Source organism: Acanthochromis polyacanthus, chromosome 4, assembly GCF_021347895.1.
Source record: "Acanthochromis polyacanthus isolate Apoly-LR-REF ecotype Palm Island chromosome 4, KAUST_Apoly_ChrSc, whole genome shotgun sequence".
NCBI classification, from domain to species: Eukaryota; Metazoa; Chordata; class Actinopteri; family Pomacentridae; genus Acanthochromis; species Acanthochromis polyacanthus.
Window position 1 is genome coordinate 37,227,721 of NC_067116.1, and position 60,948 is coordinate 37,288,668.

Sequence of the window (60,948 nt, forward strand, 5' to 3'; positions counted from 1 at the left end):
CCGCCAGATGAAGGAGCCTTTTGAGAGGCAGCTGGCATCGTGATTGGACTGTCCTTTGGTCTGTTCCAATCCAGCTTCAGCTCCAGAGACGGCAGGCAGGACGAGTCAACGGAGGCCAGGTGGATGAAGGCATGCAGCTGAGTACAATCCAGAAGACAACAGAGGAGAGCACCGGCCCAGGGCCAGAACAAACAGAGTAGCATAGTATGTCTCTGACAAAACATCATAGTATCGCCTTTGATATGAAAAAAACGCCATCATATACATTGTATACTGTACAAATAACAAGTCAAAGGAAAGACGCATACATTGTAGTAATTGTGGGCTGACTGATTGGCAGTATTTTAGTTTTTACTGATTTATGGTAATAAATAATTTATAAATGGCGCTACTTTGGCTCTGAACCTTTATCTACCTGCGGTCGCTCTGTCTTCTGGAGTGATTTGATTGGTTATACGTCACGAATAAAACTCCTTTAACTTAACAGTTGTAAACAAAACAAAAACATATCAACAAAGTTTTCTGTTGCAGTTTGTCTTGTTCTAAGTTTAACTCCAAGATTTTAAATACTTTCATTTACTGCAAATGAATATCTCCTGCAAATGTCTCACTAATAATCATTATCAGCCTTAAAAAACCACAAAACACCCCTCTATACTCGACCACACTTAGTACAGTCCGGTTCCTCCTTCTATAAATCTGCTTGGAACCTTCCACTTCCTGTTTGTCAAAGTGGCCTTCTACCAGGATAGGTTTTGTTGGTGCTCATGCAACAAACATTTTGGGTAACTGCACTTTAATATGGATGGATGACATTGAATTAGAGTCTGTTTTAATGAGACTGAGTTCAGATGTGTAGCTCTGTCATTAAATAGGAAATTATTTCTCAGAATTCACAGAGAAAAGTCTGAAATGTTTGCTAGGTTAGCGTCCCACATGTTCTTTGGCTCAGCTAAAGCTAACTCTCCAACTTCTGGATCTCTTGAGTTGCTTGTTGTTAAAATATCTTGCTTGAGGTGCTGAAGCTCAGAAAGTCTGAGATGTTTGTTCAAAATAAGCTCATTGTCAAGTCTGATCAGAACTGTCCTTTTGTTTGAACTTTCCCTAAACTTAGGAGTTAATAACAGAGCAGCACATCCAGACTCAGTCTCATTTATGTAGAGATTAAACTTCAGTGTCTTTCATTGATGTTAAAGTGCAGTTTTTCATGTTTGTTGCACATGCTCCCAACCAAACCAGCCCAGGTGGAAGACGATGTGAAGAGAAGCTCCAGAGGATGAATATCACACATTTACGTTGGAAATAAATGTCCTTTTATTAGACATTGTCATGCAAAAGTTAGATTTCCCTTTAATGATGTTCAAATCTTTGTTGAGTGTTTAGTTGATGTTGATTTCTAAATGTTTTTTGACACTCGGCCCCAAAGATTAAAACCTTCTACGGCTCACAAACTGCAACAATTCACACATTATCAACTATCTTTCTGACTAAACTAAGATGAAAGTGAAGAACTGCCTGATTCCTGCGTCATGAATGTAAATCTTTTTTGTTTTTATGATAGTAAACAGAATATATTTGGGTTTGACATTTTATAAACCAAAACAAGAAATTAATTACTGGAGAAAACAATCAACAGATTAATGGACAAAGAAAATGTGTTTTCCAACATATATGGCTGAATAATTCCAACATTACAAGATACATACAATATAAATTCAGTTTTATTTATATAATGCCAATTACAGGTCAAATTGTCTCAAGACGCTCTATTTTTATTTTTTGTGTCATATTTAAAACATGACAAGTAAGAAATTTAAACCTCTTGACTAATTCAATTTATTTGTTTTATTAGAGACTAATCGACAAAATAACTTTCTCCACTAAAACTAATAAACATGAGGTCAAATAGAAGAAACAGTTTTAAATCCTGCAGTCCCACAATGACAAGAATAAAGTTTGTCAACAAAAACTAAATCTGCTGCTGGATTCCATTAAAATCCTAATAAATGATAATAAAGTGTGATACTAAAGGTTTGTGGTGCTAAAAATCTCAAAGTAAAGATATCAAGTTGAACATCTGGATGGAGGCTGATAAAAGTTGACCTCCCTTCATTTCTCTGGGCGGTGTGTGCATTATACCTTATATCTGTATACAACTTAAAATTAGCCTAGATGTATATATTTGGAAAAAAATAATACCGATAGAGATTTGCTAGAAGTTATATGTGATCCAACTGAAAATGATCAATTCTGCTCGCTCCCAGCTATGCTGTTTTTTTCTGTATCACTTCTTCTGTCAATGGTGGAGGGCAAGATAAAGCTAATATATAAAGATGTCCTCGTGTACACTGTTTTTTTCCATGGATTTTATGGATGGTGGTTAAAGACCTGCTCTTCTAGTCAACGCTGTAAAAAGTCACTCCATCCACACCTTCAACACCTCTTCATGACAACTTGTTCTGCCTCTGACCTCGTAGAAACTCGAGAAAACTCGTCGAGACTCGGATTTTCGGAAAGCTCATCGGGCAGGGGAAGGTGTGGTGGGTTTGGGTTAGGGTTAGTCATCAAGAACTCAGATTAACAATCTTTACAGTTGCGGTGAGAAGAAAAGCGTCTGGCTCACAAAACATCCAGACTTGAGGAAGGCGGAACAAAAAAAATCACATTAAGTTCCATTCTGTTAGCCAAGAACAGAAATCTGAGGCTGCAGTGGAAACAGACTCGACTAAACTGTACAAACGAAAACTGGAAAATGCAGCCGAATCTGGTCAATCAGGATGTCGCAAGAGATTGTTCATCTGCACAAGCGTTGTCTGAAATTTTTTTCCTCATTTCTACGCATCTAAAAGAGTAATGTCAGAAAAGTACAGAAGAGGACATATCAGCTAGTTTGGGAGAACCAGAACTTAATCACACATTTACAAAACTGTTTTAATAAAAACCTCAGGTGGGATGTTACCGTTTGACGTACTCACCTTTAAGGACAACTTTCATCAGATGCCATGTATGACGAGATATTTTGCCGACGGAGGCCCCAAAAAAGGTGACAATGCAAAAAAAAATGTATCGACCACCTTTATTTACCGACAGAGGTCTCTAATAGCAGGGCTGGAATTCACACATTTGTAGAGCACTCCAGTTGTTCCACACAATGGACAACTGTATTTCTTTCAGAGCAATTATGCAGTGGCGCCACTGTGGAAGCTACAGGGCAAGTCAACAGTGGAGGATAAGATCAGCACAGAACAGACTGCAGAAACAAACTGAAGCTGGGCTGAGTTTACATCTGTGGAACGATGCTGAGTGGAGTGTGTAAACAGTCGGAGAGGGTCGACAGCCGCATCTCAACTGCGTAAAAACACTTCCTCTCCTTATCATTGTAAAGTAAAAAGAAAGGCATTAATTGACTTTCACATGGCCAGTGATCAACGATGAAATGGGCAAAGAGGAAGATGCACTGGATGGTGAACAGCACCCCAAATACAAATAAAATCAGAACGCATGGAATAACTGTCAGCTTCAAATCAATCCGCCCGACGAATGTCTCGGGATCAAATTTAACTGAGTAGTCGCCATTGTGTTCCTCCAAAATGACCTAATGTTATTCCTTTAGAACAGTTCAGTACAAAAGAACCTCGAATTCAGAATTGGGTGCCATTTCATCAATGCATTCAAATGTAGGCAGCCTCTCTTGATCAAAGACGCAAAGGTGTGTCCCGTTTGCACCATGTGAAATACAGTCTCTGAAAGAATTTATGAAAATAGTTAAGATTTACAGGCCGAAGATCATACAAGAATAGATCTCCTGTATAAAATATAAAACAATACCCCAGTGCTAAAGAACAAAACTCCAGAAATCTCAATGAGTGAAGCTGTAACTTCATCAGAAATACCTGCTGTGGCAGAGCTTATGAGCTTGGGTTGGAGCTCCACAATGCCTATTTTTAAAGCAAGCAAGCGATGGCACACACCACGCTAAAGATACTCTTATGCTTACATTTCAAAATGCATATTTTCAAGCAGCAATTACAAAAATTTATCAATGGACAATGCATAACCTCTGAAAAAAATACTGTATGAAAACATCCCTGCTACTTTGTTTCCAAGTACAAAACCTCTACCAATAAGTTGCTCCAGAGTAGCAAGAAGTCCTTTTCTTTTTTTTTTTTGTTGTTTTTTTTTGTTAATTTCTGTTTTTTTTCCATCTTCATTTTGTTTTTATTGGGTAAAACTCAGTCCTCACATTGAGTGTCATAGTTAATGACAGTCTTCTCCATCATTTCACTTTGCTGAAGGATCCAGGAACATGCAAGCCTCGTAGTGGAGGTGCTCAGGAGGCTCCTGTAGGCCTGAGGATTAGCAGCCGGGGCTTAAGCCAGGGCTGGGAAGGCCTCCGGGTCGTCCACGTTGGGCACAGACGCAGATGACTGGAGGGAAAGTGAACAAAAAGGAGGCATTAGAACACTAAAACCTCTGAAGACGTGCGACAGAAATGTAAAAGTAACTAATCGACAAAATGGAGCATTTGGAAAATGACTTAGAAGGACTCTGGATTACTGTCCTCTGAACTGCACCCTTACTGAACTTCAGGCAGTGCAAATGGCATTACAGTGAGACACACACACTAAAAACCTCAAACTTGTTTGCCATTTGTTTTTAATCTATGTTAAAGTTTATCGTCTTGCCCTAAAACACCACGTTAAATTCTTCATGAGAAAGCTGATGTGGCAGTTAAACGGTTTCTAATTCTATTGAAATAAAACTACTGGTAACCTTTAAAGCCCTTTAAGTGGAATAACTTAAAACAACCTAAAGTGCAGCAACATACTGCAGGACTGTTACTCTATAACTTAAGTACAAAGCCATATCTCTGCATATGAAAGGTGAACGTAGCCCTTCTTTATTCTACTTTTGCATTTCTTACTATGCATCATTCATATCTAGCTGCTTTCACGTGAATTTCTTCAGTCAAGGATCAACAGTTTCCATTCCAAGATTATGTACCTTGTCGGTCCTTCCTCCACGAACTGGCCGAGTGGTTTCACCGCCACCGCGGCCGCGTCCTCCCCGGCCGCCACGTGGTCCGCCACGCCCACGGCCTGGACGGCCCAGGTCTCCGAAGTTGATCTCCAGCTGGGACGTGATGTCATTAGCTGGCTTCCGGAAGTGATGCTCATCATCACCCTAAAGGATGAAAACGGAGGGTAAAAAACAGCGCGTCTCATTTTGTATTCATGCTTGCAGCCTGTTTTCTTAAATGTTTAGAGTACAGACATTGTACAGTACAACCAACAGGAAGTTTACCTTTGGCTCTTCGGTCTCAGGGTCAATCAGTTCACCTTTCTTATCCTGTGTGGGAGAGGACAAAAACAACATAACATTTAAGATAACAGAGCAAAACCATATTTGTACCAACCAATATAGATCTTTTCAACTTAAACTATTGTTTGGGTTGAGTCTAAGCAAACAGGTGACCTGCTTCAACCACCACGTTGAGTGAAAATGCAGAATGGTGACACTAAAGTACACACAAGCTTCACTGCTGCCTGTGGTTTGAGTGTTGCCTGTGATGTGCAGCCATCAACAACCTTTCACACTTTCACTGAGCGAGTAATTCAGACAGTGACACTCATTAAGCCCAACCACACTGTTATTCACAGGAAACTGATGCAACACTTGCTAGAGTTTGCCTGAGCTCTGTGGAGGAAGTAAGTCTTGCAGAATTTCATATTAAAAACTCAAAACACAGGGTTTTCCTCAATAGGGAGACTGTATTAATGTGCTACTTAGCTCCTCTTATTACTAATATTATATTGATTTGAAAATAAAAATCTGGTCTTATTGGAGTCACATAAAACTCAGTAAGGTCCTCAGGTAGGTATAGACGCAAAAATTCATTCTAACATTTAGTTTTTTCCCCAGAGAACAAAGCTCTAGTTTTGACTCACCTCTGCCTTTGACTTGTGCAGCACAAATCCTTTGTTCCAATCAGCGCCCTCGTTGGCCTTGCGGATGTTGAATTCCACCTTGGCCCGGTCCTTGTCCTGCATGGCCTTCCATTCATCCAGAGTCATCTCCTTGGGGCCTTCCTCCTTTACCTCCTCGACCTCATTCTCCCTTCAACAAGCACAAAGACACAGATGAGTATAAGCAGCTTTAACTATCGCTGTCTTTCAGTGTAACAAGCTTTGATATGAATAACCTATGAAATGTAAAACTAAAGATATGAATCTTGTTACAGCAAACAAAACATGTACACATTTCATTTCGGCCAGTTAATATTAAGACAAAATAAGAACTTACTTGTTCTCAGAGTCAGCAGGTGGATGTTCCTCTCCTTCAGGGTTCTCTTCAGTGACGTTTGATTGGTCAAGCTCACTGTTAGGAAGAAGCAAAAGTCACAATCAGATGTCACCATTTACCAAGATTTAAGCTGGCATTCAGAGCAGTGGAACCGTTTCCTACTTTTCTTCCCCCACTTTGTATTTATTGATTCCTTTAAGTACAGTTTGTTGCAGTTTATATTCTCAGCTATGGAAATACTATTTAATATCGTGGACTGCAGCTAGCATTCAAGTTGCAACAATGTTTTGCTACAGACCAAAAACTGAATAAAATGATTAAGTCAACACCTTTTAGATAGTCAGCATTGAATTTACTGCAGGGTTGTAGCTGAGTGTATTTTGGCTTCTTTTCACACTTTTATTTGGCACAATTCTGAAAAGGCTGCACAATTGTGACCAAAATGATAATCACGATTATTTTTGATCAATACTGAGATCACAATTGATAATTGATTTGGTGGAGCAAAATATTTTCATTGATCTTTCACATTTAAATAAAGAAAGCAATACCTTCACTTTCACGTGGCGCTACATCCCTGCTACTGTACAATATTTTTTTGCTTCAACACTTAAAAAAGGTTATTTGCCTGAATTTGGTGCAAAGATAAGCTTCTAGACTCCCCACTTAATTATTGCAGTGCCCGCTCCTCAGTGAGTGACCAAAAACTAAAATAAATTGAAATAAAGGTGTTCTAATATGAGATTAGCAATTTTATCTACAAAAGCTGCTTTCTACGAGAAGAGTATGCACGTTAATGATCATTAATAAAGTCAATTATTCTCATTTAATAGTCAGAAGCCAAAATTGAGATCAAAATTTTGCGATTAGTGCAGCTCTAATTCTGAATTTGATTTGTTAAATGAGCAGAATCAGAATTACTAAAATCGCCCAAGATCTATCTCTCCCTTAAGTCACTAAGAAGGAACTAGTTTCCAGCAAACAAAAAAAACACAACTCAAGTGTTCTCTAAATAGAAAAGAAAACAAATGTCATGGAACTTCTGCAAGATTTAAACTAGAACGTGCAAAGGTGTTCTTTAGCTCCCCAAACTACCATCAACTTTCTTGTATGCTGCACACGCAAGAACTTACTTGAGTTCATCCTTGACGGTTCCCCAGTTGTGAGAGCCGCTTCCGCCACGCTTCTCTTCGCCTTTCAGACTACTGAAACAACATTTGCTTTAGCCAGGATCGTAGCACATGCACTGCATCACAGCATCCACAAGGTCTCAAAAAAAGACCTCGTGTAAACAAAGAATGCATCGTGGAAGCACAACCAAAGAAATGAAGAAGTACTTACGATCTGTCGCTGCCGCTGTGTCTGTCAAATTCACGTTTTCCTCGGGAGTCAAAGCCGTCGCTGCGACCCATGCCGCGTCCTCTGCCTCCACGGCCTCCCCTGCCGCCGCCACGACCTCTCATTGGCCTGTCACCGATGGGCCTAAGAGATGGATGAAGAACAACGGTCAAATCAAAGTCAGTGCACAGTTTCTTACATTCTGAAGCAGGAAAGTAAGGCTGGCCAAGGTGCAAGCTCGATTTTGTCAACTTCAGCTTATTTTAGTCTCGTATACTTCTCAAATGCGTCAAAGAACAAAGTGATTGCAGCTTTTAACCAGCTTTAAATCAACATGATTCCATTTGCTGGCCACATGGGGGCAGCAGAAACACATGCAGCGAGATTGTTGCAACTGTTTTCCAACCCACTCCCGCCAAATGCTTGTTAATTGTTGGGATTTTCTCATTAATGTTTTAAGATCTTGAACTTACTATGTGACGTGCCATAAGATAACTTCCAACTGATACTACATATTTAAAACTGAACAGAACATACCATGAAAGTCCAACAGCGCCTCCCTTTCAGCTCTGGTTTGGGTCTCTACAAGCCTCCGAGGCAAATATCTGGCCTGTCAGTTGCTGAATGCCTTCATGTTCAGCAGCTAGTTGCTATCTGTGTATGCTGTTTAATGTCAGGTTATATCACGTACAGTGGATTTTTAGAGCTTTTTCTCTAAAAACAGTCATCTGCTGCATTCAAAAATGACTGCAAACGGTTAGAGTAAAGCCAAACAGTAACGCTGTGAGCTAGACAGCATTCTTTAGTAACATTAAGTTAGTAAAAAAAAAAACCAAAGCTGATTGTAGCTGCAGATTCAGATTAAAAAAAAAATCTTTAAGTTCATCACTACAAGTTTCTGCTTAACATTAAACAAATATTGATTATAGCTGCTTTAAAGTTAGTCTACACCTGATGTTAGTGTTGTATTGTTTTATATGTGTCTCTAGCAGTTTGGGCAAAACTTGTAATCCTTATCATTGTAAACAACGCCTTGAACAGTTGCTGTCCCACCCCAAGAGGAAAAATGCAGCATGTGGAGGCAGAAAACTCCCTGTTAAAAGGTACAGCAGCAGTGGATTCCCACTTGTTTTCTCACATGTTCACACTTAAATTACTTGGACTGGAAATTAAACTCACTTCTCCACTGAGAATTCGCCACTCTCAGGCTTGTCGCCAGCTTCACCAGCAGGCCTCTCGAAGCGCCGGGGTGGCCGCCTGTCCACAGGCCGTCTGTCTGTGGGGGGGCGTCCTTCTCCCTGGTTGCCTTGGGGTCTGGAGCCGTCGCCCTCCGGCTTCCGGCCCATTCTCCTCATGCCAGCACCTAGGATTGACCACAACAGGAGGATTAGATGACCAGTAGCACTGACAGATCAGGACCCACTGCTGAGTCCCAGAAAAGAGGGAGAAGAGGTGATTGTTCAGTTTAAATGGAGCAAATAATTGCAATTAATGTGCAAAGATGAGGGCAGCTGGTACATTTATTAAATAATCTGTCAGAGCTTTTGTCTGAATGCAATCTTATGATTATAGGAGAGTACTAGAGCAGAGAAAAATATCAGCCATTAGTGGCTCAAACTCAGAAGTTTGCACTCAGTCCCTTTACTTATTGGGATCAGGTAAATTATGGGATTGCGCCACAGTTGAAACTAAAACCCTGCACAGTGTTTAAACTTACAGGGCACATGGTGGACTCTTACTGGCGCAGTGTGACACAACAGGTCCCACCCATTTGCAAAGTCACCAGCTACCAAAATAGACATCGTCCACTACACAGCAGCAGCTGGGCCACCACAGTCAGCGCACCTGTCTCATCTCCTCTCCAGCAAACAGATATGAGCCCACTTGGCAGCCTGACATGAAGATAACGGCCAAGTAGCTGCCTGAGAGTAGGTATCATCTCAGTTTATACCAGACACTGGCTGCTCCACTTCTTCATTTGATATATTTAAGTTCGTGCAAACATGCTGTAAAATCTATATAGTCTGGGGCAGGTTTTACAGGTTACTGGGCATATTCCAAAACATGCACAGACATATTTGCATAGACAACGAGTTGAAAAAAACAGAACAGGGAAGGTGAAAGCGCTGGCGCACGTCGATCACAGTGTGTATTGTGCGCCAATAGGAAGCGGCAGTGTGGAGGCTGCGCTTTAACACGCCCCACACTGCAACCACGAGGTTCATCACCACGAGAGCTGTGCTGCTACTAATTTCTGCAAACAAATCCACCGGCGTGTTCACCGCCATCAGACCAGCGTGCTCCTTTCACACTAATCTAATCAACGTGCACGTGTTAAAGTCAGAACCCTCGACTCCACTCGAGGGTTCCGAATTTATTTGAGAATATTTTAAAGGAGCATTCATAGTTAATTTCCTACGGTTAATTCTGGGTAAAACGGGCAAGAAGAGTTTTCACTGTGATACACGGGGCTAGATTTAAACACGTGAATTCAGGGGACTTTCTCCGCTCAGCCAGGCTTTCAGGATCTGCCTGTTCAACAAGGCCCATGGAGGGGGCAGGTCAAAACAAGTCGGCCTGCGAACGGTTTATCGCCACAAAGCTAAAGCCCCCTAAATACCACTGCAATACACGTGTGTAAAATGTCATTGTTTGGCCGAATGACATACCATTGGGGCACAAAAGCAGCCATGCGGACCTCATGTCACGGGGCTTACGGATCGCTGCTAGCTAGTAACAAGCCACTTAGCCTGTTAGCTTGAATTTGAGTTGCTGCTGGACACCAGGAGACCTAAAAATGCAGAAATAATATTTACCATCTTTCTTGAGAGGTACGGGTGCCTGGGTCTCTTCCTTCTTGTCGGCCAGCGGGGTCTTTCTGTCTTTCTGGGACTCCTTTTTCGGCTGCTTGGCAGCCTGGGCTGCAGTCTTGGCGGCACCAGAACTCTCCTTCTTCTTCACTTCAGCCTGCTTCAGCAGCTCAAACGGATCCGACTCGTCGTCAAATAATTGGTCGAACCGATTGGTTACGGCACAGCCAAAACCTTCTTGCATGTGTCCGGGCATGATGGCGCCCCTTCAGCAGGATTTTCCTCCGATTCTACGAGGCTTGGTGCGAACACTTCGCTAGATGAAGCCACAAGATGGCTGGGAAAGGACCTTCTTCTCTTCCGGCGCGATAGACATCCGGGACCTCTGAGTTTGCGCGGGGTGGGGTGTGTAGTTTTTTCCAGAAGAGACCGGCATTGAAGTCGGGTACACATAGACCGATAAAAACTGCATTACCCACAATGCTAGAGTGGGCTGGCTTTGCGAGTGTCTGCAACGCAAAGCATGGGTGCCCTCATTTACACTTTGTGCTAATGTTTTGATTCTTCAGAAAGACCTGCTCCGTCTATGAAACTATTTTTACATTTCTGTGTCAGTTTTCAAACTAGAAAATACTCAAATTATTCGGTAAAACTTATTTCATGCCGCCATTTTACCTTTACAGACCCCAAAAAGTAGATAGCAGGTGCTTCTGTTAATAGAGCTAACCGATAAGGTGTGAGTAAAGCACATCTTCGGTTAACTTAATTAAAAAGTGACAACTCCTCCGCTGACAGACTGTGGGCAGCGTCTCAGTCTGCCTCAGAACAAGAGTTCACTCTGCCCCAGTCCCCTTTTAAACCCTGTACGGACTCCAGGTGTAAGCATTTCACAATTGCATTCAGACATGCTGCTATCACCACCTGATCCAGAGCAGATGTGGTCTATATTTTTGACTAGATTTCCATTTTCCCATCTGTGTCCTCATATAAATCTTCATGTTGGAACTGTGGAAGATTTTCACATTAAAAGTAGCAGTTTGTTGTCAAACGTCACATTTTACTAGTTTAAAGTCAGATTATGTGTTTTTTCACGTTCTTTCTTTACTGAATCATTCTATTTATTTATTCATTCGGTATTTATCTAAAATATCTCCAAATTTGGACATCTGCATTGCGAAATCCCCTGTACTAAGTTTGTTGAACTTTTGTTGCTTCTCTCTCTTCCTTTGTTTGTATGGGCATCTGTCTCTGTGAACATGAAGGGAAAAGTCATCGGCAAAATCAGCATTATATTCGCATTTACAGACAATCAAAATCTAAAAAAAAAAAAAAAGATAAACAACATACTACTGTCATGTTCTAAAAGACTTTTGGAAAATAGAAATGCTCAGTGATTTTAATGCAACATTCACACAGCATGTTATATTTATATTTCATGGTAATTCTGTAAAAGACACTTGTTTGAATTGATCATTGGTGGTATTTTGGGGGTTGTGGCTGCTGGTGTTTGACACTTTATGGACAGTTAAAGCCCGACAGCTGAGAGGCTTGCTAGAAACAGACTTTCCCAATTCAGGTCTATTGGCCAGTACCTTCGACAATTTTAAGAAAAAAATAAAGATATACATGTGTTTAGTGGCTTTTGGTTGCTTTTAATGTCCTGAAGAGTTTAGTATCCTCAATGTGTATTTATGTCCATCAAAAAAATCTGAAATGTATTTGTTTGGTTGCTTTTGGTTGTCTTAATTTAGTACAGAAGTATTATCTATTTTATTTTGGAATTTGATCCTATAAGTTGTCTTATTTTACCTTCATCCATCCATCCATTCTCTATACACCTCTATATCCTCACTAGGATCGCGGGGAGTGCTGGAGCCTATCCCCGCTGACTCGGGCGAAGGCTGGGGACACCCTGGACAGGTCGCCAGTCTGTCACAGGGCTACATATACAGACAAACAAGCACACTCACATTCACACCTACGGGCAATTTAGAGTAACCAATTAACCTCAGCATATTCTTGGACTGTGGGAGGAAGCCGGAGTACCCGAAGAAAACCCACGCATGCACAGGGAGAACATGCAAACTCCATGCAGAAAGATCCCAGGCCCACCCCGGGATTTGAACCAGGGATGTTCTTGCTGCAAAGCGAGAGTGCTAACTACTACCCCAATGTGCAGCCCTTATTTTACCTTCATTTTTAAAAATTATTTTATGTTTATTTTATTTTGTTTTACAAAGTGATTTTACAAGTCTGTATCATGTCTTACTGCCTGCATATATTAGTGGTTTTGAAACATCTATCAGTGCTTTGGGTAACTTAAGTTGCTTAAAGAGGTACTATACCTTAAAAAAATAGGGTAAGATAAACTTCCCTCTCTGGGGAAAATTCACATTTAATTATTCATTCATAGGTCATCTCTACATTGTTTGGTGTAAATATTCCATGTTTGCCACCAACACAAACAGGACTAAAAGCTTTACATTTTGCATGTGCCTTCAGGAGTCTGCAATACTTAGTGTTTTCATGTGAAGCTGCACAATTTTGTTATTACATTCAGCTTAAGCTGTTTTTAAATTCTGCCCAGCCTCTCAAGTTAAAGTCTGCAGAGTTTTAGGTTGTTGTCGTTTTTTGTCTGGAATGATTCTGAAGGTCAGAATGTGAGATAGCGAGAGCTTAAGATTTATGATCCAGAGATTAACACCAGAAAATGAAAGCAAACAAAACACAAAAGTTGTCTGAGTCCCTTCAGGTATCATAAAGGAAGAAAGATAAAACACTGAAATCGATAAATGCATCTTTCTCCCAAGGAAACCCACTGTTTTATCAAAACACTTCATTAAAAGCTGAATTTTCACCTTTAACACGTGGACGTTTGCCCTCAAAGTAAAGACGGTTTACAGCATAAAACGGTTAAAATCACTCATTTGTTTTCTGATCGTGTGGCTGCTGAGCTTGTCCAGCCTCCAGGATGATGTCTCCTGCACTGACCGCCCCTCCCGCACACAGTTTCTGAAGCGCACCCATCAAATTCTGCTCGTCTCCAAAAATGACGTCTCCGGTCACCAAAGCGATGATAGAGTCCTACGCGCTCATGGTTATGGTCATGGGCACGTTTTTCGTGTATTTCTGTGGGATGGTTTGGGCTTTTTGCAACCCGAAACTGAGCGGAATAGAGGAAGAGGAGGAGTGCGGGACTGGGACACGAACAGAACAGGACATCTGCTGGGTTTGCGCACCAAATCCTCCAGTGCGTAATTTCGGCTGTGCGCATCTGGCTGCGCCTCCGTACAGCGCAGAGGGGCTCACACAGACCACTTATGTCAACTTTTGGGACGATACTGACAGTCTGCTGTCTGACTGCACTGCGTTTTGTCGTGAGGATCGTGGGATTAACAACCAGATTGGAGAAAGTCTTTCCTGGACCGCATAAACTGGAAACATACACTGGATTTCCATATATTTGCAAAACTGACGTTCTTCTCCTGTAGAATTTATAGTGGAACATGCAATCCTAATTTTATTGTAAACTCTTTAACAGACTAACATGGCTGGTTGTTTCTCTTGCAACATGCCTGACGCAAATAATACAAATGGAACCAATAAATCAAGCTAAGAATACCAAGAATCACTGTCTCTCCCTGCTGTAAATCCAGACTTTCATGTCGCTGTGTCAGGAGAAGACGTGTTGTGTTTGTGAAGTCTGACAGCCAGACAACAAGCAGCTCCCAGGTGACCAGCATGGAGACAGGAATCAAATGCCCTTCATCCAGAAATGTGTGATTTGCATCAAGATGAATCAGTTTGTGCAGGATGGATGGGAGCATGTTGGGCTTCCTTTTGTTTCTCCTGCAGTTTCTTCCTCACTTCCCTCTCTAGCTGGAGTAACTTCTCATACAAAGACTCTGATGTTTCCAAATCGACATCCATCTGCGAAGAGGAGCAAAAAACAATACAGGAACTACTTTGCAAACACAATATTGTATTTGATTTTAAATGTTACCTGCCTACCTTCCGTGGCTGTGTGTAGTTGTGGCCCAGTCCTGATGTTAAACTGTGGTATTTGGCAAACGGATCCAGTGATTCAGGCTTTTGTTTAAATAGCCAAAACTGAAAGGAAGAGCAGAATTCAGTGCATGGATTTGCCCTGCATCGTGAAATGTGCAGTTTTTGTGTGACCTACCAAAGCTTCAGCTCCATTATAAGGTGTCAGCGTGAAAGTGTTGGTGAACATTCGTATCTGTGAGCATCAGAGAGAAAATATCCATGCAGTTTTTTTAGTCGTCACACGCCCAACGCAGGCAGAATCAGCACAAACTGGAAAAACCAGTCAGAGTCACACTCACAAGCCAGAAGACGGGCATGAGCAGCGTCCAGAGGAAGGCAGGGAAGGAGGGCAGGATGCCATACGTCAGGTTGGTCATCACAAAACCGGGGCAAATGACGGATGAGTACAAACCCTAGGAATCAACATTAAAATCTTAATCAAAAAAGTTCATTTCTCAGGTGTGAGTCACTGCGAGGTGAGTGAGAGTCGACCTGTTTGCTGTAGCGCGTGTTGAGCGCCAAGCTGAGCAGGTCGGAGGCGTATTTGGAGGAGCTGTAAGGTTGGGTGCCTCCTCGGTGCTGCAGGTCTTCGAGGTTAAAAGCCGAGCGGTGAGCGTTACTAGAGGAAGTCCAAACCAGCTGGGAGGTTCGGCCTTCGTGGCACAGAACCGGCTCCAATTCCCTGATCTGAACAAAGGAGAAACATTACAGCATCAGAATACCCAGCCTATGAGCAATTAAATAACATATTTTTAAAATCAAAGTAAGGAAAAAAGCACACTAGTTTCCAGAGTTGAAATGACTGAAATTCATATGAAATAATGGGTTGAGAAACAGGTGACATTACTGTATTCATGCATGCAAATACTTTCCAGTATAGAGCATTTAAAGAAGCTTTTACTGAGTAATAATATCTGTCAATGTCTGAAAGTGAACATCTGTGCTACTTTCACAGCAGCACAGATGCAACTGTAATTCCCAAAACAGGAACTTCGGTGGATTTACTCTGCGATGGCGGCTTAGAACGGGTCAGAATTCACCTGTAAATGCACAGTGAGCAGAATACTGTCAGCAGTGACCTTACGGCTAGAACAGTATGTGCAGTTAATTTTTAATGAGCAGAGTCGCTACGTGACAGACGGATCCGGTATCCCCGGTATTTGATCCATCAAGGACAAACAGCTGACAGGAATGTCTCTCCCTGCTGACAACCGGAGGAAACGTGCTTTCCTACTAAAGTGGATGCTTTTTGACTAGACCGAGACGCCACATTATATGCATTATAAACAACTCACTAGAAGGAAGTGGCCAAAGAGGTTGGTGGCAAAAACTTCCTGCAGGCCGTCAGCTGTGACTCCATCTTTTTGCGTTAGAATCCCTTCACCGGTGGCAAACATGGTGATGACATTGCTGCAGTGAAGGTGTGACAGAAACCAGAGTTTGAACCTCAGAAAGGGAACATCATTTAGAGCAGTAGTATTACACTAAGATGTGATGATGGGGAAAGTGTGTCCAGAATATTTGATGAAATTTTACACTACTTGGATTCTCATGGCTACGCACAAATGGTCGGTACATTTTAAACTGAAATCCAAGTGTAGTGTGGAGTTGTTTTTTTCATCAGCATGTCCATTTAGTTTGTTTTATATTAACACTGTTTTTCATTGCAGTAAAGCTTAACAATTCAGTAATGTACATGGTAGAAATGATCAAATCTGTGAGCCAGTAAATCCGACATTATAATTTCTGGAGCAGCTCATCGCTGGCAACTAAAACATACACATTTGGAAGGCAGCAGGGAAGCAGATGTTGGAAAAATGGAAAGTTATTGTAGGTCAGACTAAACTCAACAATGTACCTGGAGAAGAGGCCCTTGAAAAAAGCTTTCACATCAAACTGTGGGTTTGGCATGATGCCTGCGTTCAGGTAGAGGTAGTCCAGACGGCTATACCTGCACAAGACAACAAAAAGTACAGATGTGTAATTCTTTAACACAAAGAACTGCAATTACACCAGTTAGAGAAGGAGAATGTAGATGAACACTACTGTTCAAAGGTTTGGGATCACCCAGGCAATTTCATGTTTTCCATGAAAACTCACACTTTTATTCATGTGCTAACATAATGACACAAGGGTTTTCTAATCATCAATGAGCCTTTCAACACCATTAGCTAACACAATGTAGCATTAAAACACAGGAGTGATGGTTGCTGAAATGTTCCTCTGTACCCCTGTGTAGATATTCCATTAAAAATCAGGCATTTCCAGCTAGAATAGTCATTTACCACAACATCTAGACTCTATTTCTGATTAATTTAATGCTATCTTCATTGAAAATATAGGGTCATTTCTAAGTGACCTCAAACTTTTGAACAATAGTGTAACTTCCCTCTCCTCACCTGAGTCTGACCTCCTGAGCGGCGCTGATGACGGAGGAGATGCTGCCGGTGTCCATCTGCAGCAGAGCGATCTGAGCCGTGGGTTTGGAGGTGAGGAGGGCAGAGCGAGCGGCTTCGGCCCGACACATGTTTCTGCAGGCCAGACACAGCTGGAGGCCTTCAGGGTCCTGGGAGAGGAGACGCTCACACAGCGCCAGGCCAATACCGCTGCAGGGAAACACACACCCTGGTTTATTATTACTGTTACACTACTGAATTATTGCCATACATGTACATATTCATATGAAAATCAAGGCAAGGCAGAAAAAAACTGCATTTCCAAGGGATCTCTAGATAAAACAGGCAGTAGAATAAATGCTAAAATCGTTAGCCTAATAGCATAATTGCCCAAGTCATTTTTTGGCCTTCATGACTTAGGTAACTATGCTATTATGCTAACGAAATACAACACAACAGTGTTACATCCTGCAGTAAATACGACAGTGAATTCACCAATGCTCATCTGTACATGTGAAAAATGTGCATTGTCTATGTCATATCTTTATTTGCAGAAGTTCTGCAATTTTGTAATTCCTGCTCTGCGTCTTTCATGCCTTATCTGTATTCAACTGCTGCAACATGTACATTTTTCCAGTGAGGGATCAGTAAAGTTCATCTTATCTCATCTTACAACTGCATTTACATTACTTGCCCTACTTTAATTGCAAATATTGTCTGTATTTAAGTATGTTGTTGTATTAGCGAGGACAAATTTTCTAAAGAGATTTCACAGTCAGTCAAATAGGCATAAATTATACAACATCAATGCTTAAAGTAAGTATCAACAGCCAAAGATTCATCTGGAAAACTGGAAAAATGAGCTGCCAACTTTCAAGTTTGCAATAAAAAGCAATAAATACAGTTATTACCTATTTGCTCCTGTCACCAAAACCACCTTATTCATCTTGTTCAGCTCCAACTGGCAGCAAAGAAAAGAAAACGCCACCTCCTCATCTAAAAGTCTTCTAAAGCAACAAGTTGAGTGACTAGTTCAGGGACCGGCTTCCTGGTCTTTCTCAACTCCTCCTCCTCCGTGTTCCGATTGGTCACCACCGCAGCCGTGCAGCCAATCATATCCTGTTACCGCTCAGCTCCGCTCCAAACCCCGCCCACGCAGACACAGCATTAAACATTCAGTGGTCATGAATAAGACAAGAGCTGTGCAAAAGATAGAGTCCCCTGTTTAAATTTTATTTGTGTTTTGTCTGTCAATGTACAACGTTTTTGTTTACAACACATATGAAACATTCTCACAGGAAAAAAAAAGAAAAGATTTGAGTACAAGGATGCAATAAAATGAAAGAAATTAGGAGTCTGACTGGGTGTTGATGTATTTGTGGAGTTACACAGCCTTCAGCTCATTTGTAACACTGAGAGGGTTGAAAATGCCTTTCAAAGGTGTTTCTTTGTGCTGAGAACTACCAAATGTTTGCTCTGTTGTCTTTGATTTATGAGACAAGTGGGGAAAAAAGCCACCAATAATAGGGAAGAGCCTGTAAATGGAGATAAATCGGATGAAAGTGTGATTTTCAAGCTTAGTGATAAAGCCAGAAAGAACAGATGAAAAAATTAGCAGAATCAAAGCAGAAAGAATCCAGATTGCATCAATAAAAGAGAGATTTAAGCAAATACCGGCAACTAAAACCTGTAGAAGAGTCATTAGTTGTGCTATTAAAAGACGGTGAAAGAGAATCCTTTGTTCCAATCAAACACAACATTTAGGGAGAATATTCTCATCTTAAATGCATTTCTGATTTTAAAAAAGAGATCATTTTCTCTCTAACTTGTTCAACATCCACCACACAGTCAGTAACATCTTTCTGTAAATACGCACTAAACACATACAGCCTGGATTCCTGATACACGCCTCATTGCAATATCTCATCAATAATCAAAGATCAACTTGTGTTCCGATCAACTTGAAGACAGTCTGCAGCGGGAAGAAAAAATGTGTATAAATCAGGAAGAATTACTGCAATAAATCAAATATGATAGTCCAAATAAAGAGCATATTAAGACACAAATATATCAACAAAACATGAACAGCACAAACACATTTGAACATATAAATATTAATACAAAATATTGATATTTGAGATTTAGGCTTATCTATTGAAAATACACAGTCATATACACTTCATGTTCAAATCGCTGTAGGAAAACTGCAGGGAGATGAAAAACGCCGGATCAGTCGATGCTTCCTTTGTTATTTTTGTTCTTTTAAATTGTGTGGAAAGAGATGAGATACTTGAAATATTACGAAATGTAACAATAACCGTTTTGCTGCACTTTTCCTTTTTCTACATTCAAGCAGTCTGCCAAAAGAAAACACAACACGACAACGCTGCATGAGTTTAGCTGTCAAGACTTCAAAACACTGGGAAATTTAAACAAATATTAACATGACATATATTTTCAAAAGTGCCGATTATCACTTGCTACATTAAATTTTTGGTTCCTCAACACGTTTCTGTTTGAAGGATAGTTTGGTATAAATTTTTTTTTGCATGTCTGTAATCCTCTTGTTTATGCTGATTGAACTCAAACTGACAAACACTAAACGTCTCCGTTAGTCCATCTTTGTAGTGTCCATCAAACAGTGTTTCCCAAATCGTAGCTTGAAGCCCACAGGAGGCCCCCCGACCCCGTTCCTCTGCAGAAACAAGGTTAAAGCTTAAACCTGGATCGTGTCTGCTGCAGAAGACGAGTAGAGCGGGAATCACTGTCTGAAACATTGCACTTGGCTTAAGGTTGTATTTCCAGGAGGGCTTTCTGTATTTCCTGGAAGGAGGGCCGTTCCTTCGTGTTCCTCCTCCAGCAGCTCAGCATGATCTTGTAGAGCGAGTCTGGACACAGCACAGGCTGAGGCAGGTAGATCTGCACACAGGGAGGAGTCATTAACTTGAATTAACTCGCAGTTAGCAGGTGTGAGAAAGTGCGCGGATTCGTGGACTCACCTGTCGTTTCTGGTCCCTGAAAAACTCCCCTGTGTTTTCTATCACCTGCTCATCAGTGAGCTGAGAATACGGCTGCTCCTTGCAGAAGTTTAGTATCTCCCACAGGGTCACACCGAAAGCCCACACGTCACTCGCTGTGGTGAATTTACCCTAAACAGCAAAACATGAGAAGGATGATTTACTACAATATAGATGGAAACTGGGTGCCTCAGATGGCTGAGCAGGTGACCAAACGGGGGTTATAGTTTCTGATACAGCGGTCATGGGTTTGAATCTAACCCACGGCCATTTACTGCATGTCGTCTTACATTTCCTGTTTCTTTCTCCACTGTCCTATATAAAAAAAGGCCCTTATATATAGCCGGAAATCAGCGATTCTTCTCAACAATTTATTGTTATTTTTGATAGATAGATAGATAGATAGATAGATAGATAGATAGATAGATAGATAGATAGATAGATAGATAGATAGATAGATTGATAGATTGATAGATAGATAGATCCAAATTTAAAGTGATGTAGACAATAATTCATAACTAATTGTAATCTAATCATAGGCATTGTGCTGAAATAGGTCATTCAGCAAAATGAGTACTGTTAGTTTAGGTAATTGATGTGCATTGTGTGAATACAAAAGTATTATTTTTAATTTTTATATATTTTGTTGAATGCTTCTGTGCTTTTATTTAAATGTGAATTTAAATGCATGACTTTTACTTGAAAATAAGCATTTCTACATGGTGGTTTTGGTACTTTTACTTAGATCTCAGTATTCTATCCATCTGAAAATATACCACATTGGTTAAATTCCAGAAAATATACACATAAAAGGAAGTGTTAGTAGCTCTCCTCACCAGCAGGATGCTCTCCCAGGACATCCAGCGTATGGGCAGCACCGCTCTCCCCTGGATGCGGTAGTAGTCGCCGCTGTACAGGTTCCTGCTCATGCCAAAGTCAGCTATCTTTATTGTGTAGTTTTTGCCCACCAGGCAGTTCCTTGTGGCCAAGTCTCGATGGACGAAGTTTAGCGAGGAGAGATACTTCATCCCCGAGGCTATCTGAGTGGCCATGTAGCACAGATTGTTGAAGCTGCAGAGGACACACATATTGTTATGTGCTGCAAAGGAACTAAATAAACATATACATGCATCAGGAAAAAAGTCTGTAAAAGACTACAAAAGGTACTCATTATCTGGTTTTTGCAAATTAAGACTCCGCAGCAAAGTAACCCATGTCCAAAGCTAAACAAATAAATAAATGGGCATTTTCTGGACTTTAATGAGGAAGCTATAGTTAAAAAAAAAAAAGATTATTGTTGCACCTATAGTAAAAAAAAAAAAAGAGTATTTTGTATAAATTGTTAGTGTACAAATTGTAAAAACAAATAGGACATTTTCTGCGCTCAGTGATTAATTGGTGATTTATTACAATTTAATGGTGTATCTGTAGTGAAAAACATCACATCTTTTGTTAATAAATGGTGTATCTACAGTATAAAAAATAACAAAAGGAACTTTTCTGTTACTGTATTGGTAACCTGGTGTAAATTTAAAAAACTAAATAAAACAAAATGTTTTGTCAATACAACGCATATAGGATTAAAAAAATTACCACTTTTTTGAATATGAATACCTACAGCAATAATAACTCTTGCTAAAAGGACTTTCAAATAAATCTTCTGTGATTAAAATGCATTTTGTACTAACTTAATTTATCTTTAACATCTATCTGAAGTTATCTCACAATTCTGTAAAAATACTAAACTAAAATAAAAAGGGGAATTTACTTTAACTCTAATTTTGTTAAGTCATTGCGTTCTTTGTCAAAATGATACAAACATAAGCAAGGACAAGATAAAATGTTGCAATTGCAAAGCGTAAATACATGAAAATACACCTGTGAGTCATGCAGTATGGACATGTGCTACTAAAGTATACAGTCACGTGTTAATGCACAGATGGAGTGTACTCACCTGACAGTCGGCGCGTTGCTCAGCAGAGCCAGTTGTCCCTCTGGTTCATGACGGGACAGGAACTGGTTGAGATCTCCGTTCTCCATGTACTCTGTGATCATACAGAGAGGGTCGCTGTAGATGCACACAGCCAGAAGGCGAATGATGTTGGGGTCCTTCAAACGCGACATGATCTTTATCTCTTTCAGGAAGTCATTCCTACAAAACATACAAAATAATTTACACAAGTTAAATGACGTACTTGACATCGACGTGAGCCAGAATCATATTAACTTCACATTCACTCTTTATGATTTATTTGGATGGATGGATGGATGGATGGATGGATGGATGGATGGATGGATGGATGGATGGATGGATGGATGGATGGATGGATGGATGGATGGATGGATGGATGGATGGATGGATGGATGGATGGATGGATGGATGGATGGATGGATAGATAGATAGATAGATAGATAGATAGATAGATACTTTATTAATCTCCAAAGAGAAATTCACAGTTCCAGCAGCATGAAAGGTAAAAAACATGAGATCATGCAAGTTACATATAAGACTGTAATAAGAATATAAACATCTGGCAGTTCAACAGTTCAACAGTGCAGTTGTGCAAAATGACAGTGTGTTACAGTCTGCAGCAGTCTGTTTTTCACACTTTAGTCCAGCAAGTAGATGTGTGTGTGTGTGTGTGTGTGTGTGTGTGTGTGTGTGTGTGTGTGTGTGTGTGTGTGTGTGTGTGTGTGTGTGTGTGTGTGTGTGTGTGTGCGCGCGTGGTGTTAGTGTGTAGTGAGTCCGGAGTTTTTGTTGCGCCATACCTTGCGTTTTTGTTGGCATCTGAACGCAGCATCTTGACAGCCACTAAGACCGGCTGGTCCTCGGGGATGTCAAACAAAAACTCTTTATTCATAAACTCCTGCATTCCCTCTGCTTCACACAAGTGGACCTAAAGAGAGAGCAGAGGAGTTAGAGTCACAACTTTTATCTCATTTAAACCTGTTACTACACTTGTAGTCTAACATAACCAGACCATTCTCCAGCGCAGTGTAGAATGATCTGACTGTTCCTCATTCAGACTTTACAACCAACACTGCTCCCAGTAGCCAGCACGCCAAAAAACTGTCATATTTCTCAATGATGCAGCATCAACACATTCATAGCTGTCAATTCTGAATATTTTGTATCTTTAAAAATCTTGTGCAATATCTTTTTTTTTTTTTTTACGATTTACTAAAATATATCATTATATTTCCACTGTGGACAAATCTGTGCAATACCTCAGTATTTATATACATATATATGAAAGAATCTTGGCAATACCAGAAATATGTGCGATATTATTTTTAGAACAAGTACTTTGGGTAATTTTATTATTGTTTGTACTGATTTAATGTTTGGACTGTCTCTTATTTGATGCTGTAAGACTGCAAACTTCTCCATTGTGGGTTTAATAAAGACATATCTTTGTAAAATCACATAAAAATATTATGCTAAACATAAAAACAACAAGCAAAAACTGTAAATAAACATTCAAAAATCTGTATTTTTACAAACGGTAATTAGTTCTTTTCCTGTGTTTGACCATAATATTATGCTGCATTTCTGTATTTAAACAGTTTAAATTATAACTGAAGAGATATCTGCAATTATTGGAATGAAAATGTTTGTATATAAAGGATTAAAAAGTTGTAAATCATTTTTTGACTGCCATGTTACAGATTATTCTTGTTTTATTGAATTACAGGTAATAGTAGCTAGCAAAATCACCAAACATCTTATCTTATCTTATCCTGCTGTGAGGACAAAAACAAAGCTCCTGCATGCTTGTATTTCTTTAAATCAGTTATATCTGTCGGGCTAAGAACCAGATGTAGCGACAGTGTTCATTTAAATTACTGACGAAAACTGTTTTAGAGGAACCGAGGTACCAAAAAACTAGCAGGGCTTCCTTGTTACATGATCCAAACTTCTAGCAAAACTTTTCAGTTTGTAGTTGATATTTCCAGTAATGAAGCACATTTTGTAAAAAGTAACTCATAGAGAGTGTAAGGGGAGGAGAAAACCTTATGAAATCTGCAGCCAATGGCAAGCTTCTCCCCAACATCCACATGTGGTGAGTCAGATGGTTGCTTTTCTGAGTTCTTGCTTGGTTCTAGTTCTGCTTCCTTGTTCTTAGTTTACCTGTTTTTTGCTCTCTAGTTCTTGACTTACGTAGTTTTAGCTTTTTTATATCTTATTTTGTACATTACATTTCTAAATTTATACTATTTCTTTTATCTCAGAACCTTCTAAGTGTTTATTTAATGTTTACTGTTGCACGAAGAGAGATTAAAGTAATTTCGATTTTTGTTATGTCATGTGCATATTGAAGAATTGAGAATAAAGCTGACTTTGACTTTGACAAACCTCCCCAAACTGGCCTTCTCCCAGCTTCTCTTTAAACGTGAGCAGTTTTCTTGGGAACTCCTCAACGGCGACGTCCTTCCCTGACAACAGGTCCATGGTTACTGCAGGGATGGCATATGTGTTGCTTCCCGTCACGCCTTGAAGGTTCACAATGTCCGCCTCTGCATAGTGTGGGACGCCATCCTGGACCACGGCAGTTGTGGTGGTGGATTTAGAGGCTGCTGTGCTGGTGGAAGCTGCAACACAACATGAGACACTGTAACTACAAATCTTCATACTTTAAACACTGTTTGATTTGATTTGTGAGTCCGCGTACCGGGTTCTTCTGAGCTCTGTGCAAACTCCGGCAGCTTGCATATGAGACGTGACGGTTCCTGGTAGTCGGGACCGAGAGGGAAGATGCGCTCGTAGGTGGAATTAGATTCCTGCTCGCTGTTTGTGCTCGACTGGTTGTGGTTGTAGCCAAATGTCTCACTCTGTATCGACAAACTAGCAGTTAGTTCATCGTCCAGCATCCGACGAGAGGCCTAGAATAAAGGATGTGGGGGTGAAGGAACAGATCTGACCACCTCCTTAGAGGAAAACTTCAATGGAAATGTACAAATTAATGAATGGAGTGGTGCTGAAGGGATTCACTGAGGTTATTTCATCTCAAATCACAAGCGGCCTTCTGTTCAACCATGTATGAATTGCTTGAGTTTTGGACATTTAAAATGGTACTTGTGAAATTGTACTTTAATTTGGCAATTTACTTTCTGAGATATATTATTTTTGCACATCGAAATTTGAGGCTACTTTTGGATGACAGCATCGCTGGAATTAATAAAGATAAAAGCCTGATATTTTCTCTGTTGTTTCTCAGCATGCCATCGATCTAAAATCTGCCATACTGGACGAGAAAATCAAATAATCTTCAAATAAGGATAAGTTAAAATATGGAAACAATTGAAGTCATCATGAAAAGTCACATCTTTGATCACGTTAACGAAACAATTAATAATGCATAAGTTAATTAGTGATATTTTCAGAGCCAAATGTAGTCACAAAAATACAAAGCAAAACACAGAGATACTTTTTAATCTTAAATGCTTTTTTCACCAATTTTTTTTTTTCAGTTATTTCTGTTGGAACTTTCATAATGGATCGAGAAGGGATGACAAGTTTAACCACAAAAGTAGAATAGATTTTTGGAGATTTAAAATGGTTGTCCAAATATAAGTGAGAAAAAGGTTTCTGAATATAACGTTTTTATAACGGAATGACGAGGAACAACAGTGAAAAATTCAGGCTTTCATTTTGAATAATTCCTGAGATATCGATGTTCAGAACATAACCTCAAATTGTAAAGTGCGAAAGAAAAAAAACGTGCTTAAGCAGGCAGTTTTTTAAAGTGTTTTTTTAAAAAATCTCAGTAAGTGCTTGATGTATCAGTTAAATTTCACGAATATCTTTATAAATATCTAGATTTTATGCTGTAAAAACCTCAGGCAAATCAGAGATGATCAAACAGAAATAATTCTAAAAATACGATGATTTGAGATGCCATAACCCTTTGTGTTTCATAAATCAAGACGCTCACCTTCTCCAACATCTTCTGACACACCTGCCTCCACAAGATGATGACGATGATGGCCACGAGGATGAAGATGATGGCCACCAAGCAACCGATCAGAATCCGGGTGTTGCTGTCGTCTACTTTGTGGGTGGGGTCTTTCAGGGGGGGAGACAGAGAGTCAAGATTATGAAGAGACCGTACTTTCTGAATAGTGTGTGGAGTCCATACTTGAAATCAGTTGCCTTCACTGACCTGGCTGTGGTGGTGGCAGTCCTGTCTTGGGTGGAGCCAAAGTTGTGTTGTACATGGCTGTATCTGAAAGGACGGATGGCACACAGCTCATCAGAAACTAACCAATGTCATCAGTTTTTCTTGAGGGACTGCAAATATTTACTGAAATAAAACAAAACCCTTAAGACTCTGAACCTTAAAACCTGCCAAGGAGTTCCAAAAGAATGTTGTCTTTAAAAAGTCGCCAAAATGATACCATTTATCAGAGTCAGAAACTGTAAAAACTGAAAGAATTGTCGGATTTTCAACTCTTGAATGGTCCTTGAAATAATCATACGTAACGCGCAGCTCAGTCAGGAAACTTAATCAAACCTGAACATGAAATGACTTTATTCTACAAGCCCATTTAAAAATTAAACAAATAACAACAAACTATTTGCTTTAAACAAATTCTGTAAAATACATAAAATTCTGTGCTCCTTTCTGTAACTGTGAAGTCATTAGTGACTCAGCTGTAACTAACGGTTTTCTGACAAAAATTCAGTGACTTTTCTGCTAAAGTGGGCTGAACTGCAGGCCGTGTATAGACAGAGCACAGAGTAGACAAGTCTGGAAACAAATGCATTAAAATTAAAATATCTATCGCATGTAGAGCTGCCGTTTTTAGCCATTTTTAACATCCATGGGCACTGGGAAAATCTTACAAATGCATACTGGGTTTTTTTTAAATTTTGCAAAATCAGACTTAGAAATAATTTATTTATCCTTGAGGGGAAACTACTTATGCTACACTTGATTCCATTTAAAGTCTTAGAAATGAAAGTAGCAGAAAAAAATATAAGATAAACTTGAGGAGAAAAATATACCCTAAAATATAAAAATAAGTACAAATGTGTTACGCTTAAAATGTAAAAATGTACATTGCAAAATATAAGCTACAGTGCAATAAATAATAATAGTTATAATAAATAAAATGAACTTTCATTTTTTCTTATTTGATGATTTATGATCATGATACAATTTTTAATACTGCATAAAATTGATTTTTGAAATTATGTTACATTTATATTGAAAAATGAGCCCAAAGTGAGCAAAAATGTGACAGGAGTAAATAAAAACACCCAGAAACGATTTGGTCTCCAAGGGGGTAAAAGTGTGAGCTTTAATGAATAAGAATGACTAGAAGGAAACATCTTACTGCAAACACAGAAGGTTCTCCTTACCTGACTGGAAGGTGATCTCACTGAACAGCATCCAGGCATCAGAAAAGTAGAACTGGCACTTGATGGCACTGGCCATGTGATTGGCCAGGTTGACGGTGACAAATCGGGCGCTCGGATTCTTCTCGTCCACCACCGGGCTGAAGGTGAGCGGTGTGGCCTCCCAGTCCGACTCCGAGTGGAAGTAACAGACCACCTGGCGGAAGGCCTTGACGTGCCGAGAGAACATGTTGTTGCAGTGGACCTGGATAAAAGGCACATGGGGGGGGGGGGGGGGGGGGTTGGCATTAACAGCATGAAACACTGAGCACTGGTGGGGAATCATTCAGGAGAAACCTCACCTTCATGGTGGTAAAGTTTCGTGTTCGGTCGAACTCAAACATTATTTCAACGTATCCACTGGGGAAGCTTTCGTTGTTCCAGCCCACGTAGTCGTATCCGGGCCAAACGTTGTAGACGTGACTGAGAGTGAAATCGTCCAGACCACAGACTCCATCCGTCAGCTGGCCCAAACCTTCAGTCATACTGAGAAACAGAACAGTGGGTTTTAGAGGCAGAAGAGGACGTCCAACCCAGCTTCCAACAACGTTCTGAAAAAGTTCTACAAACTTCCAGTAATGTTTTCAAGTGGAAGTTTAATTTTCGTTCCCAGAAAATTCTTCTTAAAAGTAGGATAAGTAAAGACATTTTAAAAATGTTTGGTTTATGTCCAAATGTTCTCAGAACTGAATGCCACAATGAGAACATTCTCCCTTTGTTATCATGTGGCACTGTGGAACATTGTGGAACCTTTTTATAGTTTTTTGTGTTCTCTCAACAACATCCCCATAAAGTCCTCAGAGCATTGCAGTCAGAATATTTGTTAATATATCGCAGTACAAGAACATGTCATCTGAAGTTTCGATAACATCTTGAAAATGTATTTTTTGAATGTTGCATTGAGAACATCCTTCATTTGTTATCACTGTGGAAATATCTTACAGAAGAATGTTCTGTAAGGTGTTTCCTCAGGAACATTTACAAAACATCATGAGGACATTACATCCAGAATGCTATAATATATCATATATCATATTACAGGAGCTTTTTCTAAAAATCATCTGAGTCCTTCACAACATCTGGAAAACATTTTTTGAAAGCCGGTTTGACGACGTTTCTTCGTTGTTATCATGGAACATCATCTGTACAACTGAATGTTGATGTTAAAGGATTTTGTATAAAATGTTCTGTGTAAAAACATTCCGTCATCAGAGGCCTTGATAACCTAGAAAATATTGTCTGAATGTTGTTTGAGAATGTTTCTCCTTTGCCATCATGGAACATTGTGAGAATGTTTTATAAAAAAAAATTCTATGATGTGTTCCCTCAACAACATCCCAAAAATGTAATTGGAGGCACGATGTTTCGCCGTTGTTAATATATCCAATAATTCAATAACATCTGGAAAACATTTTTTAAACATTGGTTTGTGATTGTTCCTCTTTTGTTGTCACTGAACATCATTTGTGTTTCTGACAACATCTCCTTGTTGACATCAAGCTTAACCTAATAAACTTTACTGGAACATTTCTGGAAATTAAAAAGTTCTTAAAACCTTCTTTGAACATTTGACTAAACATTTTCATTTAAAAAGTCATTCCAACTTGTTGGTAATGATATCCAACGTTGTGGGAGTGTATCCTGCTAATTTGGAAGCAGCATCTTTTGCTTTCGAAGTGTCAACTCATCTGTCTTCCACCACTAGGTGGCAGCATCACCAAAACCAACCCTGTCCTCAGCTTTTGGCTGCTCTATTGTAATCAGGCCATTTTCTTTTCCCTCTTGTCTGTTTCCTTGACACAGAAATGAGGTTTTGTGTCATGGAGGACATTATTCACCATGCCATAACCCAAACACTACTGTCAACAAAAGACCCTGATTGGTTCATTCCGGTTTTGAAACTTTGTAAGGACAATTGACTCAGTCATTCCCATGAGGTGTTGCCTAACAGTCAACCACCATGACCCACTCACCGCCTTCTGTCTCTTTGCTGTCTCCATGGTGACCAGGAAACAACACAAGGAAAGGACTGATGACAGATGGATGGAAAAAGGAAAAGGAAAAAGGTGAGGAAGAAACTTCACCTGTGGATGATGGCTCCATCGTAGACCGAGTCGTTGACATAAACAGGGTAGGCAGGGAGGATCATCTGTTCTCCTGCTGGAGCGTTGTATGAAACCAGACCATCTAAACAACAAAGAGAATTATTCATTTTTTAAAATCAGTCTGTCTGCTCCCACCCTGGAGACCGCCCACATTCATGAAACCATTGTTTAAAACCACAAAGTTTGTTTGAAATTGGAGTTGGGAATTTGAGGTCACCATAGTTACCAACATGCTGAACTGCACAAGGCATGGGTGGAATTTTCCATTTTGTGTAATACAGAAAAAGTAATTGTCTAACTTAATAAAGCTCAAGAACCAGCAGGCAGAGGATGTATGTGAGATGTTGAGGAGCAGAATGTGGGAAAATGGTTTAATGGAGGGTCTCAGACCGACAATCTGTTTACTGTCTGCAAAATGTCAAAGAATGTGGAGCTGAGAAATGAAAGACTTAGAGGACAAAGCTGATAAAAATACACTTAAAACCACAAACCTCCAATAGAGACATGGTGATCTTTACTTCTTTCTGATTTTCTCTTCTTTGACTTCCTTTTCCTCTTAAAGCAATTCTGTATGTCTACCCAACAAACTTTTCAACCACACCGCATTTTCCAGAGATCTTTCTTCAAATTCTGGTTTGAACTTGTCAGGTTTGAGCTAAAGTTGTCTGTACATGTGTTATTTTTGACTTTATCTTTACATCTGTATCTTTTTTCTATTTTTTAAATTGGAATTGGACTGTTCTTACACTGTTCTTCTTTCTTTTTAAATGTTGCAATACACTGTGTAAAGCCTTTGTCTGTGAAATGTGAAACAAACTTGCCTTGCCTTCACATTCAAACAATGTATGCAACCTATATAACCAGGCTAACTAATGACTTTACCGGAGCAGCTTTTAACTGATGCTTGTGGTGCACAGCAAACATAAAACTCCACCACAAAAAAACAAAAACATGCATCCTGCAACTTGGCTGTTGTTGTATCTTTGATTTTGAGCCAAGACTTTGTGAAGATAAAGGAAAATAACTGAAACTCCATGGCATTGAGCTCCAAGTAAATGAAAAACAAACCTAAAAAGTGCTTTTATTTGAGGGTAATGGAAATATAAAGCATTTTTGAGATGTTTTTGTAATATTACTCCTATGTATGACAGTGTTGTTTCTACTCTAAAGGGCTGAAAATAATGATTATTTAATTTTCAATTCACCTGCTGATGTTTTTTTCTAATTAATCGATTGCTTTTTTGGTGCATAAAATGTCAGAAAATGGGGTAAAATGTTGATCACGTTGCTGAAAGCCACAAAATGACATCTTCAAATGTCTCGTTTTATCCCCAATCCAAAGATGTTTAGTTTACTGCCATAGAGGAGGAAAGAAACCAAAAAAAAATCAACACTTAGAAGATTGAATCAGAGGATTTTGACTGTCTTTCTTGAAAAAAAAAAAATCAAACTGACTGACAATCAGCTTAATAGGTGACAACTGATTGATAACTCTGTTGAACATTAACTACTGCTAGTTATAAAAAGGTGAGAGAGAATCAGCCAATCCTTTCTATCTTTATGGGCTCAAAGGTGAAGTTTGGTGCTTCAGCTGAGTTTGTCACTCGTTAAATTTCCTCCATTTTGTCTACAGATTGTCAGTCATCCAGGTCATGGAAACAGCGTAGGTAAACTTCTCTTTTTGGTTCTTGAAGATGCTTCTGCAGTCCCGCCAGAACTCACCGAGCCACTCGCAGCCGTAGAGCTCCACCCTCATGCAGACGTTCATGGAGTGATCCGTTACCGGCATGAAGCGGACGAAGCGAGCGATGATGGGCGGCTCCAGGTCTTTGAGGACGATGTCGTAGGCGTTCCTGTTGCCTTCGATTACCTGCATGCAAAGCAAACAACCATGACCTCAGGAAGACACACAGCAATGATAGAGAACGACTGAGTTTGCAGTCTGGATGATAACAACCTAGCAGCCAACTCAGGAATTAATGAATCAGTGCATTCTATTATCTATTATCTCCATAAATACATGCACAGCAATGACAGGCCATAAAAATCCGCTTGTTAAAAAGGTCGAAATAGATTGCCCTGTGGCTCATAGGTTGACTTACCTGCTTGCCCTGCCTGTTCCTCCACGAGATCCAGCGTCGGCCGTCTCGACTGTACTTAATCTTGTACATCTGGGCGAACTCGTTGCCGATGCCTCCAGCGTGGCGCCCCTGGGTGCCCACGAGGGTGATGAAGTGCAGCGAGCGCAGGTCGATCTGGAGGAACTCCTTCAGGCTATCCGGCTCCACGGTTATCTCCGGACACCACGCACCGTCGCCCTCCTCACAGTCCAACCTGGAGTGAAGAAAGAAAGCCAAAAAGGGAAGGAGGAAAGTGGATGATCGCATTAGAATTACAGCAGGAAAGGGGAAAGTAGGCCAGAATGGGGAGGAAAGGGAGCTCCAGTTCTTACAGACTCTTATAAAAACACCTCGGTGAAAAGCAGCATCGTAAATTCATCCTGAAGTGTTAATTTTGGGCAAGGGGCTGGCAGTGGGAGGCTAAAAATACGACCAGGATGGATGGAGGAAAAGTGAATTACATCATTATCCTGATACTAACTGAAGGCCACCCACAGCACAAGCACGCCCCCTTCATCATGTGGCTGCAAGTCGACCTGATACCCCCGTTTGTGGTTTTTACTGCAAATAAACAGGCACCTTGCAGGATAAACCAGCCACACACAGGCTCATTATCAGGGTAAACACACTTTGAAAGACCTACCTGCCGTATCTGGCCGCGGTGGACTCCGACCACTGGCTGGAGGCCGAGATGTCCTCGTCCTGGATCTGACCTGATGACATCCCCAGAGGATACCGACACACACCTGAGACACCACAGCATCCATTAGAACAAACAACTGGAGACACGAATCACTGAGCACAGGAGCAGATTATGGAAACAGCCAGTTAAAAACCACCAGATGAGCATCCATCTTTGTGTTTGTTCACCATAGCCACAAACAAGAACAGTCGTGATGACCGACTCTGCTGTTAATTAGAACCTCTTTTGTTTACCGGCACTTTTTAAAAGCAGTAATTCTCATTTAACTTACTGTAAGTCCACTTTTGACTATGCAGTTTTGGAAAGGCAGGAATTACACGGTGGCCTTTCGGTTATGACACAATCAGGAAAATATGATGTTTCTGTTGGTTTCCTCGTTTTTTTTTTTTTTCACAAGGCAAACTGTGAAAAAGATTTGTCATGAGGGAAAGATGGCAGCCGCTGAACCTTGAGACGGAAAGATTGGCACTGGTGGAAAGTAACTAAGTACTTTAACTCAAGTAGAGGAGTCCAGAAAGTTGTGAAAATACGTTAATGCATCATTTTGTACAGTTTTCTTCTCCTACTCTGCTGCAGAAAATCTGGAAATATTGCAGCTGATAATATAAGTTGCAATATATCTGACAGAATGTGATTTTAAACACCTACAATGACCATATTCAAGCCAAGTCAGTTTTATTTATAAAGCACATTTACAACAATAGGAGTTGACCCAAATTATAAATAGCAAGCCATGAGACGTAAATGCACCGGATAAAAAGACAAATTAGAATAAAACACAATGAAATAAAGAAAAATAAAGGATATATATAAATATATATTTATATTAAATATGATGGCTATAACAATGGTGGGGGTCATTCTGACCTCATAATGAGTATTTTTACATTTTACATTGAGATACATACTTTTATTCTAATTCTTAGTAATATTTTTTGATACATTTTTGGGGGCAAAACTATAAAAAAAGAAAATTTTTATTAAATAACTGCATTTTTTATTAAACTTTTACAATTTCCGCCTGTTTTATTAAATTTCAGATGAAAACTAGTAAAATCACAGAGAAAAAACTTTCATCAACATGTTGACTGAAAAAAAGCAAAAATAAAGCAAAAATAGGTTTGAAAATAAGTTAAAACTGTGTATAATGTCCACATCAAAAATAATTTTTTAAAATGGTAATTTGTTCTTTGCAATGTTTGGAAAAAAAATTGATTTTTTTTTTAGTTCCACTCATTTGGAAAATGGTAATGATTTATTGCAACTGTAATTTTACAGATTCTGTTAAATTACAGATAATATCTAGGAAAATCTCAGACAAAAGCATTAATTTATGTGGACTGTAAGGAAAAAAATATGTCCCAAAATCTGTATTTTCACTCATTATAATTTGTCCTTTTAGAGTATGTAATCTAAATGTATATTGTTTTTGATATATTCAGATCAGCTAAAATCACTCTTTTACAGATATTTGTCATTATTTTTACAGCTTTTGCAGGATATTTTGGTACCCTCCTGCCAGCTCATCACAACTTTTTCCTTTTTTATAGCGGCAGAGTTTTGTCGTGCATTTAAGTTCTTTTACTTAAAGGAATGGTTTGTCAGTTTTGGAAATATGCTTATTTGTTTTGTCTCCATTCAATATGAAACCGTGGAAACAGCTACTCGGTCTCAGTTCAAAAGATAAATAAATTCACCCGCCAACACCTCCAAAGCTCAATAATCAGCACAGTGAATTTTGTTTGTTCAATCTGCACAAGACGCAAAGTGTGAAAATAAAGAGTTTTGGTTTTATAGCTCGATTATTTATTAAATGTCTCTTGTCAGACTCATGGCCAAATAACACAGAGATACTAGTGGGGTATCATTCTTCTCATCTAAGTCTTGGCAAGTAACCAAATACACACGTGGACAAAATTGTTGGTACCCCTCAGTTAAAGAAGGAAAAACCCACAATTCTCACTGAAATCACTTGAAACTCACAAAAGTAACAATAAATAAAAATTTATTGAAAATTAAATAATCAAAAACAGCCATTACTTTTGAATTGTTGATTAACATAATTATTTAAAAAAACAAACTAATGAAACAGGCCTGGACAAAAATGATGGTACCTCTATAAAAGATTGAAAACTATTTGACCAGAGTGACATGATTAACTCAGGTGTGTCATTTAATTGACATCACAGGTGTTTCCAAACTCATAATCAGTCAGTCTGCCTATTTAAAGGGAGACAAGTAGTCACCCTGCTGTTTGGTGAAAAGGTGTGTACCACACTGAACATGGACAACAGAAAGCGAAGGAGAGAATTGTCCCAGGACATCCGAAAAAAAATTATAGACAAACATCTTAAAGGTAAAGGCTATAAGACCATCTCTAAACAGCTTGAAGTTCCTGTGACAACAGTGGCTCATATTATTCAGAAGTTCAAGACCCACGGGACAGTAGCCAACCTCCCTGGACGTGGCCGCAAGAGGAAAATTGATGACAAATTGAAGAGACGGATCGTTGGAATTGTATCCAAAGAGCCCAGAGCAACCTCCAAAGAAATTAAAGGTGAACTCCAAGGCCAAGGTACATCAGTGTCAGATCGCACCATTCGTCGTTGTTTGAGCCAAAGTGGACTTCATGGGAGATGACCAAGGAGGACACCACTGCTGAAAAAAACTCATAAAAAAGCGAGACTGGAATTTGCAAAAATGCATGTTGACAAGCCACAAAGCTTCTGGGAGAATGTCCTTTGGACAGATGAGACCAAACTGGAGCTTTTTGGTAAGGCACATCAACTCTATGTTCATAGACTCAAAAACCAAGCATACGAAGAAAAGAACACTGTCCCTACGGTGAAACATGGAGGAGGCTCAGTAATGTTTTTTGGCTGCTTTGCTGCATCTGGCACAGGGTGTCTTGAAAGTGTGCAAGGTACGATGAAATCTGAAGACTATCAAGGCATTCTGGAGAGAAATGTGCTGCCTAGTGTCAGAAAGCTTGGTCTCAGTCGCAGGTCATGGGTCTTCCAACAGGACAACCATCCAAAACACACAGCCAAAAACACCCAAGAATGGCTGAGAGAAAAGCGTTGGACTATTCTAAAGTGGCCTTCTATGAGCCCAGATCTGAATCCCATTGAACATATGTGGAAGGAGCTGAAACATGCCATTTGGAGAAGACACCCATCAAACCTGAGACAACTGGAGCTGTTTGCTCATGAGGAGTGGGCCAAAATGCCTGTTGACAGCTGCAGAACGCTCATTGACAAATACAGAAATCGTTTAATTGCAGTGATTGCCTCAAAAGGTTGTGCAACAAAATATTAAGTTATGGGTACCATCATTTTTGTCCAGCCCTATTTCATTAGTTTGTTTTTTTAAATAATTATGTTAATCAACAATTCAAAAGTAATGGCTGATTTTGATTATTTAATTTTCAATAAATTTCTATTTATTGTTACTTTTGTGAGTTTCAAGTGATTTCAGTGAGAATTGTGGGTTTTTCCTTCTTTAACTGAGGGGTACCAACAATTTTGTCCACGTGTGTATGAACATTTTCCAAAATGGCAAACTATTTCTTTAAACCTGACATGCAACTGACTTTCCCGTTAAAGTTGATTTGGTGATCCATTAGCAAGAGTTGCTTGTTCAGCAGCTAAAGCGCAACATTGTCCTTCATTTGGAGTTGCGTTTTGATCACTTATTGGAATGCAAGTTTATTATGAATCTATTTTAGCTCTGATTTTGGTCTCTACCAGTCTATGTACAATGAAAGCAATGAGTCTGCGCTACTTTATTTGACAAAAATCTATTTTCCCGTTGGTTCTCTCCATTTGATAAACAAAAATGTACAGTATGTCTGAGTAAATGAAACCCTAAGCTTTAAAAAAAATTATATTTTTAAGTGTAATATTTTGACAGATGTATTGGTGTTTGCAGATTCTTCCTCTTTTGTAAAATTGCAGATAATATCCACAAAAACATTACAAAAATAAGTGTTCATTCACACGGTAACTCAACAACAGCCTCAATTGTCAATAATGCCCACATCAAAAATTTGTACTTTTATAAATCCCCAGTAATTCTTTTACAGTGTTTACTGTTATGAGATTGAACCAAAGCAGGACAGACAGGTAAACAAAGGGCTGAAATTTTCTATAAAGCTCCTTAAAACTGAAAGGAATATTATTTGCAATGACTTTAAGCAAAAACTCCCAATTCTTCCTTCACTACTGCTGGTTGAAAGCATGGATTTTGTTCTGAATTGTTCATTTTAGGACACAGCTGTCCTATTTTCAATTAAAGCACCACTCCTACTGGATAAGAGCCCTTCATTTTAAGCAGGAATTTTCTACTAGTGTTTCCACTCTGCTGGTATTTACCTGGTTATCACGTTCTGAAGCATGCGGCTCCTCTAAACCCTCTCAGACCAACCACAGCGCTGGTCGGCGTTGAAAATCCGAAACCATACTCAAACATTCACCAGATGCTCTCGGACATTTTCTAAGAAAGAAACACTTAATTCCCTGCTTGTGTCAAGGAACCTGGAGAGCGTGACGGATAGTGCGAGATGTGGAGGTGTGTGTACAAACGTATGCACAACTGCACACCGTTTGCTCTGAAATTGCGGTTGCTGTGCTGAAATAATAAGCTGGATCCGTTCAGTGCTTCTGCCAGGGCAAACAGTGCTGCTATCGAGCACATGTGCACGAGTTAGTTTGATGGTAAAAGTGGTCAATAGAAGCAATATGTTCCCTTTTTTCTGTCCCATCTTTCTGTGTGGTCTCTAACCGCCTCAGCAGCAACAAGAGTTTAACACCAAAATCTTCTTCTCATTAAGACTCGGCGGGCGAGCGGCTAACTGAGCGTAGCGTGGAATTAGCTTTTACAACTCTGCAGGAATCTACTGATTTGTTGGTGTTTCAACAGGAGAACACTGATGATTCCACCTAGTTGGATATGATTGCTCTGCAACCTCGTTTACACGTGAAAGAGCCATTGGCAAAACTCGATTTCTATGCAGGTTGCAGTTTTTTCAGTGGGAGTTAAAAGTTCGAGTGGCCTCTTGTCTCACAGAAAAATCTTTGAGAAGACGCCAGTAACAGCAAAGCTCGAGGTTCAAGGCCTTCTCTGTCCCTCTTTCCTCTTATTTTTCTCCTCTCTTTCTATCTTCCTCTTTTCTTGATCTCCTCTAAATATTTGCTCAAAGGCCAAGATGTGGAAAACGTTTGAGAGACTGATGACCTGATACACTCCAGACTCAAACAGAAAAGCGTAGATGCAACCACACACACACATGCTTCGTCTTGGCAGTGACAGCTTGAAGGAGGCACAAACAAAAACTCTTCCAGATGTCAACGTTTACCTCCTCTGCCCTCTCATCATCATCATCATCATCATCCTCCTCGTCTAACCTTTGTTCCAAGCTGCCCTCAGCCTCCATCATTTATCCTCCCGACTGTTTATACCCCTCCCCTATGCTCCACTTCTATTTCTCTGCTCGCACCAGATCGCTTTGGCAAAAAAATCGGCAGACCACATCAACCGAACAACTGTCCTACTCATCCCATCCTCTAAACAGATTAGTGGTATCCTGAGCTACATGATGACAAAACCATTTAAACTGCAGCAGTCTGCCTCAAGAGTAAAATCTGTAAATAAATGAACCACAACAATGAGACGACAAAAGAACAGGAGGGTTCGAAAGTTGATTAGAGTGACAATTTTTGACATACAGTTGCTGCAACACAAAGACAGGCTGACACAATACAAAGACATAAAGTTGCGGCAATGGCAACATAAATTCTAGATTTCAAAAAAACATAAAGTTGCTGAAATTCGTCCTTGTGTGGCAGCAACACAGCAACAAAAAGGCAGATTTTAGCAATGCAAAGATGTAAAGTTGCTGTATCAGTCTTTGTGTTGCAGCAACGCAACAAACCAAAGACAAAAAGTTTCTGCATTTGTCCTTGTGTTTCAACAACACAGCCACAAAAAGATACAAAAACATGAAGTAGGATGTGGTTAAAGACTCTGATAATGACTCCCATTTTCATCAGTTAAACTTTGCACAATTTGGTGTTTCCCCCAAACTGGTGACTCTGCGATCTCCGTCTGTGTGTGAATCACTGTAACACATAAAAATCATGGCATTTCCACGGTTTTTGGTCTTCTTGTCAATGTTTAATCACAGTTTGGAGTCAGTAAAAGTAAAAAGAAAGAAAGAAAGAAGAAAGAACTTGCTGGAATATGTCTTTTTGTTGTCGTGCTGCTGCAACACAAAACCAGATTCCAGCAAAACGAAGACATAAACTAGCTGAAATCCGTCCTTGTGTTGCAGCAACACACCATCAAAAAGACAGATTCCAGCAATATAAAGACTTTCAGAAGCAGAAATCTGTCTTTGTGTTGCAGGAACACAGCAACACAAAGACAAACACAAGCAAGGTCTTCTTATTTTTTATTTCTGCTGTCTCCAAACTGTGATTAAACATTGACAAAAAAAAAAAAAAAAAAAAACTGTGGAAATGCTATGATTTTTATGTGTTTTTGTGATTCACACAGAGACGGGCATTGCAGAGTGACTAGTTTGGGGAAAACACCAAATTGTGCAGAGTTTAATTGATGAAAATGGGAGTCATTATCAGAGTCTTTAACCACATCCTACTGAGAGAGGAGACAGGGTTTCAGTATGCCGTGCCGGATGTGTGACCGCTCTCCAAAATGTTGGTTTTTGCTGTGTTTATTTATCTACCCAACCCACTCAGAGGTGACCCCTGGGGTGAGCTGTGGGGGCAGTGGGCTGTGTGCGTTTGGACGCATGCACAGATTTACCTCCACCACCCATCAGGCTTCATATTCAGCCACACCGACTAAAAATATCACCCCAGAAAAAGGTGGAAAAATACCAGCCTTGTGTGGTGAAGGAATAAAGAGGAAAGGGAGAGAGAGATGAAGGAGTAATGGACCGAAGCTCTCTCTCTCTCTCACCTCTTGATTTTTTTTCACCCTGACTACTGAAAGGCCGGTTTGTTCTGTAGCTGTTCAACCACCGACTCCAAATACACGCAAACTGTGCAGTCACGGAAGTTTACATTCACATACCTGTCTCTTATATGTCAGTTATGCCAAGTCGGTTTTAGTTATATTGCATTGCCCGTAAAATTTCTGTCAATTTTATTGCATCTTAAAGTGTGATTTTGCTGAACAGCGGCCCCTGTGGTCACAAGCATGAATTACAAGATTACAGTTCAAGAGTGTGCTTTAACCCTCTCGTTGTCATCATTTAGAGGCACCAAAAAATATTGTTTCCTTGTCTGAAAAAAATCCAAGAATTCAGCAAAAAAAATTCCCAAATGCCTTAAAATTTGCAAAACCTTCAGGAAGAAAATTCCAATAATTCCTTAAAAGTTTCACTTCAAAGTTTCTTTTTAAAAACAATCCCCCAAATATTTTCAAATAATTTGTAAAAATCTTCAAAAAAAATCCTAAAAATGTCAAAAAATGTTTACATATATATCAGTAAAACATCTAATATTTTCTTTAAGAACATTTTTTAACAGTTCTTTTATTTCCACCAAAAATGTCCAAAGATTTTCCAAAAATGTTGAAAATGTGGACATCAGAAGTTTCACTGTGAAAACATTTTTTTTTTCTTTCTACATTTTCAAACTTTAAAACGGGCAATTTTGACCTGCAGGACAACACAAGGGTGAAGCGTGCAATTTCTGGGTGTTTTTTGTTACATTTTTACTCACTGTGTGCCCTTTTTTTTAACCGCAATATAAAATCCTGCTAGCCTAGCCGCACTAGACCCATGTTTCTGAAGGCACAAGGGTCTGGGGCCGCTCGACAGGGAGGGAGGCGGGCTAAAAGGGCGTCTTTCAAATCACTCTGCAGCAATTGGGTAGGTATACAACCAATCAGCGCAACGAATAGGCTGACATAGTTCCTAGAGCGCCGGCGGATTGTGGCTAAGTCCCATTAGCTTCCCAACCAGCGGAGCCAACTGGTATATTAAGGATTTGCAATATCCCGTCGGCATAAGTCCAAATACGTCTTTCTTCTCAATGAAATACTTAAGTGCCGTCCTTTGTTTATCTTTCAAGTTGAATTTTAGCTTCAAATCTTTAAGGGCTGTGGCCAAAGCCGAGTCGAAAGATAACTGTTTATTGTGCGCCGGTTGTTTCTGTCAGAATCGTCGCGCCTCTGTCGTCACTTCGTTACGCCCGCCTTCTGACTCTACACTTCATGGTGATTCGTTCGGCCAGTTTTAGGACAATCCAGCCTCGAGCCTTATGGAGGGTAACTAGACCCACCCTGGCAGAGGATTAAATTTGTTGCCGTGGGTTGTCTAGCGCGGCTAGGCTAAAATCCTGCACCTATAGTGAGGAACCTAGAAGTAGAGAAAACTCAAAATGTCTTCTGTGCAGTATGGTGTAGATAATATAACATAAATGACTTCTTTAAAAAAGCAAAAATTCTATTATCATGTCAGATGTCACCAACACAGGAAAAATGTTGGCTCTACATACTATTGATATTTAGCTACTTTCATTTTGTTTCCACACTTGTCTGCTCTCTGCTCTGTGTAACACTGCCTGCAGTTCATCTAAAAACTCCCTCAATTTTGTCCATGATAATATGACACAGTTATAACAATCATCAACCAAAAAAATACTAACTCTATATATTATATTACTACTAGCAATTGTAATTTGTGCATTTGTTTCCACATGGTCTGCAGTTCAACCCAGATCAGCTCTTTGAATTTTTGTCACGAGACTGTTGAACTCAGCAGAGTCACTAATAGCTTCTCTGTTGCACTGAAAAGTGAAGAATTTTTTTGTTTTTTTTCACAATCTGGTTAAGCAAATCGCTTTCTGAGTGGGTCATTTTTTTAATGACACATCTAGAAATTACACTTTAAGCTATTTTAAGCTAAGATTTGGTTACAATTTCCACTGGAACAGCGATTCAAAAAGGAATCAGTTGAAGGATTATCCCAAAGTTAAAAATCAAACAATTCTTTCTGTTTTTCAGTAGGTTTCAGGCTGTGATAAATAGCGTCATTGTGGTGATTTTCTTAATTTTTTTAACAGTAGTTTGCCTTTCAAACCCACCAGCAGATTTTAGGATTTAGAGGATTAAAGCTGCAAAAGCTCCAAAAACTAAGTTAAAGCTTTATTTTTATTCATTTATTAAAATAAAACATACAGGCATGGCTCAAAAACAGTATACAGAGGAGCAAATTGTTAGAAGGTATGTTCGACATAGTGAAACATCTTTCTACAGCTGATCTGCAGAGTACAGTGAAAAATGTAAATAGTTAAATATCTGTAGCATATGAAGCCTTTGGTTTCTATCTAAAGCATTATAACTCTGTCACTCTGCACAGACGCCCTTTCTGAGTTAATCTTTGGTTGTTTATGATTGTTCTTTTTGTCATTTTTTGGTTATTTTTTCACTTTTGCCCATTTTGTGTGTTATTCTGTCTGTTTTTTTGTTTGCTGTGTGTCCTTTTTTTGACTGTCTTGTGTCTATTTTTGATACTTTTTGGTCACATTTGGGCTCTTTGGCTGTTTTTATTGATTAGCGAAAAGTCTACTTGTATTCTGATATGAAAGGCGCCACAGTCAGCCGCCTTCAGCATTTTGGCATCTTCTGGCTCGTTGTTTTAATCTTACAGCCAACAACTTTACTGTTTGGTTCTGCTAATTTCTCCTTGTGTCTGCTGATGTGTACAAGTACACAGGAAACATAACTAAGATTGATATATTAAACCAATTTGGGCTATAGTAGCATAAAGAAGTGCTTTATTGGTGTCAATTGTCCATTGTAAGCTTGTTAATGCTTTCAAACATCACATAGTTCCTGTTATTGCAGTGACATATGAGCTCTCTCCTTCTACTGCAATCCATCCTCATTCATTCAGGATTTACTCTAAACATCCTCCCCAGAAGAAGCCCACACAGTAACACTACTGCAGGACACTTGGCCGCTCTGCTCCCGTCTCCTCCCTCTGCACAGTGAAATAAAGTTCGCCCACTCACGAGCAAAATGGGAAAGACAGGGATGGTATAACTCCATTGCTTGGGAATTTTAAACAGGGGAAAGTTGGCATCACTCAACATCTCAGCTCTACTAAATTCAGCCATGAATATTTCCAGACTGTGGAAAAACGACCCTCGTTTTCTCAATGCGGCAGAACTAAAGCATTAGACAGAATTATAGGTGGATGTATCCTGCTTCCATATATTAGAGCAGGTTGAGATTTGAGCTTTTAGTGACAGTGGAGGTGATTTTTTTAAACGTAATTGCGAAGTGGAGAATCCACCTGGGTCAGATTATACAGATACAGAACACTTAAATTGCAAACTTGTTGAACTTTGACCACCATCACATGCACAAACAGTCCTTTCCATGACTTATGAGTGGTCAAATACTGGGAATTGCACACCACACACACACACGCTCACACACACACACACACACACACACACACACACACACACACACACACACACACACACACACACACACACACACACACACACAAAAGCTGTGGAGAAAGACAGAGCCTATTTGAATGGACTTTCCTGCTGTCAGAATGTCTGGTATGCATTAGCCACAGACTCCAGTGGGATAGCTGGATCCACAGCATGCGTGTGCACATGCGGGTGTATGCATGCGAGCGCAAACACACATGCACACACAAAAACAAGGGAAAGAAGACGGACAAGAGGGAGAAACTGGAGGCAAACACAGAGATCCTTCAGTGTAATCGAGAAGATGTCTCACAAAATGCCCATGTTAGAAATATTTCAAATCCTAACTGGTTAAAGATGGTACGTATGGTTAAATAGGTCAGAAATGCAGTTATTATTAGACATGTGTAAGGAGACATATGCGGGAACGTAACCACTATTATTTTAGTAAAACTCCCTCTAATGTCTATCTCAGTCGCTCTATTTATTTTCTCACTTTTCTTTAAACTCCTTATAAAACTGTCTCTTTCATTCTATTAGGTTTGGCATGAAGAATACGTGAATGAAAAGCAGAAGAAGTCAGGTTTGAGTGTGATTTTAGTGTAGAAAACAGCTGTCCAGCTTTAAAAAAATACTTTGGTTTGCTTGGGTTGAAAAAAAAAAGAAAAAAAAGTGATGTTTGTAGTTCTTCCTTCAGCCTCTGTTGACTGATCTCCATTCAAGATTGCAGCAGAAAACCCCCAGGCCTGTCATCATGACCTCATGTTTGCTTTATTTTCATGCTTTCTCAAAATAAAATCGGGTTTTACAGTTTTAAAACACTGCAGAATGTGATGCGAAGAGTTTGATTCTGAACGTGGAGGAGGGGTGGAGGGAGGATGTGGAAGTGATGGGGCATTTTTTCCACCGTTTCTTGCTTTCTTCTCAAAGCCTGAAGTCGGTGCGACCTGTAAACTCTGCGTCGAACTTTCCTGACAAAAAACATAATTTACTACCGTCCAGATCTGAGTGTGTGCGGTGCGTTATTCTGTCAGCAGTAAAGAAAACTCAGCCCGACGACAGACTGAAATCATAAACACCAGCCAGCTCGGGGGTTTTTGCTGGCAAATATCTCCTGTATTTCTACGATTTCAACAATAACTAAAATGTCCTCTCTGCTTCCCTATTGGACTCCGTCTCTGCCCGATGAATGTTGCTACTCTATTTCCTTGTAAAAAAAAAAAAATTATTGCTCCCTTTTCATTGACATCACAAAAACCACCCCGTGCAGTGGAGAAAAGGCGTGCATGCTGGGATCAAAGAGGCCAAACCAGAGAGAGAGGGGACCACAAAGCAGCACTTATCCAGAATCCGAATCAGTCTGGACTGCTGGATGGGAGCACCAAACCCCAAAAAAATCACTACCCAAAACTCACAAAACTCATTTAATAGTACGCACAAGCTCTCGAATATGATCTCAGTGCAGTCTGAGACTCGAACGCAGACACCCAAATCCTGAAAAAACAGGAGATCGGAACAGTTTTTGGTGTCGTGGTGGTGCACAAACCTGGGTTGACCTGCGATGTGACGGCTCCTAGCAGGTAGAGGAGGATGATCAGGAGGAAGTGAATGTCCCACAGGTGCTTCATCCCAAAACACATGCACAGACACAAAACTTCCAACCTAAAGGAAAAGATGGAAACAGCAGGTTATTAACAGGCACAGTGACCACACTTTATTTTCTATTTACTCCTCTGTATTCATGGGAACCGAGCATTTGTTTAGAAATATAAGGGAATAAATGGCTGTTTAATTGGTAGCATGTTTTTATGTCACTCAATAAAACTCACAATAACCGCCAGCCAAGAATGGAATTTCCATTTATTTCGTGCTTTATCGCTCTATGAGAAAAGGCCCCGTTAAATTCTCAATATGCAACCGCCGTGCAAGAGAGAATAGAAACAGGTTTGTTTTATAATTTTACATAATCCGTGCTAATTGTAGGAACAAGTGATGGACGTAAAAAAGAAGAAATGACGGGACAAAATGGAGACGTTGAGACGCTGAGTCACAGACATGACTTCAGCTAGAAGGACGCGGCGCCAAAAAAACGCCGCCTCCAACTGACCGCTCGGTCCAGAGAAACAACTTTGAGCTAGCTTCGTTTATGATGTGACTTCTTACATGTAGTCGTGCAAAAAAAGGGATCAAAAAAGAAAATTGGGACAGCCTAGGCAGCTTCAAGTACAACTGTGCTCGTCAAAGTCACACGTTTGAAGAGTTTTTGCCATAAATTAGCAAAAGCTTTCAGTTAAGGAGCTGATTATAATACAGCTGGAGCACTTTTGCTGCTACTTGAAGTCTCATTTAGGTTGGGACAATGATGAATATTCAAACCTCTCTTCGCCGTAATGCCGGCAACCAGCTTTGTGTTCCAATATAAACACTAACAGAAATCACTAAAGCAGAGTTATCTTAACCCAAAGACACATGACACAAAACAAAACTAGCAGAGCGCTGCGGGAATTTTCAGACATCTGTGTGTGTGTGTGTGTGTGTGTGTGTGTGTGTGTGTGTGTGTGTGTGTGTGTGTGTGTGTGTGTGTGTGTGTGTGTGTGTGTGTGTGTGTGTGTGAGTATCAGAAATTTCCTGGTCTTCATCACGGGCCAAAAGCAACATTTTCCTGACATTTCCCCGTTGAAATAACAGAAGGATCGGCAGCGTGCAGAGCTGCAGTCTGGTCAGCTGAAGCCACAGTTTCAGGCCTCTGGTCATTTCCTGCTCAATCTGCTGTCACCGACTGTACAGCATCAGACCAGAACAGATCTACAACATCATCTCTGTGACTTTTTCTCTGATTAAGTAGGAATCTCCAGCAGCAGTAACTTAATCTTCTAGCTAAATGTCTGTCTAAATTCACCTCTGACACATCCAGACCTGCTTATTTTGACCTCCTGCGAAAATTCACGTTGTTTTTCAGCAGCAGGTTTGATTTATGCACTGGAAAAAAAATGCCCCTCTCAAAACAAACAAAAGCCCACAACTTTTACCTTGAACTAAGTGAAAAAATCTGCCAATAGAACAAGTGAAAAATGGCTTGGTAAGATTTCTTGAAATAAGTTATGATATTTAGAATATTGAGATTTTAAAATTAGCTGGGAAAACATATTTTAAGGTATATTTTACCAGGATTGTAAAGCTTAGGTGTCTTAACCCTCCTGTTGTCCTCATTTACAGCACCAAAAAATATTGTTCCCTTGTCTGAAAAAAAGAAAAAAATCCAGCAAAAAATTCCCCAAATTTATTTTTAAAAAATGCAAAATCTTTAGGAAGAAAATTTCTTAAAAGTTTCCCTTAAAAGTTTTATTTAAAAAAAAAAATCCCAAATTTGCAAAGAAATAAATGCTAAAAAATAAAAATTGTAAATATTTTCCAAAAAATGAAAAAAAATCTTCCAAAAAATCCTAAAAATATCTAAAGTGATTCCATGTATATCAGAAAAAGTTCTAATATTTTCTTTAAGAACATTCGGGAAAAAAATCAACCAAAATCCAACGGAATTTACTGGATTTTGGTTGATTTTTTTTTACCAAATGTTCTTAAAGAAACCTTTTTTTAAGTTTCCACCAAAAAATGTTCAAACATTTCTCAAAAAAATTGCAAATGTGGAAGTATAGTATTGAACTATACTTTCATATTCAAAGTATTGAACTGTGAAATTTTTTTTTTTTCCACATTTTTAAGCTTCAAACCGGGTCTATTTGACCTGCAGGACGACACGAGGATTAAACTTATTTTGAGTTTTCTTGTAAAATACAACTCAAAACAAGATAATTTCAAGATTGTTTTAAATAAGATATTTAAGATGCATTGTCTTAAAACAAGTCCCTCCATCTTGCTGAAATGTCACTTCTTAAGTGAATTTATCTTAAATCAAATGGGATGAGACATTTTGACTAAAAATACGACAAATAGACTTGGTAAGACTTTGAGTTTTTGCAGTGATGATACTTTGACGGTTTTCCTCATTGCCAGTCGGATTGGAAGCCAAATGATCAAATTAATCTCACACAACCATCGCTGATAGTCCACTCGCTACATTTGGGGACACTAACTACACTCTGACTCGCCTTTCATTTTGCCTTCACACATAATCTTGTTGCTTTTCTTACAGCCGTTTCCTGCAGCTTCACATTAGAGCCGTTTCCCACTGAGGCGCCTTCACTAAGCTTAATTCCTCTCGGCTTTTCGTAGCTAATGAAACACAAACACCTGATGGCGTGTGTGCATTTGGAAGTCCAAAAGAAATGTGTTTACCATGTGCTGGAGAACATTAATGTAAAGACTGGTTGTATTGTACAGAGGAGGAGAGGTGACCTTTGGTTCTACATTTGGAGACTCTCAAAGGACTGTGTTTGCGTGTTTTTAGCTCATTTACTGCAAATAACATTAATTTTACATCAGAGTTCACCATTTTCCAACACTTTAGATGTCAATGCACTGATAAAATCTAACATAGGGATACACGGTCCCCTGACTTTAAAGCTACAGATCAAAAGGCTTTGTTCAATCATGTCTGTATCTCTAAAACTACCGATTAAACTCCAGTCAGCCTACTTGCACTTTGATAACATTAGCACAGCATGCTATGATCACAGCTGCACCTGATGGATACCTACAGGTGAAAAAGAGAAGTTTAAAGACATAAAAGGAAAAAAACAGAGTTGTGCACAATAACCCCAGTCTGAGGTATCACAAAACAACCATCACACCAAATAAAAAGCCTTTTTTGTTTTGCGTTACTGCCTTTCAAAAAAGGCCCAATATTTGAGGCATGTCAAGGTTTCTTGTCCATCTTTCATCAGTTTAATGTGCGAACATGTTAGCCTCATGAAGCCACAGGGATGGCTACGGACTTTTAGACGGACTTTGCTTCAAAATGTTGTCTTAAGAATCGGTTTCTTACATTGGCTGAGTTACCCCAAATATTACAACATGCTGTTGCGTATTCTAAAATAGCTTCACACAGCGTTTGAGCAGAGTCTTAGGTGAGCTGGTGTGCTCGAGCATCAGCAAGTAGGAAGGGTGGCTGGAGAGAAAATAGAGGATTTTGTAGATCTGCACATTTTAGAGCAACAGTGTAGATTTAGACTGAAGCCATTTTAAGGCAAGAAGGGATTTTTTAATGGAAAAAAAACACGTCTAAATTTGTAGCTTAATGCTAATAGATGAGCTTTTAGGTGTTCAATCAATGATCAGAGAGGGATTTTAAGATCTAATTTAAAAGAAGAAAGCAACCATGGATCTGGAGAAAACAGCACTGTATTTTTTTAAGTGTACAGCTGTGAATATGAGATCAGATCAAAGATATTATAGATAGTTTCATGCTGTGAGTATCAGTTCAGTTGTGCAGATTTCCTGTGCATCCTCTGCTTCCAGCTGTGTTTCAATACCTGCATTAGGAGAACAGCTGTTATTCCAGATCTGGACTTTGCTATAGTAACAGCAGATCAGTCGGCAGCGCTGGAGCTGCAGGTTCACAGTTCTGGAAAGTTCTCTCCGCTCTCTCCTTACAGGAACACAGCAGGAAAAACTTATTCATGTCCTATCTCGGTTTCAAAAAGTATCTTTTCCAAGATTTTTTTTCTTTGTATTTTCAAAGACATTTTTCAAACTTTTCGGGGTAGAAACTATTGAAAAACAGAATTAAGCCTATGAAAGCATTGTAAAATCATCGGATGATTCAAATTACACCTCTGTGTAAATTTCAAGTGTCATATTTATGATCCTCTCACCAAACTTGGGTTAATTAGCTGTCACATTTCAGAAGATCTATAGTTTATTCTGACAATGGTGAAAGAATAATGGATGAAGACAGAGGACCAGCTGCACAAACCCTTCACTGTTGAATTTATTGTCATAGATCCTGAGACAGAGAAGGAAAAGATTTGAGATCTGGGTCACATCCCCACCTGTATATCATCAGAGCCTGAAGAAATACGGCAGGTTTTGCCTCTGGTTGCTTGTTTTTAAGCATGCTTGACCAGTGAATAAGTATTGTTGCAAAAGTTTTTAAATTCTCCAAACGAGGTGAATGAATGGAAATAACTTCTCCTTCCAGGTACAATATGTCTGAGATTTTACTGCTAATTAAACAATCTTTCGGCACGGCAGAGTTTGGTTTGGATAAAAGCGGACTGAGGTAAAGTCTGCTTCCTGTGCGACCATGACGTCCAGGTAAACCGGGTCCACCTCTGTATGAAACCTTAATTCACACTGTGATGACTGACAAACCGACACATCCAGTCCAGTCACAGAGGGGAAACAAGTGAGGAGGCCAAGATGGACCGCGGTTCATTCTTGCTACCATCATTTAAAATCACTGAAACATAAAATAATGAAGCTGTGATCCACTACATCCAGTCAAATCCTTGCATTTGTTTTGTTTAGATTCTTTTGTTATTATTTTAGTGTTACATTTACATCCACATGTCCTGTACATGAAGCTGTGACCACAAAACCAGTGTGAGATGAAAACAAGAGCATTAATTAGCATTTTTCTATTTACTGTGCACTACAAAAGTACACTACACAAGGTCAAAGCAAGATTAAAGGTGCTATGCAAGTTTTCATCTTGTTCTCAAATGAATAGCTAAAAAATAAACTGCAGTACTCTGAATGGCCACTTGAGGCTGCCTATAAAAGTGAGTATATCCTCATAGATTTGCATGTTAAAATGTACAACTTTACAGCAGAAATAAACATGTTTACAGCCTGGAGCAAATAACAGTTTTGGCCTCTATAGGTGCATTCCTTATTCATGACAACTGTACAAGGGGTGAATTTTTATATAACTCACCTGTTTGGATTGTATTAAAGCTTAAAGTTATGCATAATTAGGGTGTGGCTTCTCTAAGTGACAGAAAGATACCATCAGCTTACTCAAGCCCACGAATTTTCACATTTTTGGATTAGCCAGCTTAAAAAAAAATACTCCTTTAGGTGACGATGAAGGGTTTGTACATCTTTAAAAGCAGTCAGTACTCTCAGAGAGACATCTAGAGGTCTCCATTTGGGATTATAAGTTTAAATATGATTGATGACGTATTAACTTTCTGGCTTCCCGGATGTTAGTGAGAGCATAACATTGTATATTTGAGCATATTAGCCTAAAAATGATGTAGTTTAGTTCAAAGTATGCGTGCATTCTCACAGAGCAGCTAAGTGTGACTGTACACTCCTACTTTATGTTGAAAATTTAACCTGACATGAAAAAAAAAGACTCTCAATCTTATCTTTCAAGGCAGCTAAGCTTTATGAAAGTCTATATAAGCCCACTCCAGGGTCACATTTATGAAAATAAACCGACTCTTCTAAAAACCTTCAGAACAGAAACAAAAAATAAACCCGGGCAGAAAGTGTATAAAGCAATCAAAACAAGCCCCTTTTAAAGTACAGCAGCGTGCTTGACACATTTCAATGCTTCCAGGAGACCATTTCTCATCGAATGCAAATCAGAAGTGTAACTGGTTGCTTTGTGGAAGCATCCAAACCTATTTAGAACCAAAGCAAGGGCACGGAAAAGAATGAGAAAGGAGAAGGAAAAGAACATGACCTCACCAGTTTGTAACTGTAGCAAATGACAAGAGACATAACAGAGCGCTGGTTGAGTTTCACATCAGCGTTACTGAGCTGTACCTCCAGACTATAAGATATAAATGTCTAGGCAATAACTCATAAAGGAAAATTGGCCTCATATACTGTGTTCTTACCCCAGAAGTCTTCTCTATCCATCAGTGAAGTATGTTTAGCCATCAGTGGGGCGAGGAGGCCCTGCACACAGCCCTCTTTAGTATATTATTTAACATCATAAACACAGAATATCTGGTTTCATTTTAGCACATTTGCACATGTCTTCCTTAAGACTGCAAATATCAGTTTTAACATGAAGCTCAAACGCTGCAGTCCTATATAATGTCAGCACCCACATGGACTACATTTGAGAAAAGAGTGAAACACTTTAAGGATAATATTTATTGTCTAACAGAGTTTAACTGCTGCAAATATGCTATTATTCTCATCTTTGTCTTTATAAACCTCTGAAACACGAAATAGTAAAGCTGTGAACCACTGCATCCAGTCAAGAACCCTACATTTGTTTTGTTTAGATTTTTTTGTATTAATTCCACATTATTCTACTGTTACATTTACATCCACATTCCCTATTCAGGAAATGGTGACCACAAGGGGCCTCACCCTCAGGTCAGATGAGACTGAGGCTCTCGTGTTCAGATGCCGCAGAGCAAATAAAGAAAAGAAAAGAAAAAAAAAGTCTAAAGCTCCTTAAGATATCCCTTTGTGGTTAAAGGAATAGTCTGATATTTTGGGAATTATGCTATTTCACCTTCCTGCCAAGACGTAGATGAGAAGATTAATACCACTCCTATGTGTGTCTTTTAAATATGAAGCTACAACCAGCAGCTGGTTAGCTTAGCTTGGCGTAAAGTCTGAAAGTAGAGGGTAAAAACACATCCCACAGCTGTTAATTAAAACAAAGTGTAATAACGGAGTAAGGTATTGTTATTACAAGTGTAATTTTGTACAAATTAAACACATAGTATTTAACGGCTTTATAAGTATTAGCAGTATATAAAAGGTTATATAAAACGTTGATGGAGCCTCCTTTTACCTTACAACCTTCACCTAAGGTCATGAGCTCTGGCTGAAATGAGTTTTGTCTGTAAGGTGGCTGGGACTCGGTTTTAGAGATAGGGTGAGGAGCTAGGACATCCAGAAAGAGTTTGGAGTAGCACTGAGAGAGCATTGCTTCTTTGTGTCAAAAGGTGTAAACTGAGGTGGTTTAGGCATCTGATTCAGCTGCTTCATGGGTAGCTTTGTTTGGAGGTTTTGGGGATATCCAACTAGGTGGACCCAGAAATTGCAGAAAGAATTGCATATCTCATTTGGCCTGGGAACACCTCAGGATCCCTCAGGAGGATGGATGGATGGATGGATGGATGGATGGATGGATGGATGGATGGATGGATGGATGGATGGATGGATGGATGGATGGATGGATGGATGGATGGATGGATGGATGGATGGATGGATGGATGGAACTTTGCCATGACCTAACCGAGCTAATTCCTCAGCGATGTTCTAGGCTAGCTAATTCCTCCTGTTCTGAGTCTTCATGCTAAGCTAAGCTGCGTGCTACCAGCAGTAACTTCACACTGTAAGACATGATATCTTCTCATCCACTAGATTCAAGTATGAGAAGGAATGGAAAGTGTGTATGCGTGCAAGCAGAAAATGTAAAAATAAATGCATAGTCCTGCGCCAATAAAGAATACCTGCTTTTCTGTATCTCAAGATCTTTTCTAAACTAACAGTATATTGCAGTCATTTGCACATACAGTACTGTTACTTTTGCACTGAGGATCGTATATAACCACATGTGGTCAGTCTTCCTGAATGCGGTGTCTGCTCTACCAGTGGGAGTTATGGCATGTCACTTTACACTTAACACGATATCTTACATGTCAGTTTCCCTCTCAGAATAACATCCATGTGCAGATATATTCATAGATAAGTTAGGTTAAATCACCAACCCACTGGACCCCTCAAACTGGACAGACATGAGGTGTTGCAGAAAGAATAATCACTCTGACTGGACCTTTGTTTGACATCAGGCTGGTTATTAAAAAATGTAAATGCAGGTCAGCGGCAAGCAGAGTTTATTGTATCCGTTTGGAGCAGAACGTCCCTGAATGGAACAACTATCGACTTGAATTTCTGCTTCAGGGGAGGAGTGGGGGGTCTCTGCCCCATAAATATCAGCTCCGTCTGGGCAAGTTCAGGAAGTGGTGAAGGACAGATACTCCCCTCAGAAACCGACGAGCCCACCGAAAGAAACACATAGTCTGCCTACATCATGAATCAGGATGATGAATTAAAAACACTGGAGAAACACTGATCAGTTCCCAAATTTGTACAGAAACCATTCAGGCCTTGATATGAAGACTTCACACATTGACATCCACCTCTACTGATCTCACATCACTTGAAACTTTCATTGCCAAGTCCTCCTGAAGAACGTTGCAAAAAAGCATTTTGTTTTGTTTTCCCAGGCTTCCTTGTTTGTCTAAATAGTCTAGTTTTCTCTGGAGTGACGGGCTGAGCGTACAGAGTATCACTGGTGCACCACCGATTCCTGCAGCCTGGGAAAGCCTGCAAAGTCAACACTCAGGTTTACTTGGCTCTGTTCCCTGCCTGTCTCTCTGTTACAAACACACAGCAGCGTCAACATTTGGGGTTTTTACATGAGCTCTAGCATGAGAGGAAGCAACCAGAGGAGGCTCGCAGGGCTGAGAAAGACTGAAGAAAAGCAACTAAAACCTGCCAGGAGTTTGAACAAATCAGGCACCAGTAGAAAAGAAGGAGGAAAGTTCTGACACATAATCAAAACAGTGAAATACAGGTTACAATTTCTGTTAAAGTACATGACTTTAAGTTGATTACAGTACCTTCGGTAATTAGAATAGCTCTGGTGACAAGTTAATCTCCAGGTTTAGCATATCATATAAAAAAAGTTTGGTGTTGGATTCTTGCTTTTTCGTCTACTGCCAACTTGTGCAGTTAAAACTACTATGCTGCGTGCTGTAATTTAACAACACAGAACATGATGGATTTAAATTCTTACCAGTGATCACAGATGGAGCTATATTTGGCGCACAGTATCGTCTGTTCTGTCTCTTTTATATCTGCCACTTCAAATCAACTGTCTGAAAAAGGTGAGAAATACCTTTAGAAGATGTTGCACCTGTTAAATTAGCAATGGCAATAGCAAACATAACAGATATAGAGACAGGGTGAATATTATTAATGACCTTTCAATATGCTACCTCATCCCAGAAATCATAGAAACTGGCACTTTTTAAATTTTTTTACTGAATGTCTATTAATTAGAATGTTCAGATCCTCTGTTAAAATAAATATTGGAGAATTTCTTGGCATTAAAATGGTAACAGATCCTGGAAAGTGGCACTTTTTTTAATTAGATGTAATCATGTCCATTGATCATAATGTTCTAATTCTCTGGTAAAATAAATATTGGGAAATCCTTTGGCAATAAAATAGCAACAGATCCCAAACTACGTATTTGTAGGTATTAGTTCCACATCTGTTAATGCTGTTTGCCACGTCCTTTATTTTTTATCAGCAATTGATTGCAAAAGGTTATTTAAAGTAATTTTAAAGCCCTTAGAAGACTATTTAAACAAATGGACCAAACTGTGACTGATTGGTTTAGATAAAGTTTTTTATGTACACCGAGCATTTTCTGTTGTTGTGAATTTCTTTGCCCTCTTTTTTGTATATAAATGCTCATGCTTGAATAGCAGCACAGAAAAATGGTTTATCCAAATGTTTTAAATGTACGTTGCTTTGCTTGAGCTTCTACAGTGATGGGATTTGGTGGATTTTGCTTGCATGATTTGGTTCCACTTTCCCCCCTTACAGAGAAACATGACTGCATGTTGAGCAACTTTTATCCTATTATAAAGCATTTCTATCCTGATGAAAGTGATCTGTAGGTCACAAGGGGTTGCTGACTGGTGCTATGGGCTTCACAGTTGCCAGATCTCAATCCAACCGAGCATCTATGTGAGATTTTGGACTGACGTGTTAGCTTTCTCCACCACCATCATCCAAACACCAAATGCAGGAATATGTTTTGGAGGAACACAGTCCAAGAGATTTGTAGAATCAAAGTCAAGACGCACTGAAGCTGTTCTGGCTGCACATGCAGGCCCAACACCTCGCTAAGTTGCTTTATTTGGGTTTTTCGTTTAATTTGTCACCCGTTCGTTTTGTTTCCTGAAGATAAAAAAAAAAAAGCAAATGGAACAAAAAAGAACTCACACCTGGGCCTTATAGCAGCATTTAAAGTGTGTATAATGATGTGTGTGTGTGTGTGTGTGTGTGTCCATTTCTCTGCAGTGTGGCGCTATGCTACGCACCGTAACCATCCACATGTGCTTTCTATTATATCCCCTTGTTTCCCCCTTAAGGCTGTAATATAGCATCACAGATATTTTATTTTTATGGGAAAGCATGAAATCCGAATCGCATTTGCCGATCAGACCCAGGTGGAGCCATGTAAACACGAGGCAGTAAATTCCGAGAACGGGAAGCACGAATGTGTGTGGATGAAGTCCTCCACACACACGCACACACACACACACACACACACACACACACACACACACACACACACACACACACACACACACACACACACACACACACACACACACACACACACACACACACACACACACACACACACACACACACACACACACACACACACACACACACACACACACACACACACACACACACACTGTATATATGTAATTAAAGTTTCTTGAGTGGAAGAGAAAACAATCCTCTATTGTCTGGGTAAATTGTGACACCTGCGGAGAAGCGTTTCAGTCTAATTGTAGGATATCTTACACCACGTATGCACACGTAATGACACACAAGGCCGTTTCTGTGCATAAAGACAAGAGTGTGCTTCGTGGCCCACTTTTTTACGGTAATATGAAACCAAAAACTGAAAGTCCTGCACTGCTAAAGTGGAAACGACTTCCTTAGCTGAATCTTGTCACATATTACTCTCTTTTATGACATACCCTACTGCATAAAATGTCTCTTTAAATGGAGAAAATTGCAAGAATTGGTGTGGATTTTGTAATACAACCTGCTGACATGAGGGGTTAGAGGTGGGAAACGGGACACACGCAGTGCAGTGACTCAAATTTCAGTGCAATAAAGCAAAGTTCAAGGTTTGTCTTTGCTTGAGGTTAGAAAGGTTCAGGCAGGAGCGACACCTGCTGCAGCACGTCATCGATGGAGCCACGAGGGACCTTTTGGCTTCCTGTGCTGCTCAAGTCGATGCACAGGTACTTGTAAAAGGCTCCCACCTGATGTTTAAAAGCCACAAGGGAGAAAGAAAGTGAGAAGCTGCAGGAGTTCATCTGTAAACACCCACACACACAGTGTTTTACCTGCAAAACCCGAAGCCAAAGTGTTTCAACAAACGCTCCAAATGCTAGCTGTGAATTTCAACGCAAGTGGCAGTGGCTTTGTTTGTTATGTAAGGAGAGCAGGATGAAATCTTTTGACTGGAGATCCGTCTTGATCGAATATCCAGGCCCTGAACTTTTACAGCTACACTGTCAGATTGGAAAAACAGCATCAGACGCCAAGAAACTCTTCTTTTCCATCCCTCTCAATCTCGTTAAAGCTCAAGTCCGTCCGCTACAGGCTGAGCTTTTTTGCATTCTAGCCGTTCACAACAAGAGAAGCTGGCTTGAATTTAAATAGAAAAGCATATAAATGGTGTACAAATATCAGCATTAATTGCATCTTAAGTGAACAATAGACATAGTATGCATTCACTCCTTTTATTTTTTCATTTTTTGTCTGTAGGAAATTAGATTTTACATGTAAGCATCACTGAAGTAGTCCTTCACAGTCTCACAGATACATTTTAAGGGTCATAAAATGTCTGCTTATGCCAGTTTTTCTTCATTTTTTGGGCATTTCTCTAGTCATTTCTCTGACTTGCATAAAAGTTAAAATGAACTTTTCTGAAGCAAAAAGTGGTCACATTTGCTACCGAAAAGGTCTCTAAAATTGCAGTTGAATGAGCAAATTTAGTTGCTTTTCTTTACTTTCCACTTCTGATAGCGCACACTGTGACTCCACCAGATAACTTTCATAACACAATCGTGGAAAAAGAAGTGGAAACGATCGAGCAGAAAAAGTCAGCAGTCACAGTGACAACTCATTCATTTCCCCAGATTGTCATTTGTGCCTGGCGGCAGCCTGCAGCAACTCCTGAGGTTCTTTTGATGCTGAAATTACCTCAGATCATCCCTGACAGCCTGTAATTAGGGAAGATGTAGGGGGAACCGAGAGACGAGAGGCGAGGTGGAGGGACAGATAATGAGCATCAGACAAACAGACAAACAAAAAAATGGACTGCCACATGTAAACAGGAGAATGGCTGAGGTGGAAAAAAAGCACAGAGGCCACATGTGCAAACAGAAAGGAGGGTTTAGTTGCTGACTGCTTTGTGTCAGTGAGAATCTGCATTTTACCTCCTTTGTGATTATTTCGTTTGAGGCTCCCGGTCATCAGAGGAGGCTTCCTCTGGATCAAACTTCTAATAACTTTTGTAAATATTCCACAGACATTAAACTTCTGTTATGCTTCCTGTCACTAAATCAGTGAAAAACAAGTCAAACTCAGAACTAAAAGTGACAAATGCAGACTTCTTTAGGCCCCTATGAAAGCCAATCCCGCCCCTCAGCCGGTAGGTGATGAGTGGGGTGCTGGTTTGGTCAGGGTCGAAGTTCAAGCACGTGTGGGATGCAAAGTCAACAGCGCTCTATTTTCGGCGTGATCTTCCCTGAAATGGCACTATTTATACCAAATTACAGCATGCACCTCAGGGAGCGAGCGAGCAGCCGAGACGCACAGCTGGTTTTCTCCTGCCAGAAGCATTGATTTTTGAAAACACTTCCAATCAAACAGCGTCAGCGTCGAGTTACAGCGAAGCCGAGTAAAGCACCGGGTGCCTCTGGTGCAGCGTTTTGAAATGTGGGGTTGAAATTACAGCCTTTGCAGTGGCGTGTGATTAGGGTCTGTATGTGAGGATGTCAGTCAGCCGCCGAGCTTTGAGGGAACGTTGCTAATTGAAACGACATGTCAGGAAGATGCAGTGATAACACACTACTAAGGTTCCTTTCATTATCTATGCATGTGTGTGTGTTATATGTGTGTGTACAGTCCATCAAACATCAAATAGATAATGGAGTCCAACTGTATGAGCAAATGCAAGATATATGAGTAAATGATTCACCCCCCCCCCTCGAGTTCACCACAAACTTTTCATATCATTTCTCTGCCATAAGCAATAACTCCTCTGTTCTGCTTTGACAAAGAGCTTATTAATCCTGATAAATATGGTTTCTAATTTACACACCCAGATCAGTGAGGACACAAGAAAGAGGAGCTAAAGGAAAAACCCACGCCCACATACTCTTATCCCGCCATCAATCCTCCGTTTGTGGCGATCAGCGCGTTCCTGCTGTTAATTTGTGGTCAAGTTGTGAAATTTCACTTTTTGCTTTCCACAGTTTTCCTTTGTCTTCTATTACTTCTTTGTTCCTCAGTGCACAGAAAAGAGCAGAGACGGTGAAACAGAAGATCAAACTAATACATGAAAATCATTTTTCTTGTTATACATCCAGAATTAATCTTTCTACCACTTCTAACTTGTGTTTTTTGTTAAAAGCACTACTTATAACCTCAGTATCACTTATTTTATTTCAGTATTGTACTTTATTTCTGTTTGTTGTTTTGTTTTTTCTTTACTTTTTAGGCATGCCTTATGTCATTTTGGATTTTCTTAGCAATATCTGGTACCAGAATTTTCTTTGGGATTAATGAAGTTGGATCTTATCTTATCCAAAAGAAGATTTTTGCCATTGGTGTTTTTGTTTTGTAGATTAGGGAAACAGTTTTCAGACAAAATGACAAAAAAAAAAACCTGTGCTTGTCCTGGAAATGAGGTTAATAGAAAGTCTTCAGAGGAACAGCATTTGAAGGTGGATTGTCCCTTTAAAGATGAGTATTAAATGGCAAATATACTGTGTTTTTGGACTGTCTTTCTTTGGTTGGGGGGGAAAGAACTCAGGTAATGTGTAGATATCCTAAGAAAAGCAGTAAACGACATTAGTTGTGTTTTTATTGCAGGTCCACACATGCTGTGAAGCCACTGAGCTCAGCATCAGCTCACATTAAGGCCTTGCTATTTGAATTATTGAAAACAAAGTGCATCCACATGTGCAGAAATAAAACCTGTCCACATATTGGAGTCTAACCCAGGATCAAGCTTGACCTTCCTGCAACAATCCCTCCATTGATCAGCTCTCCTCAGTCTGCTGCTGACTGTTCAGGCCGTTGAGCGACACGGTTCAAATGTCAGAGCCGTGAGCTCATGCGTATCCTGAACTCCTCAGCGAGGTAGAAAAGAGTCCTCTGTGCGAACATCTATCACCCACATACCACAGGAGGATACCTGCATACCACCGACGTAACACCTACATAACACCAAAGAACACACACACGATCTCGGTGACACAAAAAGTCCAGCATGTAGTCGAGGGATGGAAGCCTTTCCTTCATCAGGTGACCGCAAAGACAATCCGAGCAGCTATAAATGTTGTTTCTAAAGATTCTCTGAACTGCCAGGCCACAATAAAGAAAAGAAAAATGCGTGTGAGTTTAATCCCAAGCAGTCAAATAGGGAGGCACGTCACTTTTACATTAGTGCTGCTTTTTGTTGCTTGTAAAAAAAAGAGCTGGTGCCTTTCTGCACAATGGAAAGAGACTTAGAGTGAGGCAGTAAACACTCCTCCTATTACACTTGAAGCCGTGCATGAGGAGTGGATTTTAATTATGCACAAATGAGTAAAATGAGTTGTTTTACTTTATTCTAGGAGAGGAGTCCAAATAATTTGCATCCTTTTATCCAAAGCTGATTGTCATTTGAAGTGAAAAGGTGTTTAACAGAAGGAATGAGCCTTAATCACATTGGAAGTGAACCGTAGCAAAGTTAGACAGCGTGTTAAAAACAGTTGCAGCTGAGCGGGGACCAGTTTGAAGCTGCATCGCTCTGAGCTACTGTTGCCCTTCTACTGCTTCACGCAAAAGGTACACAGAGTTCAGACCAGCAGCAGGGCTTCAAAAATGGAATAACTCAAGGAAACATGAAGGTTTTCTCACAGAATTGATGAGGATTTGAAGTATTAAAGAAAGGGATGAAGTGTAAGAAAACTGCAAAAAGGTGAAGATGACTTACTCTTAAGATGCTTCTTTTCTCCCCTTTCAGACCATTTGTTCGCAGATGACTTTAGATTATTCCAGTGAGAGTCACGCGGCGGGATGTTACAATCCGAGCCCTTCTCTCTCTCGCACGCTTGCTCACTTTTTGTCGGTCAGCTGCCTTCACCAGGACTCAGTGGGCTGATGTAAGACACCCCTGCACATAGGAAAAAGGAGAGGGAGAGGGGAGGGAGGGAGGGAGGGAGGGAGAGAGAGAGAGAGAGAGAGAGAGAGAGAGAGGAGGCAGAAAGAAAAAAAAAAGAAAAGAAAACTTCACATTCTGTGGATTCTTGGGAGCGTGCCAAAGTCCCAGAATTCCACATGCCACACATAAGGTTTCAATTAAGGCTGAATCCAACACTCAATCAAAAAGCTTTCTTCCTCCTGAAAAGAGTCTTTCTTTTGACAGCTTACGGTTGAAGCCGCTGTAATTGAGGGTAACGTTTGTGCTGCTGTCTTCAGGAGTCACTTTACTGCGAATTATTAGAACTTAAAGTTGCTTCGTCGCTTATGCCGCACACAAAAGAATGCATTTCAAGTTCAAAATCTGCTTCAAATACAGATGCCTTTTTTTGTTTTTGATTGAACACAGAACACAGCAGCTCGTCGCCTCACTAATAGTCAAACCAGATCCGTGAAAAGTGTGAGTCAAGTGTCAGCGAGAGGTCGTCTCCTGATGACGCATGTGTTTTGCTGCTGATGCTGCTTAAAGCGTTTAAAATCAGTGTTATTTGAAAACGTGAAGGTTTGATTCACACCAGAGAGGCTTCTGACTTCAGGTTTTTCCGATTTCTGTTGACGTGTGAAGCTGCCTGCAGTGTTTCCTGATGAGCAGGTCATTCTGTCCTCAGTGAAGTGAATCTGGTGGCTGGATGGGGATTTATTTATTAGAGCATAAAAAGTTTTACTGATTTTAGTGTCTATTTGTGGGGAGGTTTTATGTTTTAGCTGTTTTTGCATATTTGTAGGGATGCTAGCACAAAAGTCAGGATGTCAAAGGATCCATTGTCATTATTTTTTGGGTTTTTTTTTAGATATTCATGGTCCCCAGAGGATAAAGCGTACAGACTTGGACTACGAAGTGAACATTTGGGACTCAACTGCTCTGAATGGATGGTAATAACTCTCCGAGTATGTTTTTAGATCCATGTTTACTGTCATGAGACTGGACTTAAATACATAAATAATCTTAATTGGAAGTCTTTACCAAGGGTGGAACAAACGTGGCAGATTGAAATCTGGCCACCTCACACAACCAATACTGAAGCCAATTAGACGACAATGCACT

The 60,948-nt window shown here is 39.8% G+C and overlaps 3 protein-coding genes across 7 annotated transcripts; all 3 read right to left on the reverse strand.

Moving 5' to 3' along the window:
• Positions 1–3,061: 3,061 nt before the first annotated feature.
• On the reverse strand, positions 3,062–10,831 carry serbp1a (SERPINE1 mRNA binding protein 1a). 4 transcript variants are annotated; one of them, XM_022213812.2, is made up of 9 exons: positions 10,458–10,831; positions 8,821–9,004; positions 7,645–7,785; positions 7,437–7,505; positions 6,304–6,378; positions 5,949–6,120; positions 5,305–5,349; positions 5,005–5,184; positions 3,062–4,427 (listed from the first exon to the last, which is right to left on the reverse strand). In XM_022213812.2, exons 1-9 carry the CDS (start codon positions 10,705–10,707, stop codon positions 4,371–4,373), a joined length of 1,173 nt encoding a protein of 390 aa, XP_022069504.1. In that variant the 5' UTR covers positions 10,708–10,831; the 3' UTR covers positions 3,062–4,370. The 4 variants fall into 4 exon arrangements, with proteins under 4 accessions (XP_022069504.1, XP_022069502.1, XP_022069505.1 ...); XM_022213810.2 differs by having other exon boundaries at positions 7,437–7,508; positions 10,458–10,830; XM_022213813.2 differs by having other exon boundaries at positions 5,949–6,117; positions 10,458–10,829.
• Positions 10,832–13,948: 3,117 nt separating this feature from the next.
• hsd17b7 (hydroxysteroid (17-beta) dehydrogenase 7) lies at positions 13,949–18,086 on the reverse strand. The gene is made up of 9 exons (XM_022213843.2): positions 17,806–18,086; positions 16,898–17,104; positions 16,357–16,449; positions 15,794–15,908; positions 14,991–15,185; positions 14,798–14,911; positions 14,635–14,691; positions 14,463–14,561; positions 13,949–14,381 (listed from the first exon to the last, which is right to left on the reverse strand). Exons 1-9 carry the CDS (start codon positions 17,838–17,840, stop codon positions 14,241–14,243), a joined length of 1,056 nt encoding a protein of 351 aa, XP_022069535.1. The 5' UTR covers positions 17,841–18,086; the 3' UTR covers positions 13,949–14,240.
• Positions 18,087–18,106: 20 nt separating this feature from the next.
• Positions 18,107–59,787, reverse strand: ddr2a (discoidin domain receptor tyrosine kinase 2a). 2 transcript variants are annotated; one of them, XM_051947086.1, is made up of 17 exons: positions 59,638–59,787; positions 44,266–44,381; positions 32,182–32,284; positions 31,521–31,752; positions 31,141–31,288; positions 29,398–29,500; positions 27,616–27,799; positions 27,278–27,518; positions 26,076–26,138; positions 25,848–25,978; positions 24,585–24,744; positions 24,269–24,504; positions 22,681–22,808; positions 21,866–22,063; positions 20,748–20,982; positions 19,894–20,043; positions 18,107–19,813 (listed from the first exon to the last, which is right to left on the reverse strand). In XM_051947086.1, exons 2-17 carry the CDS (start codon positions 44,357–44,359, stop codon positions 19,682–19,684), a joined length of 2,538 nt encoding a protein of 845 aa, XP_051803046.1. In that variant the 5' UTR covers positions 44,360–44,381; positions 59,638–59,787; the 3' UTR covers positions 18,107–19,681. The 2 variants fall into 2 exon arrangements, with proteins under 2 accessions (XP_051803046.1, XP_051803045.1); XM_051947085.1 differs by having other exon boundaries at positions 24,585–24,795.
• Between the last annotated feature and the right edge of the window lie 1,161 nt (positions 59,788–60,948).

Coding starts and splice junctions, on each gene's coding strand:
- serbp1a (XM_022213810.2), bottom strand. CDS start 10,707: ATGCCCGGACACATGCAAGAAGGTTTTGGCTGTGCCGTAACCAATCGG. Junction 9,005..10,457: donor CGTACCTCTCAAGAAAGATG/GTAAATATTATT, acceptor GGTCAATCCTAG/GTGCTGGCATGAGGAGAATG. Junction 5,185..5,304: donor CTGAGACCGAAGAGCCAAAG/GTAAACTTCCTG, acceptor TTCATCCTTTAG/GGTGATGATGAGCATCACTT.
- hsd17b7 (XM_022213843.2), bottom strand. CDS start 17,840: ATGAATAAGGTGGTTTTGGTGACAGGAGCAAATAG. Junction 16,450..16,897: donor GCTCAGGAGGTCAGACTCAG/GTGAGGAGAGGG, acceptor TGTCTTGTGCAG/GTATAGCCGTCTGGACTACC. Junction 14,382..14,462: donor ACTACACACAGCCACGGAAG/GTAGGCAGGTAA, acceptor TCCTCTTCGCAG/ATGGATGTCGATTTGGAAAC.
- ddr2a (XM_051947085.1), bottom strand. CDS start 44,359: ATGTGTTTTGGGATGAAGCACCTGTGGGACATTCACTTCCTCCTGATC. Junction 27,519..27,615: donor GAAACTTTACCACCATGAAG/GTGAGGTTTCTC, acceptor CCTTTTATCCAG/GTCCACTGCAACAACATGTT. Junction 19,814..19,893: donor TCAGGGACCAGAAACGACAG/GTGAGTCCACGA, acceptor CCCTGTGTGCAG/ATCTACCTGCCTCAGCCTGT.